Raw genomic sequence first — 54,507 nt, 5'->3', positions numbered from 1 at the left:
TTGGGCCAAATTTGGGGGATTGGGATTACAATGAATTAATGGGATTTGGGCCGGAATTAATGGGATTTGGGGCAAAATTAGGGATTTTCGGTTGGAATTAAAGGGATTTGGGGTAAAATTAGTGGGATTTGGGTCGCAATTAATGGGATTTGGGGCAAAATTAGGGATTTTCGGTTGGAATTAAAGGGATTTGAGCTGGAATTAATGGGATTTTGGTTGGAATTAATGGGATTTTGGTTGGAATTAATGGGATTGGAGATGGAATTAAAGGATTTGGGGTAGAATTAAGCGATTGGGGTTGGAAGTAATGAGATTTTGGTTGGAATTGGTGGGATTGGAGCTGGAATTAATGGGATTTCATCACAGAACCAACGAGCTTTGAGCCAGAATTGGGGGATTTGGGTCAGAATTAATGGGATTTGGGTCAGAATTAATGGGATTTTGGTTGGAATTAGTGGGATTTGGGTCGGAATTAGGGGATCTGACACAAAAATTTGTGGGATTTTGGTTGGAATTGGTGGGGTTTTGGCTGGAATTAATGGGGTTGGAGCCGGAATTTTGGGGGTTTTATCACGGATTTAATGAGCTTCAAACCAGAATTGGGGGATTTGATGCAGAATTAAGGGATTGGAGCCGGAATTAATGGGATTTAGGTTGGAATTCACGGGATTTGAGCCGGAATTTATGGGATTTGGGTCGGAATTTTGGGATTTTATCACAGAGCCAACGAGCTTTGAGCCAGAATTGGGGGATTTGGTACAGAGTGAGTGGGGTTTTGTTTGAAATCAGTGGGATTTTGGCTGGAATTAATGGGATTTGATACAGAATCGGTGGGATTTTGGTCGGAATGAAGGGATTCGGGGTAGGATTAAGGGATTTGTGTTGGAATGATGAGGTTTTTGTTGGAATTAAGGGATTTGATTGCTGAATTAATGGGGTTTGAGCTGGAATTAATTGGATTTGGGTCAGAATTAAGGGATCTGATACAAAATCAGGGGGATTGTGGTTGAGATTGGTGGATTTGAGCTGGAATTAAAGGGATTTGAGCTGGAATTAATGGGATTTGGGCCGGAATTAATGGGATTTTGGTTGGAATTAATGGGATTTGGGTTGGAATTTGGGCCAGAATTAATGGGATTTTGGTTGAGATTAATGGATTTGAGCTGGAATTAAAGGGATTTGAGCTGGAATTAATGGGATTTTGGTTGGAATTAGTGGGATTGGAGCTGGAATTAATGGGATTTTTGTTGAGATTGATGGATTCGGGCCGGAATTGATGGGATTTTGGTTGGAATTAGTGGGATTTGGGCCGGAATTGATGGGATTTTGGTTGGAATTAATGGGATTGGAGCTGGAATTAAAGGGATTTGAGCTGGAATTAATGGGATTTTGGTTGAGATTGATGGATTCGGGCCGGAATTGATGGGATTTTGGTTGGAATTAATGGGTTTGAGCCGGAATTGATGGGATTTTGGTTGGATTTAGTGGGATTCGGGCCGGAATTGATGGGATTTTGGTTGGAATTAATGGGATTGGAGCTGGAATTAAAGGGATTTGAGCTGGAATTAATGGGATTTTGGTTGCAATTAATGGGATTGGAGCTGGAATTAATGGGATTTTGGTTGAGATTGATGGATTCGGGCCGGAATTGATGGGATTTTGGTTGGAATTAGCGGGATTCGGGCTGGACCTGGGTGATTTTATCGCAGCACCAAGGAGCTTCGGCCCCGAATTAGGAGCGTTTGTGTCAGAACCTGGAGCCGGGCACGGAACCAACGCCTGACCCCTCCCCCTCCCCCCAGCCCCTCCCCCTCTCCTCCGCCATGCCCCGGCCCTGCTCCCCCCCTCCCCCCGCTCCTTCCTCCTCCTCCTCCTCCTCCTCCTCCTCCTCCTCCTCCTCCTCGTCCCCGCTGCTGCAGGTGGAGTTCCCGCAGGTGCCTCGGGCGCTGCTCTCGGGCCTCAACCGGCAGCGCCTGGAGGGGAAGCTCTGCGACGTCTCCATCCGCGTCCAGGGCCGCGAGTTCCGCGCGCACCGCGCCGTCCTGGCCGCGTCCTCGCCCTTCTTCCACGACCAGCTGCTGCTGAAGAACCTGGACTCCATCGAGCTGCCCGGCGCCATGGACCCCGCGGCCTTCGCGGGCGTCCTGGGCTGCGCCTACACCGGGCGGCTCTCGCTGTGCCGCGCCGAGCTGCTGGGGCTGCTGACCGTGGGCAGCGCGCTGCAGATGTGGCACATCGTGGACAAGTGCGCCGAGCTGCTGCGCGAGCCTTCGGCGTCGGCGTCTTCATCGTCGTCGTCATCGTCGTCGTCGTCGTCATTATCGTCATCGTCATCGCGCACGTGGGGAGGGGACATGGGGACAGGGGAGGGGGCGTGGGAGGGGACACAGGGACGGGGACACGGGGAGAGGAGAGGGGACACGGGGACAGGGGATGGAGGGACACAGGGACGGGGACACGGGAGGGGACACGGGGACATGGGGACACAGGAGGGGACACGGGGACACGGGAGGGGACACGGGGACATGGAGACACAGGAGGGGACACGGGGACACGGGAGGGGACACGGGGACATGGAGACACAGGAGGGGACACAGGGACGCGGGAGGGGACACGGGGACATGGAGACACAGGAGGGGACACGGGGACACGGGACAGGGGAGGGGGACAGGGGCAGGGGAGGGGACACGGGGAGGGGACATGGAGAGGGGACACGGGACAGGGACAGGGCATGGGGACATGGGGACAGGGACAGGGGAGGGGACAAGGACAGGAGATGGGGACATGGGGACATGGGGACACGGGGAGGGGACACAGGGAGGGCGACACGGGACAGGGGACAGGGACAAGGACAGGGGAGGGGACAGGGCATGGGGGCACGGGGACATGGGGACACGGGAGGGGACACAGGGAGGGGGACACGGGACAGGGGACGGGGACAGGGACGGGGACGGGGACAGGGGATGGGAACATGGGGCCAGGGGAGGGGACACGGGGAGGGGACACGGGGAGAGCAGAGGGGACACGGGGACATGGGAGGGGACACGGGCAGGGACAGGGGAGGGGGACACGGGGACATGGGAGGGGACACGGGCAGGGACAGGGGAGGGCGACGTGGGAACGGGGATGGGGACATGGGCAGGGGACATGGGGACAGGGGAGGGGGCGTGGGAGGGGACGCGGGCAGGGGACACGGGAGGGGGACATGGGGACAGGGCAGGGGACACGGGGAGGGGACAGGAGGAGGAGGAGGAGGAGGAGAGCGAGGAAGGTCCGTTCCCCCCGGATCCCATTCCCGAGGGGCCGTTCCCGGATCCCGGCCCCGTTTTGGCCCAAAACCGCCGCGTTTTGGTCAAGCGGCGCTGGCTGCAGCAGGACCTGGTGCTCACCTGCGAGGAGGATGAGGAGGAGCCCCCGGCGGGGGAGGAAAATTCGGGAATTGCGGGCGGGAATGGCGGGGAGGGGAGGGAAAATTCGGGAATGGGGTCCCGGGAAAATTCGGGGATGGGGTCACGGGAAAATTCGGGAATGGGAACCGGGAATGGCTGGGAAAATTCGGGAATGGGATCCGGGAGGAACCGGGAAATTCTGGGAATGGGGTGCCGGGGAAATTCGGGAATGGGGTTTGGGAATAGCCGGGAAAATTCGGGAATGGGATCCGGGAGGAGCCGGGCCTCCAGGGGCAGCGAGGGGATCCACGGAATTCCGCACGGAAATGAGGGGATTTCGCTCGGAAATGAGGAAATTTTGCTCGGAAACGCTGGAATGTCACAAAGAAACGAGGGAATTCTGCACGGAACCGAGGGAATCGTGCACAGACCGGCAGAATTTTGCGTGAAAACGAAGGAATTTTGCACAGAACCGGCAGAATTTTGCACGAAAACGAGGAAATTTTGACCGGAATCATAATTTCGCACGAGAACGAGGGAATTTTAACTGGAACCGCTGGAATTTTGCATGAGAACGAGGGAATTTTAACTGGAACCGCTGGAATTTCGCACGAGAACGAGGGAATTTTAACTGGAATCAGCCGAATTCCGCACGAAAGTTCGGGAATTTTGAGCAGAACCGCCAGAATTCGGGACGGAACCGGGGGAATTTTGATGGGAACCGGCGAAATTCCGCACGAAAATGAAAGAATTTTAACCGGAATCGGAGGAATTTCGCACAGAACTTTGGGAATTTCGCAGGAAAATTCGGGAATTTTGACCAAAACCGGCAGAATTCGGGAGGGAACCGCGGGAATTTCGCACAGAACCAGCGGAATTCCGCTCGAAAACGAGGAAATTTTCACCGGAATCAAAGGAATCCCGCACAAAATCTCGCAGAGAACGGGCAGAATCCGGCACGGAACCGAGGGAATTTTGACCGGGACCGGCGAAATTCCGCGCGAAAAGGAAGAAATCTCAACGGGAATGAAAGGAATCCCGCACGGAATTCCGCACAGAAGCTCGGGAATTTCGCAGGAGAATTCGGGAATCTTGGGCAGGACCGGCAGAATTCGGGACGGAACCGCGGGAATTCCGGAGGAAAACGCGGGAATTTCGATCAGAACGGGCAGAATTCCGCAGGAAAACGAGGGAATTTCGGGTAGAACCGGCAGAATTCGGGACGGAATCGCCGGAATTCCAGAGGAAAATGTGGGAATTTCGAGCAGAACCGGCAGAATTCGGGACGGAATTGCTGGAATTCCGGAGGAAAATGTGGGAATTTCGAGCAGAACCGGCAGAATTCGGGACGGAATCGCCGGAATTCCGGAGGAAAATGTGGGAATTTCGAGCAGAACCGGCAGAATTCGGGACGGAATTGCTGGAATTCCGGAGGGAAACGCCGGAATTTTGGGCAGAACGGGCAGAATTCCAGAGGAAACCGAGGGAATTTTGGGCAGAACTGGCAGAATTCGGGACGGAATTGCTGGAATTCCGGAGGAAAACGCCGGAATTTTGGGCAGAACGGGCAGAATTCGGGATGGAATCACCGGAATTCCGGAGGGAACCGCGGGAATTTTGGGCAGAACCGGCAGAATTCGGGACGGAACCGCCGGAATTCCGGAGGGAACCGCGGGAATCCCGCCCAGAAGCGCCCGGATCGCCGCCCCTGGCGCCGCCCGCAGAGCGGCCCGGGCCGGCCCCGCCCCCGGCCCCGCCCCCGGCCCCGCCCCGGCGTTACCTGGGCGCCAGGTGAGCGCGGGGAAGGCGGGCAAGGCCGGGCAGGTGTTCGTGTGCCACTGCGGGAAGGCGTTCTCGCACCGCAGCATGCGGCAGCGGCACGTGAACATGCACCTGGGGCTGCGGCCCTTCACCTGCGCCCTGTGCCGCAAGCGCTTCAAGATGAAACATCACCTGACGGAGCACATGAAAACGCACACGGGGCTGCGGCCCTACACCTGCCACACCTGCCACAGGTCCTTCATGTGGAGGGACAGCTTCGTCAGGCACCGGGGCGCCTGTGCGGGGACACCTGCCACACCTGAGTGACACACCTGGGACATGTGACACACCTGGGACACCTGAGTAACACACCTGGGACACCTGAGTGACACCTGTGATACCTGAGTGACACACCTGCCACACCTGAGTGACACACCTGTGACACTGTGTGACACACCTGTGACACCTGCCACACCTGAGTGACACACCTGGGACATGTGACACACCTGGGACACCTGAGTAACACACCTGGGACACCTGAGTGACACCTGTGATACCTGAGTGACACACCTGCCACACCTGAGTGACACACCTGTGACACCTGCCACACCTGCCACAGGTCCTTCATGTGGAGGGACAGCTTCGTCAGGCGCTGGGGCACCTGTGTGGGGACACCTGAGTGACACCTGGACACAGATAGTGTCACACCTGTCACACCTGGGCACACCTGAGTACAGATTCTGGCACACCTGAGTGACCCCTGTGACACCTGAGTGACACCTGAATACAGATACTGTCACACCTGTGACATCCGATACACCTGACTGACACCTGGGCACAGTCACACCTGGCACAGATACTGTCACACCTGTGACACCTGAGCGACACCTGGGTACAGGTATGGTCACACCTGGCACACCTGAGTGACACCTGGCACACCTGAGTGACACCTGAGTGACACCTGTGACACCTGAGTGACCCCTGAGGGACACCTGGGTGACACCTGAGGGACACCTGAGGGACACCTGGCACACCTGGACAGTTGAAGTCACACCTGGGGGCAGGTGATGTCACACCTGGGGGCAGGTGATGTCACACCTGGTGGGTTGGTGACATCACACCTGGTGGGCTGGACAGGTGAGGGGGGCGGGGACAGCTGCGTACGCCGGTGATGTCACACCCAGGTGAGCCTGGCTGTCACACACCTGGGTGATGTCACACCAGGCGGGGTCACGTCACACCTGGGCAGGAGGGGGGGTGTGGGCAGGTGACGTCATGGCCAGGTGAGCTGGTGACGTCACACCTGGGTGGGTGGGTGATGTCATAATCAGGTGACGTCACACCTGGTGGGGGTGGTGGAGAGGTGATGTCACACCTGGGCAGGTGACGTCATCCCTAGGTGAGCTGGTGACGTCACACCTGGATGGGTGGGTGATGTCATAACCAGGTGACGACACACCTGGATAACTGGGTCCCACCCACACCTGGGCACCTGGAACCCTCACACCTGGAACCCCAAAAACACCTGGATCCCCAAAAACACCTGGAACCCCAAAAACACCTGGAACCCCAAAAACACCTGGATCCACAGAGGAACCCCGGGAACTGCTCTGGGGACACCCCCAAAAACACCTGGAAATGCCACAGGGACACCTGAACCTCCCTCAAGGACACCTGGGACACCCCCAAAATACCTGGAACCCTCCAAAAAACACCTGGGACACCCCCAAAACCACCTGGAAACGCCACATGGACACCTGGGACACCCCAAAACCCACCTGGACCCACCCAGGAACACCTGGAACTGCCCCAGGGACACCTGAAACCCTCCCAGGAACACCTGGATGCCTCCTGAGCACACCTGGAGCCCTCAGGAACACCTGGGACACCCCAAAAACACCTGGGACACCCCAAACTCACCTGCACCATCCAAAAACAACCTGGGCACACCCAGGAACACCTGGGACACCCCAAAAACTCACCCGGACTCACTCAAAATATACCTGGGACCCCCCAATCTCACCTGGACACCCCAAAATCCACCTGGGACCCCCAAAAAACCCCTGGATCCACCCAGGAACACCTGGACACCCCAGACCCCACCTGGGACCCCCAAAATCCCACCTGGCCCCTCCCCTGTGATGTCACAGGTGTGTCCGTGCCCCGCCCCCCTCGGGACATTGTAATTTTGGGACAATTTGTGGCGATTTTTGGTTTCCGTTGATAAAAATCAAACAGAGGGCGTGGCCAAAGCTCATTTGGGGGTGGGGCTTCGGGAGGGGGTGGGGCCAGAAGGCAGAACTGGGAATTGGGAGGGGCGGGGCCTGAAGGGGTGGGGACCAACACCTGGAAGGTCGTCCTGACCCCTCCCCCTCTTCCCTGGGACACCCCTCCCCCTCCCCGTGGGGCCAGGCTGGCTCCACCCCCGAGCCTGTCAATCAATGCCGATCAGACTTGTAGCCACGCCCACAGTGGGGCGGGGCCCCGTGGGGCAGCCAATGGGGAGAGGAAGGGGCGTGGCCTGTGAGTTCAGGAAGGGGTGGGCAATGAATGGGGTGTGGAAAAGGGCGGGGCCTGGAGGGAAATGAATGAATGAAGTGTGGAGAAAGGGGCGTGGTCTGGGGGACATGAATGATGTGTGGGGAAAATGGGTGGGGCCCAGGGACTGGCGGCCAATAGGAAGAGGAGGGGAGTGGCCTGGGAGTGCAGGAAGGGGCGGGCAATGAATGGGGTGTGGAAAGGGGCGGGGCCTGGAGGGAAATGAATGAAGTGTGAGAGAGGGGCGGGGTCGGCAGAGGAATGAATGACGTGCAGGAAAGGGGCGGGGCCTGGGGGACATGAATGATGTGTGGGAAAGGGGCGGGGCCTGGAGGGGAATGAATGAATGACGCGTGGGAAAGGAGTCAGGTCTGGAGGGAAATGAATGATGTGCGGGAAAATGGGCGGGGCCCAGGGGGCGGTGGCCAATGGGAAGGGCGTGGGCGTGGCCTGGCACTGGAGGCGGTAACTCATGTTTGGGGTCCGGTGTTCATGATTTCTTATCTTATCTTCTTCTTATCTTATCTTCTTATCTTCGTTACAATCCGCAGCCTGTCATTGACCAGGCACAAAATGGCGACAGTCCCTCGTCACAAGGCCCTTTGAGACTAAAGTGTCCAACTGAGAGCTGACACCTGGGTTATTTCCCCTTTTAACCCAATCGCTGATCCCACAGAGCCCCCAACGGGGAATTCTCTGCCCAATTACAAAACGCCACCCAAACCCATGGAGAAGAAGGAGGAAGCAGCACAAAGAAGAAACCCAGGACCACGCCCTGTGCCCTCCATCTTGCTGCCATCCACAACACCCTAAAAATCCCAAAACCTCAATTTCTCACCCAGTGATGCACCTGCACCGCTCTCTATCACCTATTTCACACTTTTGTGGGTTCCGGTCTATCCTGAAGTCTGGGAAAATTCCTCCACGCATGAGGGTCAGAGTCAGTGCTGCCCTGGGGGCCAGGGCACCCCGGAGCAGACACAGCAAGATCCCCTGCGGTGCCCGGGGTTTGCGATTAAACCGAGAGCCCCTGCTGTTTGCCTTTTGCACGTCTGGGGTCTGGAAACTGAACCATCACAACCCCACCTGCCCCGGGGATCGTGACATAAACTGGGGTCAAGGACAGGATTTCTGTCCAGAGAGAAGGGGTCCTGTGGGAGCCCGAGTGAGGGATGCGGGTCTGCAGGGCTGCCCGCAGCTGGAGCTGACAGATGTGGGCACAGCTCTGTCACCCATGACCCTGAGCAGCTGTGACACCTTGGAAACCATGAACTGCACTTTGAAGAGCCACATGGGGAGTCCCACGTCCCTCATTTCTGCTCTTACGGTGGCGCCCAGTGTGGGGCACCGTTAGTCAGAGTCTGAGTGAGGGATGCGGGTGTCCAGGCCTGCCTGCAGCTGGAGCTGACAGCTGTAAGTGCAGCCTCTGTCAGCCATGACCCTGGGCAGCTGTAACACCTTGGATGGAATAAACTGCACTTTGAAGAGCTGCCTGAAGTCCTGCATCCTTCAATCTGGCTCTTACGGTGGCACCCAACGTGGGGCGCCACCATTAGTAACAGTCTGAATGAGGGATGTGGAACTCCAGGGCTGCCCGCAGCTGGAGCTGAAAGCTGTAGGTGCAGCCTCTGTCGGCCATGACCCCGGAATGCTGTAACACCTTGGATGTAATGAACTGCACTTTGAAGAGCGACATGGAGTGCCACATCCCTCATTTCCGCTCTTACGGTGACGCCCAACGTGCGGCACCATTACTAACGGCCTGAGTGAGGGATGTGGAACTCCAGGGCTGCCCGCAGCTGGAGCTGACAGATGTGGGCACAGCTCTGTCACCCATGACCATGGGCAGCTGTAACACCTTGGATGGAATGAACTGCACTTTGAAGAGGCACATGGAGTCCTGCATCTCTCATTTCCGCTCTTACGGTGGCGCCCAATGTGGGGCACCGTTAGTCAGAGTCTGAGTGAGGGATGTGGAACTCCAGGGCTGCCTGCAGCTGGAGCTGACAGCTGTGGGCACACAGCTGTGGGTTGCAGTTGCCCACAACCCTGGAATGCTGTAACCTCTTGGATGTAATGAACTGCACTTTGAAGAGCCACATGGAGTCCCACATCCCTCATTTCTGCTCTTACGGTGGCGCCCAACGTGGGGCATCACCATTAGTAACAGTCTGAGTGAGGGATGCAGGTGTCCAGGGCTGCCTGCAGCTGGAGCTGACAGATGTGGGCACAGCTCTGTCACCCATGACCCTGGGCAGCTGTGACACCTTGGAAACCATGAACTGCACTTTGAAGAGCCACATGGAGTCCTGCATCTCTCATTTCCGCTCTTACGGTGGCGCCCAACATGGGGCACTGTTAGTGAGAGCCTGAGTGAGGGATGCAGGTGTCCAGGGCTGCCTGCAGCTGGAGCTGACAGCTGTGGGCACAGCTCTGTCAGCCATGACCCTGGGCAGCTGTAACACCTTGGAAACAGTGAACTGCACTTTGAAGAGCCACATGGGGAGTCCCACGTCCCTCATTTCCGCTCTTATGGTGGTGCCCAACGTGGGGCCCCATCAGTAAGAGCCTGAGTGAGGGATGCGGGTCTCCAGGCCTGCCTGCAGCTGGAGCTGACAGCTGTAGGTGCGGCCTCTGTCACCCATGACCCCTGGGCAGCTGTAACACCTTGGATGTAATCAACTGCACTTTGAAGAGGCACATGGAATCCTGCATCCTTCAATCTGGCTCTTACGGTGGCGCCCAACGTGAGGCACTGTTAGTCAGAGCCTGAGTGAGGGATGTGAAACTCCAGGCCTGCCTGCAGCTGGAGCTGACAGATGTGGGCACAGCTCTGTCACCCATGACCCCGGGGCAGCTGTAACACCTTGGATGGAATGAACTGCACTTTGAAGAGGCACATGGAATCCCACATCCCTCATTCAGGCTCTTACAGTGGCACCCAACGTGAGGCACTGTTAGAGCCTGAGTGAGGGATGTGGAACTCCAGGCCTTCCTGCAGCTGGAGCTGACAGATGTGGGCACAGCTCTGTCATCCATGACCCTGGGCAGCTGTAACACCTTGGAAACAATGAACTGCACTTTGAAGAGGCCACATGGGGAGTCCTGTGTCCCTCATTTCCACTCTTACGGTGGCGCCCAACGTGGGGCATCACCATTAGTAACAGCCTGACTGAGGGATGCGGGTGTCCAGGCCTGCCCGCAGCTGGAGCTGACAGCTGTGGGCACAGCTCTGTCAGCCATGACCCTGGGCAGCTGTAACACCTTGGATGTAATAAACTGCATTTTGTAGAGCCGCCTGGAGTCCCGCATCTCTCATTTAGGCTCTTACACGCCCTCATCCACATCTGAGACAGAAGGGTCCCCCCGGGAACGCCGAGAGCCACAAAACCCAGACCTGCGCCAAATCGCGTGAAACGTTTTCCACTGCACCAGCAGTGATCCCACGTCCATCGTGCAATCATCAAAAAGAGCTTGGCCTCCCAGGAGAGGCCACGCCTCCCTAGGGAATGGCTCTGCAGGGTTGGAAAAAACCCCCTCGCTCTCTGGCCCACAGAAACAATCTCTCAAAATCACTCCAGGAAACGGAAACCCGTTTCCGCTCCAGGAGACCCTTCCAGAGGCCCAAAACCAGAGACTCCTCCATGAACCCCCCGGGATTTGCCGTTATCACAAGAGCGGCAGCCGAAGTGCCAAAGGGCTCAGAGTCACCGCGCCAAAACACGGAGGGGGAGTTAAACCATTGGACCTCACCCATGGCTGTTCCACGCATGGCGGCCGCCAGATGTTGCTACGGGACGGGAAATAACACGATGATAACGCTCCCAAGGTAAAAAAGAACACTTTTAATTTCCGACTAAAAAAGAACACTTTTAATTTCTGACTCCAACGTTTATAGATTTCCGGAAGTCACGGTGGATTGGAGGGTGACAGTGCCGCCTCTCCAATGGCACTGGGCAATCCAGCAGTCCATGAATGCAAAACAAAAAGTTACTTACTTAAAGTGTGTGAGGAAGTTCCTAACAAGAATGTAAACATCAGAAGGCTGACAAAAAGTTAAAAAATCAGGGTGATAGTGCATTGTATCGTCCTTATCCCCTGTTAATGGGCCCATCAATGCCTTGCCCGTGACTCAGAGGTGACTCCCACCAGCGGCCATTTCCATTTGATGGGCAGTCAGGGACCAATCATGACTCAGAACCACATCAGCCATTGGGAGATGCCCCGCCCAGGGGGAGGAGCTGAGCATCCCCACCTGGATATCACCTGGGCTTTGGCACAGAACAGGCAGCCCTGGTTCCCAGAGGACAAGAGCTGCCAGATCTTTAATTAATTAATTAAGAATCTGACAAGATCCTTAATTAATTAATAGGCTGCACGGTGCACACGTGAACGGAGAGATTATATTGCACCAACCAGCAGCTACAAGGAATCATCGATAACCAATATCAGTATCAGATACCGTGCCAAATCGCTGGTGATCAATAACAATGTGCAAAATGCAACACAAAAGTGCAAAATGCAACACAAAAGTGCAAAATGCAACACAAAAGTGCAAAAGCCAATGCAGAATTGCAGAAGCCAATTATAAAACTGCAATTCCTGGCCTGGCTCTGCTGCGCAGTGGAAAGCTGGACGCTCTTGAGGGGACTCATTCACCCCTGTCCCCGAGTGTCCCCCCTGAGTGTCCCCAGTGACGTCACCCCAGGAACTCCCAGCAGGATTTGGGACAGTATCATGGAAAATTCCCAGGAAATTCCCCAAATCTGCCTCAAAGACTGCACGGGGAGGGCACTGGTGACAGCAGCGATGTCCCCAATGATGTCACTGCCGTGATGACGTCGCAGCAGTGACGTCACTGTCCTGAAGCAGCCTTGGGATGGCCTCGATGGCTTTTTGGCACCGCTCGGCCACCGCGCGGCTGCCAGGGCCATCAGAGCCACCACGACCATCACAGGGACTCAAGAGGAGGTCGTGGATGTCCCCAAGTGTCCCCAGCAGGTGATCCTCGGCCAGGCGGGCGTTGGCCTCCCACAGCCGCTCGGCCTCGGCCACCTTGGCCGCCAAATCCTCGGGGATATCAAAGAATCCCTCATTTGTCCCCTTCAGGGCAGCCTCGATGTCCCCAACCCTGCGCTCCAGCTCCTCGGGGAAGGCGGTGGCTCCGTCACACGCGGCCACCAAGCGCTCCAGCAGCCCCAGGGCCGCCTCCAGCCGCTGTCTCTCCATGGTGGCCCTGGTGGCCTCGCTGGCAGCCATCCTGACCTCTCTCCTCTCCCAGGCTTCACGCCCGGCCACCACCTCGGCCCCCTCCTCCCTGCCCAGGGCCTGACCCAGCTCCCCCATGTGTTCCTGGGCTGTCCCATCACGGGCAGCCTCGGCCTGCAGCTCCCTGGCCCGGGCGGTGTTGGTGCCCTCCCTGTCGGCCGCCTCGGTGGCCAAATCCCTGCAGGTGCGGCGGAGCTCGGTGGCTTTCTTGGCCAGCTGGGCCCAGCTGTTCACAAGCGCAGACACCGACCTGTGCCACTTCCTGGCTGCCATTGTCACATGGCCCCAGGTGCTCCATGAGGTGCTCTCCCAGGCAGCCAGGGCCCGGCTGAGGGAGGTGACAGCGTCACCACCATCAGACGTGACATTGCGGCGCCACCAGGTGCCCTCAGTGCAGTACAGGGTGACCCGGAGGCTCTCAGTGAAGGTCACCAGGTCCCAGTACAGTTCCACTGCGGACACAAGCTTCATCTCGTCCCACCTGGGCAGGGTGGCCAGCAGCTCGCCCAGGGTGGCCACCACGGTGACCTGTGGCTGCAGCAGGCCCGGGGACAGCTGGGGAGGGGACAGGGGAGGTGTCAGGGACCTGGTGGCACCACAGGGGTGGTGTCCTGGGCTGGCCCCTGCCCCCGAGGGGTCCCCTCTGTCCCCTCCGTCCCTTTGTCAGCCTCTTGTTCCCCCTGCCCCCCCGCCCCTCCCCTCGGAGCCCCGCCCAGCCCCGCCCCTCTGCTGTCCCCTCTGCCACCCCCAACCCCCACCATGGCCGCCCCCTCCCCCACTGCCCCCTGCCCCCCCCCGTTTCCCCTCCCCCTCGCTGTCCCCTCCCCCCTTCCTGCCACCCCCTCCCGTCCCTCCCATCCCCCACTGCCCCTTCCCCACCCCCCATGCCCCCTGTCCCCCGAGTGTCCCCTCTGTCCCCTCTCCCCACCGTGCCCCCCATCGCACCTCTTGGGGCTCCAGGCTCACTGGGGAGATCTTGGGGACGCTCCAGGGACACTCTGGGACTTGGAGGAGCCTCGGGATGTCCTCGGTGGCTCTTTGGCACCGCTCGGCCACCCCATGGGCACTGGGGCGGGTGGGATCACCATTGAAATAGAAGCCGATGATGTCCCCAAGTGTCCCCAGCAGGTGATCCTTGGCCAGGCGGGCGTTGGCCTCCCACAGCCGCTCGGCCTCGGCCACCTTGGCCACCAAATCCGCAGGGATATCAGGGGACTCCTCATTTGTCCCCTTCAGGGCAGCCTCGATGTCCCCAACCCTGCGCTGCAGCTCCCGGGGGAAGGCGGTGGCTCCGTCACACGCGGCCACCAAGCGCTCCAGCAGCCCCAGGGCCTCCTCCACCTGCTGTCTCTCCATGGTGGCCCTGGTGGCCTCCCTGGCAGCCATCCTGACCTCTCTCCTCTCCTGGGCTTCATAGTCCCCCTCCTCCCTGCCCAGGGCCCGACCCAGCTCCCCCATGTTTTCCTGAGCTTTCCTAACAACGGCATCGATTTCCAGCAGGTCCCTGACCCCTCCGATGTGGATGGCCTCCAATTCGGCCGCCTCAGCGGCCACCGCCCTGCAGGTGTTGCGGAGCTCGGTGGCTTTCTTGGCCAGCTGGGCCCAGCTGTTCACAAGCACAGCCACCGACCGCTGCCACTTGCTGGCTGCCATTGTCACACGGTCCCAGGTGATCCCTGGGGTGCTCTCCCAGGCAGCCAGGGCCCGGCTCAGGGAGGTGACAGGGCCATCATCATTGGAGGTGACATTGCGGCGCCACCAGCTGTCATCAATGCGGTACAGGGTGACCCGGAGCTCATTGGTGAATTCCTCCAGGACCCAGTAAAGGCTCCCTGGGGACATGAACGCCAGCATCTCCTCATCCACCCTGGGCAGGGCGGCCAGCAGCCCGCCCAGGGTGGCCACCACGGTGACCTGTGGCTGCAGCAGGGCCGGGGACAGCTGGGGAGGGAACAGGGGAGGTGTCAGGGACCTGGTGGCACTTGTGGTGTCGTGGGCTGGCCCCTGCCCCCGAGGGGTCCCCTCTGTCCCCTCTGTCCCTTTGTCAGCCTCTTGTTCCCTCTGGCCCATGGCCCCTCCCCTCGGAGCCCCGCCCAGCCCCGCCCCTCTGCTGTCCCCTCTGCCACCCCCACCACCCCCCGTGTCCCCCCTAGACCCCACTGCTCCCTCCTCTCCCCCCACAGTGCTCCCTCTCTCCCGGCCTCCCCCCCCCGCCCCCATTGAACCTCTTGGAGCTCCACACTCACTGGGGACACCTTGGGGACACCTTGGGGACGCTCTCGGGGTCGAAGGAGCCTCGGGATGTCCTCGATGGCTCTTTGGCACCGCTCGGCCACCCCATGGCCGCTGAGGCTGACAGGTTCATCATAGATATAGACCTTGCAGATGTAGTGACGTGTCCCCTCCAGGTGATCCTTGGCCAGGCGGGTGCTGGCCTCCCACAGCCGCTCGGCCACGGCCACCTTGGCCACCAAGGCCTCAGGGATATCAGGGGACTCCTCATTTGTCTCCTTCAGGGCAGCCTCGATGTCCCCAACCCTGCGCTGCAGCTCCCGGGTGAAGGCGGTGGCTCCGTCACACGCGGCCACCAAGCGCTCCAGCAGCCCCAGGGCCGCCTCCAGCCGCTGTCTCCTTCTGCTTGCCGTAGTGGCCAGGCTGGCAGCCACCCTGGCCTCTCTCCTCACCCAGGCTTCACGCCCGGCCACCACCTCGGCCCCCTCCTCCCTGCCCAGGGCCTGACCCAGCTCCCCCATGTGTTCCTGAGCTGTCCCATCATGGGCGGCCTCGGCCTGCAGCTCCCTGGCCCAGGCGGTGTTGGTGGCCACCTTGTGAGTCACCTCAGTGACTGTCACCCTGCAGGCATCGCGGAGCTTGGTGGCTTTCCTGGCCTGGTCGGCCCAGATGCGAACACGCCAATCCACCGCCTCCTGCCACTCCCTGGCCGCCAGTCTCACATGGAACCAGGTGGTCCATGGGGTGCTCCTGTAGGCGGCCAGGGCCCGGCTCAGGGACGTGGGAGGTTCAACCTGAGAGGTGCCATTGCGGCGGTACCAGGCTTCATCAATGCCATAGGGAGTGCAGTCGAACACCTCGGTGAAGCCCAACAGTTCACTGTACAGGCACCTTTGGGACTCGAGCAGCATCATCATCTCCTTGTCCCGCCTGGGCAGGGTGGCCAGCAGCTCGCCCAGGGTGGCCACCACGGTGACCTGTGGCTGCAGCAGGGCCGGGGACAGCTGGGGAGGGGACAGGGGAGGTGTCAGGGACCTGGTGGCACTTGTGGTGTCCTGGGCTGGCCCCTGCCCCCGAGGGGTCCCCTCTGTCCCCTCCGTCCCTCTGTCAGTCAGCTCCTCTTTCTGCCAGCCCCCGTCTCTCCCCTCGGAGCCCCTCCCAGCCCCTGCCCCTCTGCTGTCCCCTCTGCCACCACTGCCACCCCCCGTGTCCCCTCCCCGCCGTGTCCCCCCCATTCCCCACTGCACCCTCCTCCCCCTTTCCCCTCCCTCCCTCTGTCACCGCCCCCCTTCTGCACCCTCCCTCCTGTCCCCTGTGCAACCTCCTGACCCCTCCCACCCCCCCTGTGTCCTCTCCATCCCCCACTGTCCTCTCCCCGCTTCTGTCCCCTCTGTCCCCATCTCCCTCGCCCCCCCCACCATCGCACCTCTTGGAGCTCCGTGCTCACTGGGGACGCCCTGGGGACGCTCTGGGGTCGCTCCGGGGGTTGAAGGAGCCTTGGGCTGTCCTCGGTGGCTCTTTGGCACCGCTCGGCCTCCCCACAGGCACTGGGGCTGGTGGGGCCACCAGTGAAGCAGAGCTTGATGGCGCCTGGAACTGCCCCCAGCAGGTGATCCTTGGCCAGGCGGGCGCTGGCCTCCCACAGCCGCTCGGCCTCGGCCACCTTGGCCACCAAGGCCTCGGGGACATCGGGGGACGCCTCATTTGTCCCCTCCACGGTGACCTCGATGTCCCCAACCCTGCGCTGCAGCTCCCGGGGGAAGGCGGTGGCTTCGTCACACGCGGCCACCAAGCGCTCCAGCAGCCCCAGGGCCGCCTCCAGCCGCTGTCTCTCCATGGTGGCCCTGGTGGCCTCGCTGGCAGCCACCCAGGCCTCTATCCTCTCCTTGAGTTTATAGGTGTGCTCCTCCCCGCCCAGGGCCTGTCCCAGCTCCCCCAGGTTTTCCAGAGCTCTCCCATAAATGGCAGCGTTGCGCTGCCGCTCCCTGGCCCGGGCCGCCCTGTCAAGCGCCTCAGCGGCCGCTTCAATGCCAGAGTTGCGGAGCTTGGTGGCTGCCCTGGCCAGTCGGGCCCAGCTGTTCACCAGCACGGCCACCAACCCCTGCCACTCGCTGGCTGCCATTGTCACGCGGTTCTGGGGGGTCCCTGGGGTGCTCCTGCAGGCGTCCAGGGCCCAGCTCAGGGAGGTGAGAGGGTCACCATCATGGGAGGTGACATTGCGGCGCCACCAGGTGCCCTCAGTGCAGTACAGGGTGACCCGGAGGCTCTCAGTGAAGGTCACCAGGTCCCAGTACAGTTCCACTGCGGACACAAGCTTCATCTCGTCCCGCCTGGGCAGGGTGGCCAGCAGCTCGCCCAGGGTGGCCACCACGGTGACCTGTGGCTGCAGCAGGCCCGGGGACAGCTGGGGAGGGGACACGGGAGGTGTCAGGGACCTGGTGGCACCACAGGGGTGGTGTCCTGGGCTGGCCCCTGCCCCCGAGGGGTCCCCTCTGTCCCCTCCGTCCCTTTGTCAGCCTCTTGTTCCCCCTGCCCCCCCGCCCCTCCCCTCGGAGCCCCGCCCAGCCCCGCCCCTCTGCTGTCCCCTCTGCCACCCCCAACCCCCACCATGGCCGCCCCCTCCCCCACTGCCCCCTGCCCCTCCCGTTTCCCCTCCCCCTCTCTGTCCCCTCCCCCCTTCCTGCCACCCCCTCCCGTCCCTCCCATCCCCCACTGCCCCTTCCCCACCCCCCATGCCCCCTGTTCCCCGAGTGTCCCCTCTGTCCCCTCTCCCCACCGTGCCCCCCATCGCACCTCTTGGGGCTCCAGGCTCACTGGGGAGATCTTGGGGACGCTCTGGGGACACTCTGGGACTTGGAGGAGCCTCGGGATGTCCTCGGTGGCTCTTTGGCACCGCTCGGCCACCCCATGGGCACTGGGGCGGGTGGGATCACCATTGAAATAGAAGCCGATGATGTCCCCAAGTGTCCCCAGCAGGTGATCCTTGGCCAGGCGGGCGTTGGCCTCCCACAGCCGCTCGGCCTCGGCCACCTTGGCCACCAAATCCGCAGGGATATCAGGGGACTCCTCATTTGTCCCCTTCAGGGCAGCCTCGATGTCCCCAACCCTGCGCTGCAGCTCCCGGGGGAAGGCGGTGGCTTCGTCACACGCGGCCACCAAGCGCTCCAGCAGCCCCAGGGCCGCCTCCAGCCGCTGTCTCTCCATGGTGGCCCTGGTGGCCTCGCTGGCAGCCATGCTGACCTCTCTCCTCTCCCAGGCTTCACGCCCGGCCACCACCTCGGCCCCCTCCTCCCTGCCCAGGGCCTGACCCAGCTCCCCCATGTGTTCCTGAGCTGTCCCATCACGGGCAGCCTCGGCCTGCACCTCCCTGGCCCGGGCGGTGTTGGTGCCCTCCCTGTCGGCCGCCTCGGTGGCCAAATCCCTGCAGGTGCGGCGGAGCTCGGTGGCTTTCTTGGCCAGCTGGGCCCAGCTGTTCACAAGCGCAGACACCGACTGCTGCCACTTCCTGGCTGCCATTGTCACACGGTCCCAGGTGGTCCCTGGGGTGCTCCTGCAGGCGGCCAGGGCCTGGCTCAGGGAGGTGAGAGGGTCATCACCATCGGAGGTGACATTGCAGCGCCACCAGGTGCCCTCAGTGCAGTACAGGGTGACCCGGAGGTTCCTGGTGAAGTCCTCCAGGTCCCGGTACAGGCTCACTGCGGACTCAGGCAGCAGCATCTCCTCGTCCCGCCTGGGCAGGGTGGCCAGCAGCTCGCCCAGGGTGGCCACCACGGTGACCTGTGGCTGCAGCAGGGCCGGGGACAGCTGGGGAGGGGACAGGGGAGGTGTCAGGGACCTGGTGGCACTTGTGGTGTCCTGGGCTGGCCCCTGCCCCCGAGGGGTCCCCTCTGTCCCCTCCGTCCCTTTGTCAGCCTCTTGTTCCCCCTGCCCCCCCGCCCCTCCCCTCGGAGCCCCGCCCAGCCCCGCCCCCCTTCCCCCCCCACCCCCCGTGTCTCCTCCCCATTGTGTCCATCTCATCCCCCCCCGCCCCCTCCCCCCCCGTGTCCCCTCCCCCCTTCCTGCCCCACCCTCCAGTCCCCTTTGTCCCCTCTGTCCCCCCTTCCCCCCTGTCCCACCTCTTGGAGCTCCGTGCTCACTGGGGACACCCTGGGGAGACCTTGGGGACGCTCCGGGGGTTGAAGGAGCCTTGGGATGTCCTCGGTGGCTCTTTGGCACCGCTCGGCCACCCCACGGGCACTGGGGCAGGCGGGGCCACCAGTGAACCAGAGTTTGATGGCGCCTGGCAATGTCCTCACCAAGTGAGCCACGGCTTGGCGGGCACTGGCCTCCCACAGCCGCTCGGCCTCGGCCACCTTGGCCACCAAGGCCTCGGGGACAATGGAGGACTCCTTCTTTCTCCCCACCACGGTGTCCTCCATCTCCCACAGCAGGCATGACAGCTTCCAGGGGAAGGCGGTGGCTCCGTCACACGCGGCCACCAAGCGCTCCAGCAGCCCCAGGGCCGCCTCCAGCCGCTGTCTCTCCATGGTGGCCCTGGTGGCCTCGGTGGCAGCCACCCCGGCCTGTATCCTCACCAAGGCTTCATACCTGGCCGTCTCAGCGGCCACCTCCGTGCAGGTGTTGCGGAGCTCGGTGGCTTTCTTGGTCAGCTCGGCCCACCTCTCCATGAGCCTTCTTGGTGACGTGTCCCATGTGGAGAACCGCCATGGCAGAGGCTTCTGGGAGCTCCCTTGGGTGCTGCCATGGGTGGCCAGGGCCTGGCTCAGCAAGGTCAGAGGGTTAATACAATCACTGGTGACATTCCAGTACCGCCAGGTGTCATCGGTGCGGTACAGGGTGGCCCGGAGTTCCCTGGTGAATTCCTCCGTGTCCCGGGACAGGCTCGCTGCAGACCCGAGCAGCGTCTCGTTCTCCCTGGGCAGGGTGGCCAGCAGCTGGCCCAGGGTGGCCACAGCGCTGTCCTGCGGCTGCAGCAGGGCCGGGGACAGCTGGGGAGGGGACACGGGAGCTGTCAGGGACCTGGTGGCAGCTGCGGCCTGCTGGCCTGGCCCCTGTGCCCTCCTGGGGCGCCCTTTGTCCCCTCCCTGGAGGGCTCTGCTGTCCCCTGTGTGCCTTTGTCACCCCCGTGTCCCCTCTGCCACCGCCTGCCGCCTCCTGTTGTCCCCCCGCACCTCTCTGTCACCTCGCCCCTTCCTCCTCTGCCCTCCTGTCCCCTTTGCGACGCCCTCTGTCCCTCCCGCCACCCCCGTGTCCCCTCTGTCACCCCCGTGTCCCCTCCGTTCCCCACTGCCTTTTGTCACCCCCCACCCCCGTGTCCCTCCCGTCACCCCCGTGTCCCCTCTGTCACCCACTGCCTTTTGTCACCCCCCGAGTCCCCTCTGTCACCCCCGTGTCCCCTCTGTCACCCACTGCCTTTTGTCACCCCCCGAGTCCCCTCTGTCACCCCCGTGTCCCCTCCGTCACCCCCGTGTCCCCTCTGTCACCCACTGCCTTTTGTCACCCCCCGAGTCCCCTCTGTCACCCCCGTGTCCCCTCCGTCACCCCCGTGTCCCCTCTGTCACCCACTGCCTTTTGTCACCCCCCGAGTCCCCTCTGTCACCCCCGTGTCCCCTCTGTCACCCCCGTGTTCCCTCCATTCCTCACTGCCTTTTGTCACCCCCCCCCCGTGTCCCCTCTGTCACCCCCGTGTCCCCTCCGTCACCCACTGCCTTTTGTCACCCCCCCCCCCGTGTCCCCCCCATCACCCCCGTGTCCCCTCCGTCCCCCACTGCCTTTTGTCACCCCCCCATGTCCCCTCCGTCACCCCCGTGTCCCCTCCATTCCCCACTGCCTTTTGTCACCCCCCCATGTCCCCTCCGTCACCCCCGTGTCCCCTCCATTCCCCACTGCCTTTTGTCACCCCCCCGTGTCCCCTCCGTCACCCCCGTGTCCCCTCCATTCCCCACTGCCTTTTGTCATCCCCCCGTGTCCCCTCCATCACCCCCGTGTCCCCTCCGTCCCCTCCCCGCCCACCACTCCGGGGCTGTCGCACCTCGAGGGGCTCCATGGCACCTGGGGACGCTCCAGGGATGCTCCGGGGATGCCTTGGGGACGCTCTGGGGACACTCCGGGGACACTCTGGGGACGCTCCAGGTGACGAACACGCCCGCGTGGCCGTTGGGGACACGCAGGAACGGGCGCAGCCAGATGGAGGAAGCAGGAAGAGGTGACATCACCACCCCCCCTTCCTGTGGGGCCAGCGCTGGGTCCCCAATGTCCCCCCCGAGGCCCCCAACGGGACCCCAATGTCCCCCCGGGGTCCCCAACAAGGCTCGGGTGTCCCCTGATGTCCTACTGGGGACGCACCAGGGTCCTGTTGGGGACACTGCGGGGACATCGGGGACATCATGGCAACCCAAAAGAGGACAGGGGATGTCAGGGTGGCCCCGGTGTCCCCAAGGGAAGGACCCGGGGGTGTCCCCAAGGGAAGGACCCGGGGGTGTCCCCAAGGGAAGGACACGGGGGTGTCCCCAAGCTCCCCAACAGGACCCCGGTGAGTCCCTGGTGTCCCCAGCTGGACACTGGGGGACACTTGGGGCTTGTGGGGGACATCGGGGCAACACCAGGGCCATGTGGGGACACTCAGGGGACATCGGGGTCCCATTGGGGGCATTGGGGGGACACTGGGGACCCTGCCCTGGCCCCACAGGTGGGGAAGGCACGGGGGACAGTGAGGTCACCTCTTCCTGCTTCCTACATCTGGCCGTGCCACGTTCCCCTGTGTCCCCAGCTGTCACCTGGGCGTGTTTGTCACCTGGAGCGTCCCCAGAGTGTCCCCAGAGTGTCCCCAGAGTGTCCCCAGTGGCCATGGAGCCCCTCAAGGTGTGACAATCCTGGCGTGGGGGGACACGGGGGTGACAGAGGGGACAGGAGGGCGTGACAGGAAGGGGGGAGGTGACAGAGGGCTGGAGGGGACCGAGGGTGGCAGAGGGGACAGCGGGAGGGCGGCAGGGGGTGGCAGAGGGACAGAGGGGACAGCAGAGCCCTCCAGGGAGGGGACAAAGGGGACCCCGGGAGGGCACAGGGGCCACCGCAGGCAGCCACAAATGCCACCAGGTCCCTGACACCTCCCCTGTGCCCTGCCCAGGTGTCCCCTCCTCAGGTGCTCTGGGCTCTGGGGGCCCTGGTGGCCACGCTGGGCGAGGTGGCGGCCACCGTGCCCGGGCCGCAGAGGGACGAGCAGCAGCGCCTGTCCCCAGGGTCCCTGAGCAGCCGTGCCTGGAGCCGCCACAAGGCCCCGACCCTCCGTGCTGTCACCTCCCCGGGCCACCGCGATGTCCCCTCCCTGCGCCAGGCCCTGGCCACCCTCAGGCCCACCCCGGGGCCAGCTGGGCCAAGGTGGGAGCCTCAGCCTGGGCCTGGCAGGTGCTGGCCCAGAGCCGGTACCGGCTGGGCCGGGGCACCTCCGAGCTCTGCAGGGCCCGTGGGGATGAGGCCCGTGGGGATGAGGCCAGTGGGGATGAGGCCACCACCGAGGCCACCACCGAGGCCACCGCCCGGGCTGGGGACCTGCAGGGTGAGGCCACCCGCAGGGACACAGGGTGGGGACAACACGGCGGCCATGGCCCAGCAGCCACCGGTGGCCCTGGACAGGGAGGAGGTGGCCTCGGCCGGGGCCGTGCTCAAGGCCCAGGTGGTGGTGGGCACTGAGGAGGAGGAGGCTGCCAGTGAGGAGGAAGAAGAGGCTGCCAGAGAGGAGGAAGACGCTGCCAGAGAGGAGGAGGAAGAGGCTGCCAGAGAGGAGGAAGAGGCTGCCAGGGAGGAGGAAGAGGCAGCCAGAGAGGAGGAGGAAGAGGCTGCCAGAGAGGAGGAAGAGGCAGCCAGAGAGGAAGAAGAGGCTGCCAGAGAGGAAGAAGAGGCAGCCAGTGAGGAGGAAGAGGCAGCCAGTGAGGAGGAGGAGGCTGCCAGAGAGGAGGAGGAGGAGGCAGCCAGAGAGGAGGAGGAGGAGGCAGCCAGTGAGGAGGACGAAGAGGCTGCCAGAGAGGAAGAAGAGGCAGCCAGAGAGGAAGAAGAGGCTGCCAGAGAGGAGGAGGCGGCCACCAGGAGGGGACAGCGCTGGCCGGTGGCCCTGGGGCCGCTGGAGCGCTTGGTGGCGGCCGCGTGTCCAAGAGCCGGGTGTTTCGTCTTTGAGAGGTGGCACCCGCTCGAGGCCATCGAGGCCACCCTGCAGGGGACAAAGGAGGCGTCCCCTGGTGTCCCCGAGGCCTCGGTGGCCACGGTGGCCGAGGCCGAGCGGCTGTGGGGGGCCGGCGCCCGCCTGGCCACGCGTCACCTGCTGGGGACACTTGGGGACATCTGCAGGCTCCTCACAAAGGGCCCTGACGGCTCTGGTGGCCCTGGTGGCTCCGACGGCCGCACGGTGGCCGAGCGGTGCCAAAAAGCCATCGAGGACATCCCGGGGCTGCTGCGGGGTCGGTGATGTCACCGCTGTGACATCACTGAGGGCCGTGACATCATCGGGGACATCGCTGCTGTCACCTGTCCCCTCCCCACATGGGATTTGAGACGAATCTGGGGAATTTTCTGGGAATTTTCACTGATCCATGTTGGGAGTCTTTTGCAGACGGAGGAGTTCTTGCCGGACGATGGCCGCACTCAGCCGATGCACAATCCAGCCTGCTGGGACCAATGAACAACGGGCACCAGCAATGAATAATGGACGTGGTCAGAAATGGGGTCGGCGTAGCCTGGAAAGAGAGACAGGAAGAAGAGCAATCAGGACTCAGCAGGCTTGGGAAAGTGAGAAAAAAGTGAGCCACGGGCGGGCCAGACGACCACAGCAAGACACGAAAAATCAGGAGATCCCATCAGCATTCTATTCTAATTTAGACGCGTGCACAGCTGGGATTGACCAATCGTGTGTTAGCCAGAGACGCGCGGACAGCGGGCATTTATGATCAATAAGGTCCTTTTAGGGATGAGAAATTTGGCTCCACTGGATCCTGGTGGTCACGGGGTGATGGCCCCGGACCTCCGCGCCCCGCGATTCTGGTGGGGAACGCGGGCAGGCCCAAGGTCGTAGCACGAAAGGGACTCGAGGTCGGCGATTCGGCTGCTGCGCGGGGCATCGGAGCCAACCCGCGAGGAGCGGAGAAACCGCTCGAAAGGCTCCTCACCGCCCCGGGGAGAGGGAAAGGGTCCTGGAGCCCCAATCGTAGCCGACTTGAATCTCGCCCTGATCAAGGTGAGCGGCCGGGCAGGAGATGGGGTCTGGACATGGAAGGGAAGGTGTTCAGAAACTCCTCCAACACATCCTCTCCAAGAGAGAACAAAAGTGCGATGCTTCCAGCGGGAAGGGACTATTGGGCTTGGCACCGCGATCTCACAGCAGGAGCAGCGGTCGCCTTTGGGATTTCAGCGTGGGAAGCTGTGGGGCGGGTGGTGTGGGACTCTGTTGCATCTGGCCGGAGTGAGGCCAAAGAGGCGCCTAAATCTGCTGCTTTGTGGGAAATTAGCATAGAGGTGCTGCAAGCCCTACAGGCAGAGAGGAAAGCAGCTGCTGCTGCTGCTGCTGGCGCTTGTGCAGCCCTTGCCTCCGAGTCAGAACAGCCTCAGGCATTCCCAGCAACTTCAGCTCAGCAGCTGTTTCCTGCCGCCTCAGATATCCCCGCAGGCAGCCCACGGCCCCTGAGCTCAGAATCGAGCGTTGGGCCGAGAGCTCCTCCAGCTCCGAGCGGGAATGAGGAAGCTGCTGCCCCTTGGGGGGGCCGGGCTGTCAGACACAGGGCAAAGCTGTAATGGGAGTGAAAAACCTCTCTGGGGATTGGTGTGCAGAGCACAGGGCAAAGCTGTAATGGGAGCGAAAAACCTCTCTGGGGACTGGGCTGTCAGACACAGGGCAAAGCTGTAATGGGAGCGAAAAACCTCTCTGGGGATTGGTGTGCAGGACACAGCACAGCTGTAATCGGAGTGAAAAACCTCTCTGGGGATTGGGCTGTCAGACACAGGGCAAAGCTGTACCAAGAGTGAAAAACCTCTCTGGGGATTGGTGTGCAGAGCACAGGACAAAGCTGTAATCGGAGTGAAAAACCTCTCTGGGGATTGGGCTGTCAGACACAGGACAAAGCTGTAATGGGAGTGAAAAACCTCCCTGGGGATTGGCGTGCAGGACACAGGACAAAGCTGTAATCGGAGTGAAAAACCTCTCTGGGGATTGGGCTGTCAGACACAGCACGGCTGCAATCGGAGCGAAGAAACTGTCGATGACAGTAATTTAGAAACTAAACCTGCTGTAAGTGAAAAGGATAAGGAAGGAGATGTTATTGTGAATAATACTGCTATCGAAGAGGGTTTAAAATCTTTGGTGGACAATTTGCAAACATTGGGAATTCGACAAGAGGATTCGGCTGTCCCCAAAAGAGACTTTTCTTTTGAGAAAGCGGGCTTGCCAGTGACAGTGGGCTCAGACAGCCAGCCAGGAAAGCGGTCAGCGCCCTCTCAGTTTGTCTCTGAGCCAGCGCCGGAGCCGGCTGAACGAAACCCTCCCTCTCAGGCTGTAGAGAATGAGGAATCGGAGCTGGAATGAGGCCCTGAAACAGAAGCAGCTCAGAAACGAAAGTGGAAGGGAGTTATTACGGAAGCTGCTGGGGAAGGGACTTTTCTCTGAAATGATGCAGGGGCTTTTCCCGTGGTGACCGAGGCTGCTGGGAGAGTTTGGGAACCTTTCCACCGGAAGATTTCAGAAAGGTTGAGAGCTGCAATTTCACACAATTTGGTTGTGGAAAATCCCAACTCGCGCAGTCACTTCTGCAGTAATATATTTTTACGTGTAAAAATAATAAATGATAAATAAAAGTAATGAATCAATATACCACGGGCATTAAAATATTTTAAGAAAATTAAATAGACAAATAATAAATATTGAAATAGGGACTGTACATGTTAAAATGCTTTTGTGTAACTGACTCAGTGGTGTAAAACAATTCCCTTGTTTCTCGCGCCTGGGCCCGGCCTCTGCAGGTGATGACAGCAGCGACACAAACCTGAGGAGAATTTACGAATCGATCAGGGGGTGCGAGACAACAGGATGGAACCAGGAGAAGAAATCAAATACATAGACCCAATCCCAGAGTGTCCAGCAGACAAAGACAGAGGTTCAAAGCCAACAGGAGCTCCCGGAGCATCCAAACCTCCCGGGAATGTTTGCACAATGTCCGGACTCAGGAATGTGTTTGCAGCCCCGCCGCGGGACCGGCCCTGGAGAACGATGGGTTAAGTTAGAGGCGCCTTCTTTTGCTGAAGTCCTTTTATAGCCCCCATTAAACGCTGGCAATTTCCGAGGAGTGAACTTTGTTTCTCACACCCGGCTGTGGTTCGGGGGGTGCTGAGCACTGAGCCCGCCCCGGGCGTCGCTGGGACCCCCAAAAACCGCAGCCACCCCCGCCCGGTTGGGGGTTGGGATTTTCTGTTCTCTCCTTGTTACTTGTGGGGTTTTTTTCCCCATTGCTTTGCTGAGAGGCTCTGAGGGCTGAGAAGGCGGGGAGGGGGAACTCCTCTGGTTTTTGGGGGTTTCTCCGGGAGGGGGGAGCAGAGACAGCGGGAGGATGGGGGCAGGGGTTGGGGGCAGCGTCTCTCTGTGGCTCTTTGGGCATGGGAGGAGGGCGGCCGGGCTGTCACTGCAGAGAGAATTCACTGGCACCGCCGGAGCTCAGCCCTGAGGGACCGATCACCGTCTGCTCCTGTGCCCCGGGAGTCCTGAATTCCGTGTGCCCCGGCAGTCCTGAATTTCCTGTGCCCCGGGAATCCTGAATTTCCTGTGCCCCGGGAATCCTGAACTTCCTGTGCCCCGGGAATCCTGAATTCGGTGTGGCCCGGGAATCCTGAATTTCCTGTGCCCAGGAATCCTGAATTTCCTGTGCTCTGGGAATCCTGAATTTCCTGTGCCACGGGAATCCTGAATTTCCTGTGCCACGGGAATCCTGAATTTCCTGTGCTCTGGGAATCCTGAATTCTGTGTGCCCCGGGAATCCTGAATTTCCTGTGCCTAGGAATCCTGAACTTCCTGTGCCCCGGGAATCCTGAATTTCCTGTGCTCTGGGAATCCTGAATTCTGTGTGCCCCGAGAATCCTGAATTTCCTGTGCCGCGGGAATCCTGAATTTCCTGTGCCCCGGGAATCCTGAATTCTGTGTGCCCCGGGAATCCTGAATTTCCTGTGCCCCGGGAATCCTGAATTCCGTGTGCCCCGGGAATCCTGAATTTCCTGTGCCTAGGAATCCTGAACTTCCTGTGCCCCGGGAATCCTGAATTCCGTGTGCCCCTGGAATCCTGAATTTCCTGTGCCCCGGGAATCCTGAACTTTGTGTGCCCCAGGAATCCTGAATTTCCTGTGCCCCGGGAATCCTGAATTTCCTGTGCCTAGGAATCCTGAACTTCCTGTGCCCCGGGAATCCTGAATTCCGTGTGCCCCTGGAATCCTGAATTTCCTGTGCCCCGGGAATCCTGAACTTTGTGTGCCCCAGGAATCCTGAATTTCCTGTGCCCCGGGAATCCTGAATTTCCTGTGCCCCTGGAATCCTGAACTTTGTGTGCCCCGGGAATCCTGAATTTTGTGTGCTCTGGGAATCCTGAATTTCCTGTGCCCCGGGAATCCTGAATTTCCTGTGCCCGGGAATCCTGAACTTCGTGTGCCCTGGGAGTCCTGAACTTTATGTGCCCCAGGAATCCTGAATTTCCTGTGCCCCGGGAATCCTGAATTCCGTGTGCCCCAGCAATCCTGAATTCCGTATGCTCTGGGAATCCTGAATTCCGTGTGGCCCAGGAATCCTGAACTTCGTGTGCCCCGGCAATCCTGAATTCCATGTGCCCTGGGAATCCTGAATTCCGTGTGCCCCGGGAATCCTGAATTCTGTGTGCTCCAGGAATCCTGAATTGCGTGTGCCCTGGGAATCCTGAATTCCCCGTTGTTAAACACTGGAGCAGGCTCCCGGTGCTGAAGCGATTTCAGCGTTTATTCCAATAAAAGCAAGGCCCAAAGCAGGGCCCCAGCCCAGCAGGGGCGTTCCCGTCGGGGATGGAGCAGCGCCGGCGCTGGGGCTGCTCAGCAGCCATGGCCCCGCGGGCCCAGGTGGGGCAGCGCAGATCCAGAGGGTCAGAATCCCCTCTCTATCCTGTTTCTTGTCCCTTGGGATTGGATTCTTTTGGGATCCTTCATGCAAATGAAGGCGCTTGATTGGGAATCCTGAACCTCATGTGCTCCGGGAACCGTGAGCTTCGCGTGCCCCGGGAATCCTGAATGTTGTGTGCCCTGGGAATCCTGAATTTCGTGTGCCCTGGGAATCTTGAATTTCGTGTGCCCTGGGAATCCTGAATTTTGTGTGCCCCAGGAACTGATCTGTTTGTGTGCTCTTGCAATCCTGAATCTCCTGTGCTCTGGGAATCCTGAGCTTCCTTTGCTCTGGGAATTCTGAGCTTTGCATATCCCAGGAATCCTGAACTTTGTGTGCGCCAGGAATCCTGAATTTCATGTGCCCTGGGAATTCTGAACTTTGTGTGCGCCAGGAATCCTGAACTTCCTTGGGACTTGGGAATCCTGAACTTCCTGTGCCCCGGGAATCCTGAATTCCGTGTGCCCCTGGAATCCTGAATTTCCTGTGCCCCGGGAATCCTGAACTTTGTGTGCCCCAGGAATCCTGAATTTCCTGTGCCCCGGGAATCCTGAATTTCCTGTGCCCCTGGAATCCTGAACTTTGTGTGCCCCGGGAATCCTGAATTTTGTGTGCTCTGGGAATCCTGAATTTCCTGTGCCCCGGGAATCCTGAATTTCCTGTGCCCGGGAATCCTGAACTTCGTGTGCCCTGGGAGTCCTGAACTTTATGTGCCCCAGGAATCCTGAATTTCCTGTGCCCCGGGAATCCTGAATTCCGTGTGCCCCAGCAATCCTGAATTCCGTATGCTCTGGGAATCCTGAATTCCGTGTGGCCCAGGAATCCTGAACTTCGTGTGCCCCGGCAATCCTGAATTCCATGTGCCCTGGGAATCCTGAATTCCGTGTGCCCCGGGAATCCTGAATTCTGTGTGCTCCAGGAATCCTGAATTGCGTGTGCCCTGGGAATCCTGAATTCCCCGTTGTTAAACACTGGAGCAGGCTCCCGGTGCTGAAGCGATTTCAGCGTTTATTCCAATAAAAGCAAGGCCCAAAGCAGGGCCCCAGCCCAGCAGGGGCGTTCCCGTCGGGGATGGAGCAGCGCCGGCGCTGGGGCTGCTCAGCAGCCATGGCCCCGCGGGCCCAGGTGGGGCAGCGCAGATCCAGAGGGTCAGAATCCCCTCTCTATCCTGTTTCTTGTCCCTTGGGATTGGATTCTTTTGGGATCCTTCATGCAAATGAAGGCGCTTGATTGGGAATCCTGAACCTCATGTGCTCCGGGAACCGTGAGCTTCGCGTGCCCCGGGAATCCTGAATGTTGTGTGCCCTGGGAATCCTGAATTTCGTGTGCCCTGGGAATCTTGAATTTCGTGTGCCCTGGGAATCCTGAATTTTGTGTGCCCCAGGAACTGATCTGTTTGTGTGCTCTTGCAATCCTGAATCTCCTGTGCTCTGGGAATCCTGAGCTTCCTTTGCTCTGGGAATTCTGAGCTTTGCATATCCCAGGAATCCTGAACTTTGTGTGCGCCAGGAATCCTGAATTTCATGTGCCCTGGGAATTCTGAACTTTGTGTGCGCCAGGAATCCTGAACTTCCTTGGGACTTGGGAATCCTGAACTTCCTTGTGCCCTGGGAATCCTGAACTTCCTTGTGTCCTGGGAATCCTGAACTTCCTTGTGCCTTGGGAATCCTGAGCTTCCTTGTGCCTTGGGAATCCTGAACTTCCTTGTGCCTTGGGAATCCTGAGCTTCGCCTCTCCCTGCCCCGCTCAGAGCTGCGCTGCCGCTGTCCCGTCCTCGCTGGTTTCTTCGTTAGTGCTTGTCGCAGACATCTTCCATGAAAAATCCTCCCTTAGGGTTTTTCCTTGTGAGAAGCTGCAGTTTCAGCAACCAAAAGTGAACAATGGTTATCTGCTGCTGTGGAATGCAACAGGCAGAGCCGTGATTGGTCTCCTGTGGGTGTTTGGATTTCCTGACCACTCACGGCAGAGCTGGCTCTTGCTCTGTCTGAGACACAGATCTTTGTTATTCATTCTTTTCTATTCTTAGCTTAGCTAGCTTCCGAAGAAACCTTTTCCTTTCTATTTCTTTTTAGTATAGTCTTAATGTAACATATATCATAAAATAATAAATCAAGCCTTCTGACCATGGAGTCAACATTCTCGTCTCTTCTTCATCCTCAAAACCCCTGTGGCCACGGTCACAGTGAACGACCTCCTTTCACTGGTGGCTTCGGGAGGAAGTGGAAAGGTTAAGGAGTATCAGGGGAAGTGAAAGGGAATAGAAATGGGAATAGAAAGTGAAAGGGAAAAATGAAAGTGGAATAGAAAGTGAAAGGGAAATGAAAGGGGAATAGAAAGTGAAAGGGAAATGAAAGGGAAATAGAAATTGAAAGGGGAAAAATGAAAGGGAAATAGAAAGTGAAAGGGAAATAGGGGAAAAGTGAAAAGGAAAAGTGAAAGGGAAATGAAAGGGAAATAGAAAGGGAAAATGGAAAAGTGAAAGGGAAAAGTGAAAGGGGAATAGAAAGTGAAAGGGAAATAGAAAGTGAAAGGGAAATGAAAGGGAAATAGAAAGTGAAAGGGAAAAGTGAAAGGGAGATAGAATGTGAAAGGGGGAAATGAAAGGGAAATAGAAAGTGAAAGGGAAATGAAAGGGAAATAGAAAGAGGAAAAGGGAAATAGAAAGTGAAAGGGAAATGAAAGGGAAATAGAAAGTGAAAGGGAAATGAAAGGGAAATAGAAAGTGAAAGGGAAATAGAAAGTGAAAGGGAAATGAAAGGGAAATAGAAAGGGGAAAAGGGAAATAGAAAGTGAAAGGGAAATGAAAGGGAAATAGAAAGGGGAAAAGGGAAATAGAAAGTGAAAGGGAAATGAAAGGGGAAATAGAAAGTGAAAGGGAAATGAAAGGGGAATCGACTGTTGGAGCTCAGCCCTCCCACCCTCAAGGGCGCCCCTGACCCGAGGCTCAGCGCTCGCGCGCCTCCCGCTCCCAGGCAATGGGAGGGCACCCGGGAGGGGAGCGGGAGCGGGGATGGGTCCCCGTTCGGGGAGGCAACAACAAAAACTCCTCCCCATCCCCGTCAGGCAGCCAGGGGCCGCTCCAGAACGGGTACGAGGTCCTGGGTCTAGAGACCCAGCTGGACGGTTTAGGGGAAAATTGTCTGCCCCGAACGCCCCAGGTGTGATTCGTCTGTCAGATGGGTCACTGCCGCCAACAGCAAGAGGAGAAGGAGGGCAATCGTGGTAGGGTTATCATGGTAGGGTAATCGTGGTAGGGTAATCATGGTAATCGTGGTAGGGTTATCATGGTAGGGTAATCGTGGTAGGGTAATTGTGGTAGGGCTATCGTGGTAGGGTGATCGTGGTAGGGCAATCGTGGTAGGGTAATCATGGTAATCGTGGTAGGGTAATCGTGGTAATCGTGGTAGGGTAATCGTGGTAGGGTTATCGTGGTAATCGTGGTAGGGTAATCGTGGTAGGGTTATCGTGGTAATCGTGGTAGGGTGATCGTGGTAGGGTAATCGTGGTAGGGCAATCGTGGAAGGGTAATCGTGGTGATCGTGGTAGGGTAATCGTGGTAGAGTAATCGTTGTAGGGCAATCGTGGAAGGGTAATCGTGGTGATCGTGGTAGGGTTATCGTGGTAGGGTGATCGTGGTAGGGCGATCGTGGTAGGGTGATCGTGGTAGGGCGATCGTGGTAGGGTGATCGTGGTAGGGTGATCGTGGTAGGGGGATCGTGGTAGGGTGATCGTGGTAGGGCAATCGTGGTAATCGTGGTAGGGCAATCGTGGAAGGGTAATCATGGAAGGGTAATCGTGGTAGGGTGATCGTGGTAGGGCAATCGTGGTAGGGTGATCGTGGTAGGGCAATCGTGGAAGGGTAATCATGGAAGGGTAATCGTGGTAGGGTGATCGTGGTAGGGTGATCGTGGTAGGGTGATCGTGGTAATCGTGGTAGGGTGATCGTGGTAGGGTGATCGTGGTAATCGTGGTAGGGCAATCGTGGTAGGGCAATTGTGGTAGGGTAATCGTGGTAGGGTGATCGTGGTAGGGCGATCGTGGTAGGGTTATCGTGGTAGGGTTATCGTGGTAATCGTTGTAGGGCAATCGTGGTAGGGTTATCGTGGTAATCGTGGTAGGGTGATCGTGGTTGGGCGATCGTGGTAGGGTGATCGTGGTAGGGTTATCGTGGTAGGGTAATCGTGGTAGGGCAATCGTGGTAGGGTGATCGTGGTAGGGTAATTGTGGTAGGGTGATCGTGGTAGGGCAATCGTGGTAGGGTGATCGTGGTAGGGTAATTGTGGTAGGGTAATAATCGTGGTAGGGTTATCGTGGTAATCGTGGTAGGGCAATCGTGGTAGGGTGATCGTGGTAGGGTGATTGTGGTAGGGTGATCGTGGTAGGGTGATTGTGGTAGGGTGATCGTGGTAGGGTGATCGTGGTAGGGTGATCGTGGTAGGGTGATTGTGGTAGGGTGATCGTGGTAGGGCGATCGTGGTAGGGTGATTGTGGTAGGGTGATCGTGGTAGGGTGATCGTGGTAGGGTGATCGTGGTAGGGCGATCGTGGTAGGGTGATTGTGGTAGGGTGATCGTGGTAGGGTGATCGTGGTAGGGTGATTGTGGTAGGGTGATCGTGGTAGGGTGATCGTGGTAGGGTGATCGTGGTAGGGTGATTGTGGTAGGGTAATTGTGGTAGGGTAATAATCGTGGTAGGGTTATCGTGGTAATCGTGGTAGGGCAATCGTGGTAGGGTGATCGTGGAAGGTGCTTCCCTTCTGAAGGGAACCGAGGGCCCCACATGTGGACCAGGCCTGTTGCCTCCCTGGGGCCCGGGTACAAAATATCACTGAGAGAGTTCCTGGGCTGATTCAGCCCCCTGATTATTGCCCACTGTCGCAGACATCTTCCATGAAAAATCCTCCCTTAGGGTTTTTCCTTGTGAGAAGCTGCAGTTTCAGCAACCAAAAGTAAACAGTGGTTATCTGCTGCTGTGGAATGCAACAGGCAGAGCCGTGATTGGTCTCCTGTGGGTGTTTGGATTTCCTGACCACTCATGGCAGAGCTGGCTCTTGCTCTCTGTCTGAGACACAGATCTTTGTTATTCATTCTTGTCTATTCTTAGCTTAGCTAGCTTCTGAAGAAACCTTTTCCTTACTATTTCTTTTTAGTATAGTCTTAATGTAACATATATCATAAAATAATAAATCAAGCCTTCTGACCATGGAGTCAACATTCTCGTCTCTTCTTCATCCTCAAAACCCCTGTGGCCACGGTCACAGGCTGGGGACGGCGTGGCTGGACAGGGCCCAGGCACAAAGGGACCTGGAGGTGCTGGTTTACAGCCGGCTGAGCATGAGCCAGCAGCGTGCCCAGGTGGCCAAGAAGGCCAAGGGCTCCCGGCCTGGATCAGGAGTGGTGTGGGCAGCAGGAGCAGGGAGCTTATTGTGCCCCTGTGCTGGGCACTGGTGAGGGCACACCCTGAGTGCTGTGCCCAGTTCTGGGCCCTCGGTTCAGGAGGGACATTGAGAGGCTTGAGAGTGTCCAGAGGAGAGCGATGAGGTTGGTGAGGGGCTTGGACACAAACCCTGTGAGGAACGACCGAGGGAGCTGGGGCTGCTCAGCCTGGAGGAAAGGAGGCTCAGAGGTGACCTCATCACGCTCCTCAGCGTCCTCAAGGGTGGCTGTGCTGAGCTGGGGTCGGTCTCTTTCTCCAGGAAACAATAGACAGAACAAGAGGATGCAGTCTCGAGTTGCGCCAAGGGAGAGACAGGCTGGAATTGAGGAGGAAGTTTTTCACAGAAAGAGTGGCCAAATACTGGAATCATCTACCCAGGGAGGCGGTGGAGTCACCATCCCTCGATGTGCTTAAAAAAAGACTGGACGTGGCACTGGGTGCCATGATCTAGCAGAGGTGCTTGAACATGGGTTGGACTCGATGATCTTGAAGGGCTCTTCCAACCTAGAAATTCTGTGACTCTGTGATTATGTGACTCTGTGATTCTGTGACTGTGACTCTGTGATTCTGTGATTCTGTGACTCTGTGACTGTTATTCTGTGACTGTGATTCTGTGATTCTGTGACTCTGTGACTGTGACTCTGTGACTCTGTGACTCCGTGACTGTGATTCTGTGATTCTGTGACTCTGTGACTCTGTGACTCTGTGATTCTGTGATTCTGTGACTCTGTGATTCTGTGACTCTGTGACTCTGTGACTCTGTGACTCTGTGATTCTGTGATTCTGTGACTCTGTGATTCTGTGATTCTGTGACTCTGTGACTCCGTGACTCTGTGACTGTGATTCTGTGACTCTGTGACTCTGTGACTCCGTGACTCTGTGACTGTGATTATGTGACTCTGTGACTCTGTGACTCTGTGACTGTGACTCTGTGATTCTGTGACTCTGTGACGCTCGGGCCCTTAGCAGCTGACACGTCGACATAATACGTCGTGTTTTATTTAGATAAAAGTCTGTTTTATCCAAAGTCTGTTTGCCGTATCTCTGCGGCTTTGAGGCCTCTGGGGTTGACTCTGCTGGCGCACAGCGGTGATTTCTGGCAGTGGCGATGGTGACGTGTTTCACGCCAGCGGCCCAAATCCCGCGTTTTTTCGCGAGTGCTTTAGCTCCCCTACGATGAAGGGACTCGTGTGGTTGACGGGCACCTCTCAGCGCCCACAGCCCTCTCGGGGCAGCGTCTGCCTTGTCACCGCTGCTGATTTGAGAGAATCCCTTAACTGGATTATGGCTGTTAACGGCTGGATCGGCGGGAGAAATGCGGCGCTCAATATGAGCAATCAGCAAATCTCCAACTTTATTGATAGTCACACATATTTATATTGGTGTTAATGTGGCTTATACATATTGCAAAGCTGAGCTCATTATTGGTTAATTACTTCTTGGTCAACCACGCCTACTTCTGTATTCTTATGGTTGTTTTGTTACTGCTTCTACATTCTTGTGGTTATTCTGATGAAACTATCCTCATATTCCTGGCATGAGATCCTCTCCTCTATCCTGTTGTTGCACCAAGGGCACAATGTCCTTGTCAGTGGTTGGACACTGACTGCTGAATCCTAGACTTGCCTCCTTCTAACTCAACCAACGCTATTATGTCGACGTGACCTTTCTCAGCTGGCCAGCTGTCCACAAAGCTCTCCACAGTTAACGTGGATGATAGACACGGTGCCTTTTTGCGAAAAAAGCGCCTCTTCCAGCATCATCGCCACCGTGGACACTGCCACGCCAGGTCCAGCCATGGCTAAGGCAGAGTTTAGCCACAAACACAGAGTTGGTTACGACGCTGAGGTGCTCTTCTGGGAACAGCCCACAAGCTAGGGCCACGGCGGCTGCTTCGAGCTGCTGGACTGAAAGCGTGGGGTCGGTGTTTGATGCATTTCCACTGGCATTCGAGCTGCTGGACTGAAAGTGTAGGGTCGGTGTTTGATGCACTGCCCCTGGCATTCGAGCTGCTGGACTGAAAGCGTGGGGTCGGTGTTTGATGCATTGCCCCTGGCATTCGAGCTGCTGGACTGAAAGTGTAGGATTGGTTGTTTTGATGCACTGCCCCTGGCATTCGAGCTGCTGGACTGAAAGCGTGGGGTCGGTGTTTGATGCATTGCCCCTGGCATTCGAGCTGCTGGACTGAAAGTGTAGGATTGGTTGTTTTGATGCACTGCCCCTGGCATTCGAGCTGCTGGACTGAAAGCATAGGATTGGTTGTTTTGATGCACTGCCACTGGCATTCGAGCTGCTGGACTGAAAGCGTGGGGTCGGTGTTTGATGCATTTCCACTGGCATTCGAGCTGCTGGACTGAAAGCGTGGGGTCGGTGTTTGATGCATTGCCCCTGGCATTCGAGCTGCTGGACTGAAAGTGTAGGATTGGTTGTTTTGATGCACTGCCCCTGGCATTCGAGCTGCTGGACTGAAAGCATAGGATTGGTTGTTTTGATGCACTGCCACTGGCATTCGAGCTGCTGGACTGGAAGCGTGGGGTCGGTGTTTGATGCATTGCCCCTGGCATTCGAGCTGCTGGACTGGAAGCGTGGGGTCGGTGTTTGATGCATTTCCACTGGCATTCGAGCTGCTGGACTGGAGGTGTGGAGTCGGTGTTTGATGCATTGCCACTGGCATTCGAGCTGCTGGACTGGAAGCGTGGGGTCGGTGTTTGATGCACTGCCCCTGGCATTCGAGCTGCTGGACTGAAAGCACAGGATTGGTTGTTTTGATGCACTGCCACTGGCATTCGAGCTGCTGGACTGGAAGCATAGGATTGGTTGTTTTGATGCATTGCCACTGGCATTCGAGCTGCTGGACTGGAAGCGTGGGGTCGGTGTTTTGATGCACTGCCACTGCTCTCCTGACTGCCATCCCGCTGCTGCGGTGGAGGTTGGCCAAGATGCGTCTGTGAAGGCCGTGGGTCCTGCTCGCGGCCAATACGTTATTTTTGGCGGGAGATCAATCGCGAGCAGCCGAGTCCAAGCGGGTTTTGCTGCGTAGCGAATCTCTCCTCCAAACCCAGCGAGGGCTATGGCTGGATGCTCTGATATCGGCGCTGACTGCGCGGAAAGCTGCGTGCGGATGGGCAGATATATCCTGGCGGGTTCGATGCCCAAATGCCTTAGGGCGAGTTTCCTGCTTTTCATGGTAAGGGTGCTAAAGCACTCAACTCCTGGGGAAAAAGCGCGTGATGGTTTTCCCAACACCACCCATTGTATTGGTTGGGCTTTGTCAGGAGCCCTTGGGCTAGTGCTCCTACGTGTGATGGTTTTCCCAACACCACCCATTGTATGGTTGGGCTTTGTCGGGAGCCCTTGGGCTAGCGCTCCTACGTGTGATGGTTTTCCCAACACCACCCATTTTATGGTTGGGCTTTGTGGGGAGCCCTTGGGCTAGCGCTCCTATGTGTGATGGTTTTCCCAACACCACCCATTTTATGGTTGGGCTTTGTCGGGGGGCCTTGGGCTAGCGCTCCTACGTGTGATGGTTTTCCTAAGAGTACCCATTGTATTGTTGGGCTTTGTTGGGAGCCCTTGGGCTAGGGCTCCTACGTGTGATGGTTTTCCCAACACCACCCATTGTATGGTTGGGCTTTGTCGGGAGCCCTTGGGCTAGGGCTCCTACGCGTGATGGTTTTCCTAAGAGTACCCATTGTATTGTTGGGCTTTGTTGGGAGCCCTTGGGCTAGCGCTCCTACGTGTGATGGTTTTCCCAACACCACCCATTGTATCAGTTGGGCTTTGTCAGGAGCCCTTGGGCTAGCGCTCCTACGTGTGATGGTTTTCCCAACACCACCCATTGTATCAGTTGGGCTTTGTCAGGAGCCCTTGGGCTAGCGCTCCTATGTGTGAACGTGTGATGGTTTTCCCAACACCACCCCTTGTATCAGTTGGGCTTTGTCAGGAGCCCTTGGGCTAGCGCTCCTACGTGTGATGGTTTTCCCAACACCACCCATTGTATCAGTTGGGCTTTGTCAGGAGCCCTTGGGCTAGCGCTCCTATGTGTGAACGTGTGATGGTTTTCCCAACACCACCCATTGTATTGGTTGGGCTTTGTCAGGAGCCCTTGGGCTAGGGCTCCTACGTGTGATGGTTTTCCCAACACCACCCATTGCATGGTTGGGCTTTGTCGGGAGCCCTTGGGCTAGGGCTCCTACTCCCCTTTCTTTGTGAAGTGGACATACAGGTCAATCGGTGCTCCTGACTCCCATCTGGTGAGCGTGATCACCGGCATCTGATGTTCGATAAAACTGAGCGAGCTCATCGCTTCGGTGTCAGAGTTTTCCGCTCCCATGGGTTTCTCCCTCTCAGGAGGTCGTTTGGGGGGTCCATGACCTCGGGAGGGATCAGGACGATGCTGCGGAGCCATTGTAGGGATCCCACCAGCTGCTGCATGCCATGGAGTGCCTTGATGTCTCATTGAATTTTTATTTGGGGAGGGGTTATATAGGAGTTCGAGATTCCCACTCCCAAAAAGGTGACGCACGGTCCCTTTTTATTTTTGCACTCGCGATTCTGAACCCATTTATTTTCAAGGTCTCCAAGACTGTCGACACTAGCTGGTCTACCTGGCTCGAAGTAGAGTCATGATCGGGATGTCATCCATGTACTGAATGGTGGTCACGGTCAGATCGTTCTGCCGGGCTGGCGCTAGTGCTCGGTCCACTGTTGTGGGAACTCAGCACATCGTTCCCGATGTCCAGAGATGCCAGGAGAACCCTTGGGGGTCTCGGAAACCCTGGAATGTTGCCGAGAGTGCTTGGTGGCTTGATTTTGATCCATCCACAGAAGTGACAGCAGTTTGAGGACATGAGAATCACTTTAGAGTGAAGGGTGTAAAAGGGACACATTTATAGGGTGAAATATAAACTTTAAGGTTTTTGGTACAGGGGGGTTATGGAGACAAGATGGAGGGTTCAGGGCGTGTCTCATCCTTCTTCTTTCTTCTTCTTGTCTTCCATCTCCTGTGGTGATGTTGGCACTTGGAGATTGGTTTATGGTGAAGGTGCACTTGCCAACACGGGTGAAAAGTATTGGAAAATAAAGGTAAATATCATGTACGTAGATTTTAGTATAAAAAGACATGACCGCCCCGTGGGTGGTCAGAGTGCCCGTGGCTGCCTTGCAGATCAGACCTCTGTTGGGCAGACAGAAAATTTTGTAGATAAGAAACAATAAACAATCTGAAGATCGAAAGGCTGAAGAGTCCAGACTCGTCCTTTGAAACGCGTGCCACCCAAGAACCACACTACCCATGTCCGGGCAGAGACAGACAGCCGGACCCGACACACCGTGATTTGACAAATGGTTGGGGAGTTGACCGTTCCCTGGGGCAAACTCTCCACTGGAAGCGCAGGTTGGGCCGCTGGCTGCTCGGGAAGGTGACAGAAAAGGCAAACCGCTCTTTGTCTTCATCGTGCAGGGGAGTGGAAAAGAAGCAGTCTTTGATGTCGAGCACTGCACAGGGCTGTTCTTGGCATCACCGAGTTCACGGGCAGCAAAGTTTGTACGGGACCCATTGGTTGAATTCTTTTGTTCGCCTCTCGCAGGCCGTGCAGGAGGCGGAAGCCCTCACCGGATCGTTTGGGTATCACAAAGATTGGGACGTTCCACGGGCTTGCGGAGGGCTCTACGTGGTTCCGCTGTAGCTCACGGCCCATTTGCTCAAGAAGGGCAATCATTCGAGGCTTTGGCAAGGGCCACTGCTCCACCCACACTGGGTCTGCTGATTTCCATGTGAGTTTGATGGGTAGCAGCGGGTATGCAGCAGTGGTCCTTAGCATAAATTTATCATCCTGACATCCAGCAGGGCTAGGGCATCCCTCTCCAGCAAGGGTGGGCATCCTGACATGACATTATGGGGAAAGGGTGATAGTTCTCCCCGGTCCTCTTTCGGTGCAGAGCGTTATCGCTACCGGTTGGGTGCTTTTTCAGGCCCGGGACAGCCCCCCAGCCCTGCCCACCATGGGGGCTTCTCCCAGCTTCCACTGTGAAGGCCAGCGTACGCTGGGGATGATGGTAACGTCTGATCCCGTATTGACCCAAACGGGGAGGCAGACAGCAGAGCCGTCAGGGTTGTTATGGAGACGGCAAACTGCCCTCGCTATCAGCCGGTGCCTGCCCACCTCCACGGCAAAGGCCACCCAGGGGTCCCGCCCCCACGCCTTCATGGCCAGGGCCACGCAGGGGCCTCGCCCCCAGGGAGCCGTTCCTGGCATTCCTGGGGTGTCGATGGGTTTGGCTGGGCCGTTGGTTGAGTTGCTGAACTGGTCATTGGAGGGGGCAGTGGGTGCGTGTTGCTGTTTTATTTCTAGAGTCCCATACTGCTGCTGTTATCAGATCTCTAAAGTCCCCACCTCCCCGGCGTGTTCTCATGGCTGCAGATCTTCACAGCGCAGACGCTTTCTTCTGCACGCTGTTCTCTCCCAGGTCAGGGCTCCTCCAAGGCTCTCCTGACTGGCTGACCCGCCCCCTTTTATCCCAATTCTCGTCAATGGTCACAGCTGCAGCCCAATTAAGGACATGGCAGCTGCAGCCCATCAAGGGCAACCGGGACCTCTGGGGCCAAGCCTCTAGACAGAAATTCAAATACATTTCCTCTACTATAGGTGCGGGAGCTCCGCGCCCCATTGAGAACTGGCACAACTGGGCCGTTTCATGTCCCAGGTGGGAGGGAGCTGTGAGCAGCCCGGGCACAGCCCCCTCCCCTGTTGCAGTGTGTCGCCATTTCCTGTCTCACCTATGCCATCCCCCTCAGGTGTGCCAACCTTTCCCCCCCTCCCCCGTGCCCTCCTGCCTGGCACCTTCCAGCAAGGCGTCGTGTGATTGGCAGATGCCCCCCAGGCCTGGGCTCATTGGTTTGTCCTGGCGTCCACATCCCCTGACCACACCTGGTTGGTGCCTCACCTGTCCCTCCCCTCCCGCTGTCCCCAGGGCTTAAAAGGACACGAGACCATGCGGCCGGGGTCTCTGCCGTGGTTCGGTCTCTGTCTGCCTGTCTGGAGCTGTTACCACATTCAGAAATCTACCATGCTACAATAAACTCTGGATCTAAGCTCCACGGCAGAACCCGCTCCTTTTCTCTTCACTGTCATCTGAACCTTTTCCTTTTCTCTTCACTGTCTGAACCTTTTCTACCAAAGGTAAACTGAGTTCCTATTTTGCCTGGACTTGTTCCGAGCGCCCAGCTGCAGCACCCAGCCAGCCAAAGGCATCTCTGGGGTGAAAAACGCCACAGCTGCCGCCTTTGGTCCAGCAGCGAGGCCAGACGAAGCCAGGCAGGACACACCCCGAAACATTCGGGGTTTAATATTTAACACTCCCCTTCCCGTTTCCCTGATGTTTAGATCTGCGCTCTTTGGTGAAATGTCCCTTTTTGCCACACGCCCAGCGTGGCCCCCGTGGTCTCGTCTGGCACGGGGGAGCGGCTGTTGGTGGATGCCCTGGCTGGGGGCAGCTCATTCCAACGTGGGCTGGCCACACTCAAAGCATGCTATATCACACTGGTTACTGCAGTGTGAGCAGCTGCCTGGATCGGGGCTGCATGTTCTTCTTTTGTGACGCGCCCGATCACGCCCGCGATGCCAGACCCGGGCGGTAATGACCGTAAAATGTCCCAGGGTGACGTTATGATGCTTGTATCCCCATCCACGTGTTCTGTTAATGCTGGATATTATGTTCTGGGCCTTTAAGACCGGCTCTGAAGAGGGAAAGTTTTGTTTTGGTTTTCTTATCAGCCTGGCGGGACACAGAGACTGCAGCTTTTGCTTTTTCTGCTTTTGGCTTTTCACTTTGCTCTCTCTCGCTCTTGCTTGCTTCGCTTCTGCTTGCTTTTGCTCATTAGCTAGTTTAGCTAAACTGTCCAATTTCTTCCTGGACTGTTTCTCCTTTCCTTTTCCTGACCATTTTGAGCCTGCTCCGGACTGGGACCTGGGAACACTGAGAGTCTGCACCTTGTGGCCTGCAGCAGCTGCCCCAGCGCCGGAGGGACTGAGAACAAAGTGACCACCCCTGAGAGAGAGACTTTCTGAATTTGTCATCTTTTTCAGAGCGGTGCCATCCGGTATTGTTCATTCTGTGTGCTGGAGGTGCTGTGCCTGTTAAATAAACAGGTTCTTTCCACTCCTCTCCAAGGAATTTTTCCCAAACCGGTTGTGGGGAGAGGCCGTGTGGGTTTGCTTTCTGGAGGGGCCCTAATCTGGAAATTCTCCTCCAAATTTGCCCTAAACCACGACACTGGTTTGGTTAATCTGCAGGTTTGGTTGATGTCAAACGGGAGCGTGTCATCTCCTCCAAAAACGCTACCAATGAGGGTGGAAACCATAGCTGAATTAATCCCTCTGTCCACGACTGCTTTAACAATTGTTTGCACATCCTTGGGGTTTACCGGCGCGTGGGTTCTCTGGTTTCCGCCCTGCCCTCCCGCTCGGACCGGGAACGCCGGCGTGGCTGATGGGGCCCAATTGGCGCATGCTATTTTTGTTCTCCTCCAGTCTGTGAGCGGGGTTCGTTCCTTTCCTAACTTCCCCTTGACCCAAGCAGGAGCGTTGTGATTACTGATCTTGTATTCCCTCGCTTCCCCTTTGTCGGAGTCGGAGTCGTCAAACCACTCGATCCCAGCTCGAGTCTGACTCGGGTCCGGAAGTCGACTGACTGGATACTCGATGGTTGAGTTGGTTGAGTTAGAAGGAGGCAAGTCTAGGATTCACCAGTCAGTGTCCAACCACTGACAAGGACATTGTGCCCTCGGTGCAACAACTGGATAGAGGAGAGGATCTCTTGCCAAAAATATGAGGATAGTTTCAGCAGAATAACCACAAGAATGTAGAAGTAGTAACAAAACAACCATAAGAATACAGAAGTAGGCGTGGTTGGCCGAGAAGTAATTAACCAATAATGAGCTCAGCTTTGCAATATGTATAAGCCACATTAACACCAATATAAATATGTGCGACTATCAATAAAGTTGGAGACTTGCTGATCGCTCATATTGAGCGCCGCATTTCTTCCGCCGATCCAGCAGGCTCCGACCCCGTCCCTTTCTCTTAGGATTGGGCCGCTCCTTCCCCCTCGGCTCGCCCCATCTCCTGCTGGGGGAGGCTCTTGGTTTTTGAGGAGGATTTGTTTTCAGACAAGCAAAAACCCCAAATTTTGGGTCCTTCCAGCCTGGCAGGAGCTGCTCATCCTCTGCTCTCTCCCACCCCAAAAATTCCGATTTTTTGCTCAAATTTAGGTTTTTTCCCCTTAAATTCAATGGATTTTCTCAGGGATTTTGGGGTTTTTAATGGGATTTTCAGATTTTTTTCCCCAAAATCCCCAAATTTCCCAAAATCCCAGAATTTTAGCCTGGAACGAGCTGCTGATCTTTCCCCAAAATCCCCAAAAATTCCCATTTTCCCTCTCATTTGGGTGGTTTTTGTCCAATTTCCCTGGGTTTTTTGCAGGATTTTGGGGTTTTCTCCCAGAATTTTCATTTTTTCCCCAAAATCCCAAAAAACCCCAAATTTTGGGAATTCCAGGCTGGAAGGAGCTGCTCATCCTCTGCTCTCTCCCACCCCAAAAATTCGGATTTTTCCCCTCAAATTTGGGTTTTTTCCCTTAAATTCAATGGATTTTCTCTGGGATTTTTGGGTTTTTAATGGGATTTTCAGATTTTTTTCCCCCAAAATCCCCAAAAATTCCGATTTTTCCCTCTCATTTGGGTGGTTTTTGTCCGATTTTCCCTGGGTTTTTTGCAGGATTTTGGGGTTTTCTCCCTGAATTTTGATTTTTTCCCCCCCAAAATCCCAAAATCCCCAAATTTTTCCCCATTCCAGCCTGGCAGGAGCTGCTGATCTTTTCCCAAAATCCCCAAAAATTCCCATTTTCCCTCTCATTGGGGTGTTTTTTGTCCAATTTTCCCTGGGTTTTTTCCAGGATTTTGGGGTTTTCTCCCAGAATTTTGATTTTTTTCCACAAAATCCCAAAAAACTCCAATTTCTGTGAATTTTGGGAATTCCAGGCTGGAAGGAGCTGCTCATCCTCTCTCTCCCACCCCAAAAATTCCAATTTTCCCTCAAATTTGGGTTTTCTCCCTTAAATTCAATGGATTTTCTCTGGGATTTTGGGGTTTTTTATGGGATTTTCAGATTTTTTTCCCCCAAAATCCCCAAAAATTCCCATTTTTCCCTCTCATTTGGGTGTTTTTCCTCCGATTTTCCCTGGGTTTTTTCCAGGATTTTGGGGTTTTCTCCCAGAATTTTGATTTTTTCCCCCAAATTCCCCAATTTCTGTGAATTTTGGCCCATTCCAGCCTGGAACGCACTGCTGATCTTTTCCCAAAATCCCCAAAAATTCCCATTTTCCCTCTCATTTGGGTGGTTTTTGTCCAATTTTCGTGGAGTTTTTTGCAGGATTTTGGGGATTTCTCCCAGAATTTTCATTTTTCCCCAAAATCCCAAAAAACCCCAAATTTTGGGTCCTTCCAGCCTGGCAGGAGCTGCTCATCCTCTCTCTCCCACCCCAAAAATTCAGATTTTTTGCTCAAATTTGGGTTTTCTCCCTTAAATTCAATGGATTTTCTCTGGGATTTGGGGGTTTTTAATGGGATTTTGAGATTTTTTTTCCCCCAAAATCCCCAAAAATTCAGATTTTCCCTCTCATTTGGGTGTTTTTTGTCCAATTTTCACGGGGTTTCTTGCAGGATTTTGGGGATTTCTCCCAGAATTTTCATTTTTTCCCCCGAAAATCCCAAAATCCCCGAATTTGGCCCCGTTCCAGGCTGGAAGGAGCTGCTGATCGCGTTGTTCTCCCATCCCAAAAATTCAGATTTTTTGCTCAAATTTGGGTGTTTTTTGTCCAATTTTCCCTGGGTTTTTTCCAGGATTTTGGGCTTTTTTTGCTGGAATTTTCATTTTTTTTCCCCAATTCCCCAATTTCTGTGAATTTTGCCCCATTCCAGCCTGGAACACGCTGCTGATCTTCTCCCAAAATCCCCAAAAATTCACATTTTTCCCTCTCATTTGGGTGGTTTTTGTCCGATTTTCCCTGGGTTTTTTGCAGGATTTTGGGGTTTTCTCCCTGAATTTTGATTTTTTCCCCCCCAAAATCCCAAAATCCCCAAATTTTTCCCCATTCCAGCCTGGCAGGAGCTGCTGATCTTTTCCCAAAATCCCCAAAAATTCCCATTTTCCCTCTCATTTGGGTGGTTTTTGTCCGATTTCCCTGGGTTTTTTGCAGGATTTTGGGGGTTTCTCCCAGAATTTTCATTTTTTCCCCAAAATCCCAAAAAACCCCAAATTTTGGGAATTCCAGGCTGGAAGGAGCTGCTCATCCTCTGCTCTCTCCCACCCCAAAAATTCGGATTTTTCCCCTCAAATTTGGGTTTTTTCCCTTAAATTCAATGGATTTTCTCTGGGATTTTTGGGTTTTTAATGGGATTTTCAGATTTTTTTCCCCCAAAATCCCCAAAAATTCAGATTTTTCCCTCTCATTTGGGTGGTTTTTGTCCGATTTTCCCTGGGTTTTTTGCAGGATTTTGGGGTTTTCTCCCTGAATTTTGATTTTTTCCCCCCCAAAATCCCAAAATCCCCAAATTTTTCCCCATTCCAGCCTGGCAGGAGCTGCTGATCTTTTCCCAAAATCCCCAAAAATTCCCATTTTCCCTCTCATTTGGGTGGTTTTTGTCCGATTTCCCTGGGTTTTTTGCAGGATTTTGGGGGTTTCTCCCAGAATTTTCATTTTTTCCCCAAAATCCCAAAAAACCCCAAATTTTGGGAATTCCAGGCTGGAAGGAGCTGCTCATCCTCTGCTCTCTCCCACCCCAAAAATTCGGATTTTTCCCCTCAAATTTGGGTTTTTTCCCTTAAATTCAATGGATTTTCTCTGGGATTTTTGGGTTTTTAATGGGATTTTCAGATTTTTTTCCCCCAAAATCCCCAAAAATTCAGATTTTTCCCTCTCATTTGGGTGGTTTTTGTCCGATTTTCCCTGGGTTTTTTGCAGGATTTTGGGGTTTTCTCCCAGAATTTTGATTTTTTCCCCCAAATTCCCCAATTTCTGTGAATTTTGGCCCATTCCAGCCTGGAACGCACTGCTGATCTTTTCCCAAAATCCCCAAAAATTCCCATTTTCCCTCTCATTTGGGTGGTTTTTGTCCAATTTTCGTGGAGTTTTTTGCAGGATTTTGGGGATTTCTCCCAGAATTTTCATTTTTCCCCAAAATCCCAAAATCCCCAAATTTTGGGTCCTTCCAGCCTGGCAGGAGCTGCTCATCCTCTCTCTCCCACCCCAAAAATTCACATTTTTCCCCTCAAATTTGGGTTTTCTCCCTTAAATTCAATGGATTTTCTCTGGGATTTGGGGGTTTTTAATGGGATTTTGAGATTTTTTTTCCCCCAAAATCCCCAAAAATTCAGATTTTCCCTCTCATTTGGGTGTTTTTTGTCCAATTTTCACGGGGTTTCTTGCAGGATTTTGGGGATTTCTCCCAGAATTTTCATTTTTTCCCCCGAAAATCCCAAAATCCCCGAATTTGGCCCCGTTCCAGGCTGGAAGGAGCTGCTGATCGCGTTGTTCTCCCATCCCAAAAATTCAGATTTTTTGCTCAAATTTGGGTGTTTTTTGTCCAATTTTCCCTGGGTTTTTTCCAGGATTTTGGGCTTTTTTTGCTGGAATTTTCATTTTTTTTCCCCAATTCCCCAATTTCTGTGAATTTTGCCCCATTCCAGCCTGGAACACGCTGCTGATCTTCTCCCAAAATCCCCAAAAATTCACATTTTTCCCTCTCATTTGGGTGTTTTTTGTCCATTTTTCCCTGGGTTTTTTGCAGGATTTTGGGGTTTTCTCCCAGAATTTTCATTTTTTCCCCCGAAAATCCCAAAATCCCCAAATTTTGGGTCCCTCCAGCCTGGCAGGAGCTGCTGATCTTTCCCCAAAATCCCCAAAAATTCCCATTTTCCCTCTCATTTGGGTGTTTTTTGTCCAATTTTCCCTGAGGTTTTTTCCAGGATTTTGGGGATTTCTCCCAGAATTTTCATTTTTTCCCAAAATCCCAAAAAACCCCAAATTTTGGGTCCCTCCAGGCTGGAAGGAGCTGCTGATCCTCTCTCTCCCATCCCAAAAATTCCGATTTTTTGCTCAAATTTGGTTGTTTTTCGTCCGATTTTCCCTGGGTTTTTTCCAGGATTTTGGAGTTTTCTCCCAGAATTTTCATTTTTTCCCCTGAAAATCCCAAAATCCCCGAATTTTGCCCCATTCCAGGCTGGAACGAGCTGCTGATCGCGTCCTTCTCCCACCGCTCCATCGCTGTCAAGGACGGGATCCTCTTGGCCACGGGGCTGCACGTGCACAGGAACAGCGCCCACAGCGCCGGCGTCGGCGCCATCTTCGACAGGTCTGGGATTCCGGAACCTTCCGGGCACTTCCAGAACCTTCTGGAACCTTCCAGAACCTTCCTAGGGCTTTCAGGAACCTTCCAGAACCTTCCAGAACCTTCCTAGGGCTTCTGGGACCTTCCGGAACCTTTCAGGGCCTTCCAGGGGCTTCTGGGGCCTGCTGGGGCCTTCTGGGGCCTTCCTGGAACCTTTCAGGGGCTTCTGGGACCTTCTGGGGCCTGCTGGGGCCTTCCTGGAACCTTTCAGGGGCTTCTGGGGCCTGCTGGGGCCTGCTGGGGCCTTCCTGGAACCTTTCAGGGGATTCCAGAATCTTCTGGAACCTTTCAGGGGGTTCTGGGACCTTCCAGAACCTTCTGGGGCCTGCTGGGGCCTGCTGGGAACTTCCAGGGGATTCTGGGACCTTCCTGGAACCTTCCTGGAACCTTCCAGGGGCTTCTGGGATCTTCCGGAACCTTCTGGGGCCTGCTGGGACCTTCCTGGAACCTTCCAGGGCCTTCCGGAACCTTCCGGAACCTTTCAGGGCCCTTCCGGAACCTTCCGGGAACTTCCAGGGGATTCTGGGACCTTTCTGGAACCTTCCAGGGCCTTCCAGGTGCTTCTGGGACCTTCCGGAACCTTCTGGGGCCTGCTGGGGCCTTCTGGGACCTTCCTGGAACCTTCCAGGGGATTCCAGAATCTTCTGGAACCTTTCAGGGGGTTCTGGGACCTTCCAGGGCCTTCCGGAACCTTCCGAGGGCTTTCAGGAACCTTCTGGAACCTTTCAGGGCCCTTCCGGAACCTTCCGGGAACTTCCAGGGGATTCTGGGACCTTTCTGGAACCTTCCAAGGCCTTCTAGGGCCTTCTGGGACTTTCCTGGAACCTTCCAGGGGATTCCAGAATCTTCTGGAACCTTTCAGGGGGTTCTGGGACCTTCCAGGGCCTTCCAGAACCTTCCAAGGGTTTCTGGGACCTTTCTGGGCCTTCCAGGGGCTTCCGGGACCTTCTGAGGCCTTCTGGAACCTTTCAGGGGGTTCAGGGACCTTCCAGGGCCTTCCAAGAGCTTCTGGGGCCTTCCTGAACTTTCCTGGGGCTTCCAGGGGCTTCTGGAACCTTCCAGGACCTTCCAGGGCATTCCCGAACTCTTCCAGGGGCTTCCTGGACCTTCCTGGAACCTTCCACAGCCTTCCGGGACCTTCCAGGGGGTTCAGGAACCTTCCAGGGTCTTCTGGAACCTTCCAGGACCTTCCAGGGGCTTCCCGGGGCTTCCTGGAACCTTCCAGGGGCTTCCGGAACCTTCCAGGACCTTCCAGGGGCTTCCAGGGGCTTGTTGGGTTTTTTTGGGAATTTTGGGTGGGATTTTGGGAACATTTTGTTGAGATTTTTGGGAATTTTTTGTGGGATTTTGGGTGGGATTTTGAAGGATTTTTGTCAATTTTGGTTGGGATTTTTTAGGAATTTTTGGGAATTTCTGTTGGGATTTTTTGGGAATTTGGGGAATTTTGGGTGGAATTTTTGGGAATTCTGGGCGGAATTTCGGGTGGGATTTTTGAGCAATTTTGGGGAATTTTTGTTGGGATTTTTTGGGAATTTTGGGTTGGATTTTTGGGGAATTTTGGGAACTTTTTGTTGGGATTTTGTGGGAATTTTGGGTGGAATTTTGGGGAATTTTTGTTGAGATTTTGGGCAATTTTGGGTGGGAATTTTGGGAATTCTGGGTGGAATTTTGGGAACATTTTGTTGAGATTTTTGGGAATTTTGGTGGGATTTTGGGTGGGATTTTGGGTGGGATTTTTGTGAATTTGGGTTGGGATTTTTTAGGAATTTTTGGGAATTTTTGTTGGGTTTTTCGGGAATTTTTGGGAATTTGTGTTGGGATTTTTGGGGAATTTTGGGTTGGATTTTTGGGGAATTTTGGGGAATTTTTTGTTGAGATTTTGGGCAATTTTGGGTGGGAATTTCAGGAATTTCGGGTGAGATTTTTGGGTGGGATTTTTGGGGAATTATGGGAACTTTATCTTGAGATTTTTGGGAATTTTGGGGGGATTTGGGGTGGGATTTTTAAGGATTTTTGGGAATTTTGGTTGGGATTTTTAGGAATTTTTGCGAATTTTTGTTGGGATTTTTTGGGTAGGAATTTCAGGAATTTTGGGGGGGATTTTTGGGATTTTTTTGTTGAGATTTTGGGCAATTTTGGGTGGGAATTTTTAGGGCCCGTTGCCACTTTTTGCTGTTTCTGGTGCCGTTTTGGGTGGGATTTTCTCCATTTTTTGGGATTTTTTGTCAATTTTTGCAGAATTTCCGTTGGAAATTTTGGGATTTTGGTCTCGGATTTGGGGAATTTGGGCAATTTTGGGTGGGAATTTTGGGAACATTTTGTTGAAATTTTTGGGAATTTTGGTGGGATTTTGGGTGGGATTTTGAAGGATTTTTGTCAATTTTGGTTGGGATTTTTTAGGAATTTTTGGGAATTTCTGTTGGGATTTTTTGGGGGGAATTTTTGTTGGGATTCTTTAGGAATTTTGGGTGGGAATTTTTTTGTTGAGATTTTGGGGAATTTTGGGTGGGAATTTTTGGGTGGGAATTTTGGGTGGCATTTTTAAGGAGTTTTGTGAATTTTGGTTGGGATTTTTAGGAATTTTTGCGAATTTTTGTTGGGATTTTTTGGGTGGGAATTTCAGGAATTTTGGCTGGGAATTTCAGGAATTTGGGGGGGATTTTTGGGATTTTTTTGTTGAGATTTTGGGTGGAATTTTTAGGGCCCGTTGCCATTTTGCTGTTTCTGGTGCCGTTTTGGGTGGGATTTTCTCAAATTTTTTGGGATTTTTTGTCAATTTTTGCAGAATTTCCGTTGGAAATTTTGGGATTTTTGTCTCAGATTTGGGGAATTTGGGCAATTTTGGGTGTTTTCCCAGGGTTCTGACGGAGCTGGTGTCCAAGATGAGGGACATGAGGATGGACAAGACGGAGCTCGGCTGCCTCAGGGCCATCATCCTCTTCAACCCCGGTGCCCTTTTGGGGGAAAAGTGGGGAAAAATGGGAAAAAATGGGAAAAAATGGGAAAAAATGGGAAAAAATGGGAAAAAATGGGAAAAAATGGGGCTTGGGGGAGGAAAAATGGGGATTTTGGGGGAAAAATGGGAAATTTTTGGGGAAAAAAATGGGGATTTTGGGGGAAAAAAATGGGGATTTTGGGGAGGATTTGGGGGAAAAAGGGGAAAAAATGGGAAAAAATGGGAAAAAATGGGGAATTCAGGGGCTTGGGGGAGGAAAAATGGGGATTTTGGGGAAAAAATGGGAAATTTTGGGGAAAAAAATGGGGATTTTGGGGAAAAAAAATGGGGATTTTGGGGAAAAAATGGGGATGTTGGGGAAAAAAATGGGGATTTTGGGGAAAAAAATGGGGATTTTGGGGATAAAAATGGGGATTTTGGGGGAAAAAAATGGGGATTTTGGGGAAAAAAATGGGGATTTTGGGGAGGATTTGGGGGAAAAATGGGAAAAAATGGGGAAAAATGGGAAAAAATGGGAAAAAATGGGGAATTCAGGGGCTTGGGGGAGGAAAAATGGGGATTCTGGGGAAAAAAATGGGGATTTTGGGGAGGATTTGGGGGAAAAATGGGAAAAAAGGGGAAAAAATGGGAAAAATGGGAAAAATTTGAATGGGAAAAAGTTGAATTTTTGGGGTGAATTTTGGGGATTTTGGGTATTTCAGCCACCAAGGGGCTCTGGAACCCTTCAAAAATTCAATTTCATGGGGAAAATTTGGGGTTTTGGGAGGAATTTTGGGGTTTTTTTTTGGATTTTGGATAATTCTGGAATCTCCTGTTGGATTTTTGGGGTGAATTTTGGGGTTTTTGGGTGTTTCAGCCACCAAGGGGCTCTCATGGGGATTTTGGGGGAAATTTGGGATTTTGGGGTGAATTTTTGGGGGTTTTTTTTGGATTTTGGATAATTCTGGAATCCCCTGTTGGATTTTTGGGGTGAATTTTGGGAATTTTGGGGTTTTTCAGCCGCCAAGGGGCTCTCGAACCCTTCAAAAATCCAATTTCATGGGGATTTTTTGGGGGTTTTTTTGGGTTTTTTTTTATATTTTTGGGATCTGGGATCACTTTTGGGGTGAATTTTGGGATTTTTGGGTATTTCAGCCACCAGGGGGCTCCAAAACCCTTCAAAAATTCAATTTCATGGGGAAAATTTGGGGTTTTGGGGTGAATTTTTGGGGTTTTTTTTGGATTTTGGATAATTCTGGAATCTCCTGTTGAATTTTTGGGGTGAATTTTAGGATTTTTGGGTTTTTCAGCCACCAGGGGGCTCCAGAATTTAGGGGGGATTTTGGGGGAATTTGGGGCTTTTGGGGTGAATTTTTGGGTTTTTTTTGGATTTTGGATAATTCTGGAATCTCCTGTTGGATTTTTGGGGTGAATTTTGGGATTTTTGGGGTTTTTCAGCCACCAAGGGGCTCCGGAACCCTTCAAAAATCCAATTTCATGGGAACTTGGGATTTTTTGGGGGTTTTTTTTGGGGTTTTTTATATTTTTGGGATCTGGGATCACTTTTGGGGTGAATTTTGGGATTTTTGGGTATTTCAGCCACCAGGGGGCTCCAAAACCTTCAAAAATCCAATTTCATGGGGATTTTGGGGGAAATTTGGGGTTTTGGGGTGAATTTTTGGGGTTTTTTTGGATTTTGGGTAATTCTGGAATCTCCTGTTGGATTTTTGGGGTGAATTTTGGGGATTTTGGGGTATTTCAGCCACCAAGGGGCTCCAAAACCCTTCAAAAATTCAATTTCATGGGGATTTTGGGGAAAATTTGGGGTTTTGGGGTGAATTTTTGGGGTTTTTTTGGATTTTGGATAATTCTGGAATCCCCTGTTGGATTTTTGGGGTGAATTTTGGGATTTTGGGGAAAATTTAAAGGTTTTGGGGTGAATTTTTGGGGGTTTTTTTTTGGATTTTGGATAATTCTGGAATCTCCTGTTGGATTTTTGGGGTGAATTTTGGGGTTTTTGGGTGTTTCAGCCACGAGGGGGCTCCAGAATTTAGGGGGAATTTCAGGGGAATTTGGGGCTTTTGGGGTGAATTTTTGGGGTTTTTCTGGATTTTGGATAATTCTGGAATCTCCTGTTGAATTTTTGGGGTGAATTTTGGGGATTTTGGGGTTTTTCAGCCACCAGGGGGCTCTGGAACCCTTCAAAAATTCAATTTCATGGGGATTTTGGGGAAAATTTGGGGTTTTGGGGTGAATTTTTGGGGTTTTTTTGGATTTTGGGTAATTCTGGAATCTCCTGTTGGATTTTTGGGGTGAATTTTGGGGTTTTTGGGGTTTTTCAGACGCCAAGGGGCTCTCGAACCCCTCGGAGGTGGAGCTGCTGCGGGAGAAGGTTTACGCCTCGCTGGAGTCGTATTGCAAACAGAAATACCCAGAGCAGCAGGGCAGGTACGGGGGGAAATAATGGGGAAAATGATGGGGGAAAATGGGGGAAAAATGGGGAAATAATGGGGAAAAAATGGGGGGAAAATGGGGAAATAATGGGGAAATAATGGGAAAAATGGGGGAATGATGGGGGAAAATAATGGGGGAAATAATGGGGGAAATAATGGGGGAATAGTGGGAAAATAATGGGGGAAAATAATGGGGGAAATAATGGGGAATGATGGGGGAGTAATGGGGAAAAATGGGGGGAATAATGGGAAAAAAATGGGGAATAATTGGGGAAATAATGGGGGAAATAATGGGGAATAATGGGGAAATAATGGGGGAAATAATGGGAAAATAATGGGGAAAAAATGGGGAATAATGGGGGAAAAATGGGGAAATAATGGGGGAATAATGGGGGGAAATAATGCGGAAATAATGGGGGAATAACTGGGGAAATAATGGGGGAAATAATGGGGAATAATGGGGAATAATGGGGAAATAATGGGGGAAATAATGGGAAAATAATGGGGAAAAAATGGGGAATAATGGGGGAAAAATGGGGAAATAATGGGGGAATAATGGGGGGAAATAATGCGGAAATAATGGGGGAATAACTGGGGAAATAATGGGGGCTAATGGGAAAATAATGGGGAAAAAATGGGGAATAATTGGGGAAATAATGGGGGAATGATGGGGGAATGATGGGGACATAATGGGGGAACAAATGGGAAAAATGGGGAAATAATGGGGAATAATGGGGGAAAAAATGGGGAAAAAATGGGGAAAAAATGGGGAATAATGGGGGAAATAATGGGGGAAAAATGGGGGATAATGGGAGAATAATGGGGGAAAAATGGGGGATTGATGGGGAATGATGGGGAATAACGGGGAAATAATGGGAAAATAATGGGGAAATGATGGGGGATAATGGGGAATAATTGGGGAAATGATGGGGGAATGATGGGGACATAATGGGGGAACAAATGGGAGAACAAATGGGAGAACAAATGGGAAATAATGGGGGAATAATGGGGGAAAAATGGGAAAATGATTGGGGAAAATAATGGGGAATAATGGGGGAATAATGGGGGAAAAATGGGGAAATAATGGGGAAATAATGGGGGAATAATGGGGGGAAATAATGGGGAATAATGGGGAATAATGGGGGAAATAATGGGGGAATGATGGGGGAAAAAATGGGGGAAAATGGGAAAAAATGGGGGAAAAAATGGGGAGAATAATGGGGGAAATAATGGGGAAAATAATGGGGGAAAAATGGGGGAACTAATGGGAAAAAATGGGGGAAATAATGGGGAAAATAATGGGGGAATGATGGGGGAATAATGGGGGAAATAATGGGGGAAATAATGGGGGAAATAATGGGGGAAAAAATGGGGAAAAAATGGGGAATAATGGGGAAAAATGGGGGAAATAATGGGGGAATGATGGGGGAATAATGGGGAAATAATGGGAGAAATAATGGGGAATAATTGGGGAATGATGGGGGAATGATGGGGGATAATGGGGAAATAATGGGGAATGATGGGAAAATAATGGGGGAATGATGGGGGAATGATGGGGGAAATAATGGGGGAATGATGGGGAATGATGGGGGAAATAATGGGGGAATGATGGGGAAAATAATGGGGAATAATGGGGGAAAAAATGGGGGAATAATGGGGGAATAATGGGGAATAATGGGGAATAATGGGGAATAATGGGGGAATAATGGAGGAAATAATGGGGGAATAATGGGGGGGAAATGGGGAATGATGGGGGAATAATGGGAATAATGGGGAATGATGGGGGAATAATGGGGGAATAATGGGGGAATAATGGAGGAAATAATGGGGAATGATGGGGGAAATAATGGGGGGATAATGGGGGAATAATGGGGAATAAATGGGGAAATAATGGGGGAAAATGGG

The 54,507-nt window shown here is 55.0% G+C and overlaps 2 protein-coding genes and 1 long non-coding RNA gene across 3 annotated transcripts; all 3 read left to right on the top strand.

The window, feature by feature from the left end:
• The first annotated feature begins 1,564 nt into the window (after positions 1–1,564).
• Positions 1,565–7,390, top strand: LOC118701328 (mucin-19-like). Its single transcript, XM_054518447.1, has 2 exons — positions 1,565–2,361; positions 3,742–7,390. Exons 1-2 carry the CDS (start codon positions 1,824–1,826, stop codon positions 5,475–5,477), a joined length of 2,274 nt encoding a protein of 757 aa, XP_054374422.1. The 5' UTR covers positions 1,565–1,823; the 3' UTR covers positions 5,478–7,390.
• A 16,222-nt stretch (positions 7,391–23,612) lies between these two features.
• On the top strand, positions 23,613–26,514 carry LOC118701331 (uncharacterized). The gene is made up of 2 exons (XR_004982472.1): positions 23,613–24,411; positions 26,187–26,514. It is a non-coding gene; the product is annotated as an uncharacterized LOC118701331 (long non-coding RNA).
• A 20,449-nt stretch (positions 26,515–46,963) lies between these two features.
• On the top strand, positions 46,964–52,597 carry LOC118701327 (retinoic acid receptor RXR-beta-like; the record flags this gene model as incomplete). The annotated part of the gene is made up of 3 exons (XM_036405963.2): positions 46,964–47,178; positions 50,072–50,163; positions 52,492–52,597. Coding segments are annotated over 3 exons (413 nt in total), but the record flags the coding sequence as incomplete, so codon positions are not given.
• Between the last annotated feature and the right edge of the window lie 1,910 nt (positions 52,598–54,507).

The sequence above is a fragment of the Molothrus ater genome, unplaced genomic scaffold (assembly GCF_012460135.2).
Source record: "Molothrus ater isolate BHLD 08-10-18 breed brown headed cowbird unplaced genomic scaffold, BPBGC_Mater_1.1 matUn_MA240, whole genome shotgun sequence".
NCBI lineage: Eukaryota > Metazoa > Chordata > Aves > Passeriformes > Icteridae > Molothrus > Molothrus ater.
The sequence above is the reverse complement of the archived record's forward strand: the minus strand, read 5'-3'. Positions and strand labels throughout refer to the sequence as shown.

Excerpts from the sequence above, each read along its gene's own strand:
- LOC118701328 (XM_054518447.1), top strand. The coding sequence starts at position 1,824 with ATGCCCCGGCCCTGCTCCCCCCCTCCCCCCGCTCCTTCCTCCTCCTCC. Across the intron at positions 2,362-3,741 it reads GTGGGGAGGGGACATGGGGA|GAAATTTTGCTCGGAAACGC; the intron begins CAGGGGAGGGGG and ends CTCGGAAATGAG.